This window comes from Rutidosis leptorrhynchoides, chromosome 7 (genome assembly GCF_046630445.1).
Source record: "Rutidosis leptorrhynchoides isolate AG116_Rl617_1_P2 chromosome 7, CSIRO_AGI_Rlap_v1, whole genome shotgun sequence".
Taxonomy (NCBI): Eukaryota; Viridiplantae; Streptophyta; class Magnoliopsida; order Asterales; family Asteraceae; genus Rutidosis; species Rutidosis leptorrhynchoides.
The window spans coordinates 98873122-98945210 of record NC_092339.1 but is presented as its reverse complement, the minus strand read 5'-3'; positions in this window follow the sequence as shown (position 1 = coordinate 98945210).

Sequence of the window (72089 nt, the reverse complement as noted above, 5' to 3'; positions counted from 1 at the left end):
AGAAATTAAGCTGGTTAGTGAAACATTTAAGATTGATTTGATACCAGTAGAGTTAGGAAGTTTTGATGTGATAATTGGCATGGACTGGTTGAAAAAGGAGAGAGCAGAGATCATATGTTACAAAAATGCAATTCGCATTGTACGGGAAAAAGGAAAACCTTTAATGGTGTACGGAGAAAAGAGCAACGCGAAGCTAAATCTTATTAGTAATTTGAAGGCGCAAAAGCTAATAAGAAAAGGTTGCTATGTTGTTTTAGCACATGTCGAGAAAGTATAAACCGAAGAAAAGAACATCAATGATGTTCCCGTCACAAAAGAATTTCCCGATATATTTTCGAAAGAATTACCGGGACTACCTCCACACCGATCCGTTGAATTTCAAATACATCTTGTACCAGGAGCTGCACAAATAGCTCGTGCTCCATACAGACTCGCACCCAGTGAAATGAAGGAACTCCAAAGCCAATTACAAGAACTTTTAGAGCGTGGTTTCATTCGACCAAGCATATCACCATGGGGAGCTCCTGTTTTGTTTGTCAAAAAGAAGGATGGTACATTCAGGTTGTGTATCGACTACCGAGAGTTGAACAAACTTACTATCAAGAACTGTTATCCACTGCCGAGAATCGATGACTTATTTGATCAACTACAAGGCTCGTCGGTTTATTCGAAGATCGATTTACGTTCTGGATATCATCAAATGCAGGTGAAGGAGGATGATATTCCGAAAACAGCTTTTAGGACGCGTTACGGTCATTACGAGTTTATGGTTATGCCATTTGGTTTGACTAACGCACCAGCTATGTTAATGGACCTTATGAACCGAGTATGTGGACCATATCTTGACAAGTTTGTCATTGTTTTCATCGATGACATACTTATCTACTCAAAGAATGATCAAGAGCACGAAGAATATTTGAGAAAAGTGCTAGAGTTGTTGAGGAAAGAAAAATTGTACGCTAAGTTTTCAAAGTGTACATTTTGGTTGAAAGAAGTTCAATTCCTCGGTCACATAGTGAACAAAGAAGGTATTCAGGTGGATCCGGCAAAGATTGAAACCGTTGAAAAATGGAAAACCCCAAAAACTCCGAAACACATACACCAATTTTTAGGACTAGCTGGTTACTACAGAAGATTCATCCAAGATTTTTCCAAAATAGAAAAACCCTTAATTGCATTAACGTATAAAGGGAAGAAATTTGAATGGAAGGATGAACGAGAAAAAGCATTTCAATTGTTGAAGAAAAAGTTAACTACGGCACCTATATTGTCATTGCCTGAAGGGAATGATGATTTTGTGATATATTGTGACGCCTCAAAGCAAGGTCTAAGTTGTGTATTAATGCAACGAACGAAGGTAATTTCCTATGCGTCTAGAAAATTGAAGATTCACGAGCAAAATTATATGACACACGATTTGGAACTAGGCGCTTTTGTTTTTGCATTAAAGACTTGGAGGCACTACATATATGGGTCAAAAGTATTATATATACCGACCACAAAAGTCTCCAACACATATTTAATCAGAAACAACTGAGCATGAGGCAGCGTAGGTGGAATGATTTATTGAATGATTATGATTTTGAGATTCGTTACCACCCAGGGAAGGCGAATGTGGTAGCCGATGCCTTGAGTAGAAAGGACAGAGAACCTATACGGGTAAAAGCTATGAATATAATTATTCGTACTAACCTTACTACTCAAATAAAGGAGGCGCAACAGGGAGTTGTAAAAGAAGGGAATTTGAAGAATGAAATACCCAAAGGATCGGAGAAACACCTTAATATTCGAGAAGACGGAACCCGGTATAGAGCTGAAAGAATTTGGGTGCCAAAGTTTGGAGATGTGAGAGAAATGGTACTTGGGGAAGCACATAAAACCAGATACTCAATACATCCCGGAGTGGGAAAGATGTACAAGGACCTCAAGAAATATTTTTGGTGGCCAGGTATGAAAGCCGATATTGCGAGATATGTAGAAGAATGTTTGACGTGTTCTAAGGTCAAAGCTGAACATCAGAAACCATCAGGTCTACTTCAACAACCTGAAATCCTGGAATGGAAATGGGAAAACATTACCATAGATTTCATTACTAAATTGCCAAGGACTGCAAGTGGTTATGATACTATTTGGGTAATAGTCGATCGTCTCACCAAATCAGCACATTTTCTGCCAATGAGAGAAGATGACAAAATGGAGAAGTTGGCGTGATTATACTTGAAATAAGTTGTCTCCAGACATGGAATACCAATCTCTATTATCTCTGATAGGGATGGCATATTTGTTTCAAGGTTTTGGCAGACATTACAGCAAGCATTAGGAACTCGTCTAGACATGAGTAATGCCTATCATCCACAGACTGATGGGCAGAACGAAAGTACGATACAAACGCTTGAAGACATGCTACGAGCATGTGTTATTGATTTTGGGAACAGTTGGGATCGACATCTACCATTAGCAGAATTTTCCTACAACAACAGTTACCACTCGAGTAACGAAATGGCACCATTCGAAGTAATTTATGGTAGAAAGTGCAGATCTCCGATTTGTTGGAATGAATTAGAGGATAGACAGATTACGGGTCCAGAGATAATCCAAGAAACTACCGAGAAAATCATCCAAATTCAATAACGGTTGAAAACCGCTCAGAGTCGACAAAAGAGCTACGCGGACCTTAAAAGGAAAGATATAGAATTTAAAATTGGAGAGATGGTCATGCTTAAGGTTTCGCCTTGGAAAGGCGTTGTTCAATTTGATAAACGGGGGAAACTAAATCCAAGATACATTGGACCATTCAAGATTTTAGATCGTGTCGGACCAGTAGTCTACCGACTTGAATTACCTCAACAACTCACCAATGTATATAATACCTTTCACGTCTCGAATCTGAAGAAGTGCTTAGCTAAAGAAGATCTCACTATTCCTTTAGACGAAATTAAAATCAACGAAAAACTACAATTCGTTGAAGAACCCGTCGAGATAATGGATTGTGAGGTTAAAAGGCTCAAGAAAAATAAGATACCGATCATCAAGGTTCGATGGAATGCTTGTAGGGGACCCGAGTTCACCTGGGAGCGTGAAGATCAAATGAAGCTGAAATACCCGTACCTATTTCCAGAAGATTCGTCAACACCTTCAACAGCTTAAAATTTCAGGACGAAATTTATTTAACGGGTAGGTACTGTAGTGACCCAAACTTTTCCATGATTATATATTAAATGAAAACTATATTTGCATGATTAAATTTTTCCAACATGTTAAGCAATCAAACTTCTTAAGACTTGATTTATTGAAACGAGTTTCATGTAGACAATTGACCACCCAAGTTGACCGGCGATTCACGAACCTTAAAACTTGTAAAAACAACATGATATATATATATATATATATATATATATATATATATATATATATATATATATATATATATATATATATATATATATATATATATATATATATAGTGACCCGAACTTTTCCATGTTTATATATATATATATATTAAATGAAATTTTTATTTTACATGATTAAGTGTTTCCAACATGTTAAGCAATCAAACTTGTTAAGACTTGATTAATTGAAATAAGTTTCATATAGACAATTGACCACCCAAGTTGACCGGTGATTCACGAACGTTAAAACTTGTAAAAACTATATGATGACATATATATGGTTATATATGAAATGTCCCGTTCTTATTGATTAAAAACGTTCCATATTAATTGATTTCGTTGCGAGGTTTTGACCTCTATATGAGACGTTTTTCAAAGACTGCATTCATTTTAAAACAAACCATAACCTTTATTTCATCAATAAAGGTTTAAAAAGCTTTACGTAGATTATCAAATAATGATAATCTAAAATATCCTGTTTACACACGACCATTACATAATGGTTTACAATACAAATATGTTACAACAAAATAAGTTCCTTGAATGCAGTTTTTACACAATATCATACAAGCATGGACTCCAAATCCCGTCCTTATTTAAGTATGCGACAGCGGAAGCTCTTAATAATCACCTGAGAATAAACATGCTTAAAACGTCAACAAAAATGTTGGTGAGTTATAGGTTTAACCTATATATATCAAATCATAATAATAATAGACCACAAGATTTCATATTTCAATACACATCCCATACATAGAGATAAAAATCATTCATATGGTGAACACCTGGTAACCGACATTAACAAGATGCATATATAAGAATATCCCCATCATTCCGGGACACCCTTCGGATATGATATAAATTTCGAAGTACTAAAGCATCCGGTACTTTGGATAGGGTTTGTTAGGCCCAATAGATCTATCTTTAGGATTCGCGTCAATTAGGGTGTCTGTTCCCTAATTTTTAGATTGCCAGACTTAATAAAAAGGGGCATATTCGATTTCGATAATTCAACCATAGAATGTAGTTTCACGTACTTGTGTCTATTTTGTAAATCATTTATAAAACCTGCATATATTCTCATCCCAAAAATATTAGATTTTAAAAGTGGGACTATAACTCACTTTCACAGATTTTTACTTCGTCGGGAAGTAAGACTTGGCCACTGGTTGATTCACGAACCTATAATAATATATACATATATATCAAAGTATGTTCAAAATATATTTACAACACTTTTAATATATTTTGATGTTTTAAGTTTATTAAGTCAGCTGTCCTCGTTAGTAACCTACAACTAGTTGTCCACAGTTAGATGTACAGAAATAAATCGATAAATATTATCTTGAATCAATCCACGACCCAGTGTATATGTATCTCAGTATTGATCACAACTCAAACTATATATATTTTGGAATCAACCTCAACCCTGTATAGCTAACTCCAACATTCACATATAGAGTGTCTATGGTTGTTCCGAAACATATATAGATGTGTCGACATGATAGGTCGAAACATTGTATACGTGTCTATGGTATCTCAAGATTACATAATATACAATACAAGTTGATTAAGTTATGGTTGGAATAGATTTGTTACCAATTTTCACGTAGCTAAAATGAGAAAAATTATCCAATCTTGTTTTACCCATAACTTCTTCATTTTAAATCCGTTTTGAGTGAATCAAATTGCTATGGTTTCATATTGAACTCTATTTTATGAATCTAAACAGAAAAAGTATAGTTTTATAGTCGGAAAAATAAGTTACAAGTCGTTTTTGTAAAGGTAGTCATTTCAGTCGAAAGAACGACGTCTAGATGACCATTTTAGAAAACATACTTCCACTTTGAGTTTAACCATAATTTTTGGATATAGTTTCATGTTCATAATAACAATCATTTTCTCAGAATAACAACTTTTAAATCAAAGTTTATCATAGTTTTTAATTAACTAACCCAAAACAGCCCGTGGTGTTACTACGACGGCGTAAATCCGGTTTTACGGTGTTTTTCGTGTTTCCAGGTTTTAAATCATTAAGTTAGCATATCATATAGATATAGAACATGTGTTTAGTTGATTTTAAAAGTCAAGTTAGAAGGATTAACTTTTGTTTGCGAACAAGTTTAGAATTAACTAAACTATGTTCTAGTGATTACAAGTTTAAACCTTCGAATAAGATAGCTTTATATGTATGAATCGAATGATGTTATGAACATCATTACTACCTTAAGTTCCTTGGATAAACCTACTGGAAAAGAGAAAAATGGATCTAGCTTCAATGGATCCTTGGATGGCTCGAAGTTCTTGAAGCAGAATCATGACACGAAAACAAGTTCAAGTAAGATCATCACTTGAAATAAGATTGTTATAGTTATAGAAATTGAACCAAAGTTTGAATATGATTATTACCTTGTATTAGAATTATAACCTACTGTAAGAAACAAAGATTTCTTGAGGTTGGATGATTACCTTACAAGATTGGAAGTGAGCTAGCAAACTTGAAAGTATTCTTGATTTTATGTAACTAGAACTTGTAGAATATATGAAGAACACTTAGAACTTGAAGATAGAACTTGAGAGAGATCAATTACATGAAGAAAATTGAAGAATGAAAGTGTTTGTAGGTGTTTTTGGTCGTTGGTGTATGGATTAGATATAAAGGATATGTAATTTTGTTTTCATGTAAATAAGTCATGAATGATTACTCATATTTTTGTAATTTTATGAGATATTTCATGCTAGTTGCCAAATGATGGTTCCCACATGTGTTAGGTGACTCACATGGGCTGCTAAGAGCTGATCATTGGAGTGTATATACCAATAGTACATACATCTAAAAGCTGTGTATTGTACGAGTACGAATACGGGTGCATACGAGTAGAATTGTTGATGAAACTGAACGGGGATGTAATTGTAAGCATTTTTGTTAAGTAGAAGTATTTTGATAAGTGTATTGAATTCTTCCAAAAGTGTATAAATACATATTAAAACACTACATGTATATACATTTTAACTGATTCGTTAAGTCATCGTTAGTCGTTACATGTAAGTGTTGTTTTGAAACCTTTAGGTTAACGATCTTGTTAAATGTTGTTAACCCAATGTTTATAATATCAAATGAGATTTTAAATTATTATATTATCATGATATTATCATGTATGAATATCTCTTAATATGATATATATATATATACATTAAACGTCTTTACAACGATAATCGTTACATATATGTCTCGTTTAAAAATCATTAAGTTAGTAGTCTTGTTTTTACATATGTAGTTCATTGTTAATATACTTAATGATATGTTTACTTATCATAGTATCATGTTAACTATATATATATCCATATATATGTCATCATATAGTTTTTACAAGTTTTAACGTTCGTGAATCACCGGTCAACTTGGGTGGTCAATTGTCTATATGAAACATATTTCAATTAATCAAGTCTTAACAAGTTTGATTGTTTAACATGTTGGAAACATTTAATCATGTAAATATCAATCTCAATTAATATATATAAACATGGAAAAGTTCGGGTCACTACAGTACCTACCCGTTAAATAAATTTCGTCCCGAAATTTTAAGCTGTTGAAGGTGTTGACGAATCTTCTCGAAATAGATGTGGGTATTTCTTCTTCATCTGATCTTCATGCTCCCAGGTGAACTCGGGTCCTCTACGAGCATTCCATCGAACATTAACAATTGGTATCTTGTTTTGCTTAAGTCTTTTAACCTCACGATCCATTATTTCGACGGGTTCTTCGATGAATTGAAGTTTTTCGTTGATTTGGATTTCATCTAACGGAATAGTGAGATCTTCTTTAGCAAAACATTTCTTCAAATTCGAGACGTGGAAAGTGTTATGTACAGCCGCGAGTTGTTGAGGTAACTCAAGTCGGTAAGCTACTGGTCCGACACGATCAATAATCTTGAATGGTCCAATATACCTTGGATTTAATTTCCCTCGTTTACCAAATCGAACAACGCCTTTCAAAGGTGCAACTTTAAGCATGACCATCTCTCCAATTTCAAATTCTATATCTTTTCTTTTAATGTCAGCGTAGCTCTTTTGTCGACTTTGGGCGGTTTTCAACCGTTGTTGAATTTGGATGATCTTCTCGGTAGTTTCTTGTATAATCTCCGGACCCGTAATCTGTCTATCCCCCACTTCACTCCAACAAATCGGACACCTGCACTTTCTACCATAAAGTGCTTCAAACGGCGCCATCTCAATGCTTGAATGGTAGCTGTTGTTGTAGGAAAATTCTGCTAACGGTAGATGTCGATCCCAACTGTTTCCGAAATCAATAACACATGCTCGTAGCATGTCTTCAAGCATTTGTATCGTCCTTTCGCTTTGCCCATCAGTTTGTGGATGATAGGCAGTACTTATGTCTAGACGAGTTCCTAATGCTTGCTGTAATGTCTGCCAGAATCTTGAAATAAATCTGCCATCCCTATCATAGATAATAGAGATTGGTATTCCATGTCTGGAGACGACTTCCTTCAAATACAATCGTGCTAACTTCTCCATCTTGTCATCTTCTCTTATTGGCAGGAAGTGTGCTGATTTGGTGAGACGATCAACTATTACCCAAATAGTATCAAAACCACTTGCAGTCCTTGGCAATTTAGTGATGAAATCCATGGTAATGTTTTCCCATTTTCATTCCGGGATTTCGGGTTGTTGAAGTAGACCTGATGGTTTCTGATGCTCAGCTTTGACCTTAGAACACGTCAAACATTCTCCTACGTATTTAGCAACATCGGCTTTCATACCCGGCCACCAAAAATGTTTCTTGAGATCCTTGTACATCTTCCCCGTTCCAGGATGTATTGAGTATCTGGTTTTATGAGCTTCTCTAAGTACCATTTCTCTCATATCTCCAAATTTTGGTACCCAAATCCTTTCAGCCCTATACCGGGTTCCGTCTTCCCGAATATTAAGATGCTTCTCCGATCCTTTGGGTATTTCATCCTTTAAATTTCCCTCTTTTAAAACTCCTTGTTGCGCCTCCTTTATTTGAGTAGTAAGGTTATTATGAATCATTATATTCATAGATTTTACTCGAATGGGTTCTCTGTCCTTCCTGTTCAAGGCATCGGCTACCACATTTGCCTTCCCCGGGTGGTAACGAATCTCAAAGTCGTAATCATTCAATAATTCAATCCACCTACGCTGCCTCATATTCAGTTGTTTCTGATTAAATATGTGTTGAAGACTTTTGTGGTCGGTATATATAATACTTTTGACCCCATATAAGTAGTGCCTCCAAGTCTTTAATGCAAAAACAACCGCGCCTAATTCCAAATCATGCGTCGTATAATTTTGTTCGTGAATCTTCAATTGTCTAGACGCATAAGCAATCACCTTCGTTCGGTGCATTAATACACAATCGAGACCTTGCTTTGATGCGTCACAATAAATCACAAATCATCATTCCCTTCAGGCAATGACAATATAGGTGCCGTAGTTAGCTTTTTCTTCAATAACTGAAACGCTTTCTCTTGTTCATCATTCCATTCAAATTTCTTCCCTTTATGCGTTAATGCAGTCAAGGGTTTTGCTATTCTGGAAAAGTCTTGGATGAACCTTCTGTAGTAACCAGCTAGTCCTAAAAACTGGCGTATGTGTTTCGGAGTTTTCGGGGTTTCCCACTTTTCAACAGTTTCTATCTTTGCCGGATCCACCTTAATACCTTCTTTGTTCACTATGTGACCGAGGAATTGAACTTCTTCCAACCAAAATGCACACTTTGAAAACTTAGCGTACAATTCTTCCTTCCTCAATACTTCTAACACCTTTCTCAAATGTTCACCGTGTTCTTGGTCATTCTTTGAGTAAATAAGTATGTCATCAATGAAAACAATGACAAACTTGTCAAGGTATGGTCCACACACTCTGTTCATAAGGTCCATGAACACATCTGGTGCATTAGTTAAACCAAACGGCATGACCATAAACTCGTAATGACCGTAACGTGTTCTGAAAGCAGTCTTTGGAATATCATCTTCTTTCACCCGCATTTGATGATACCCGGAACGTAAGTCAATCTTTGAATAAACAGACGATCCTTGTAGTTGATCAAATAAGTCGTCGATTCTCGGTAGTGGGTAGCGGTTCTTGATGGTAAGTTTGTTCAACTCTCGGTAGTCGATACACAACCTGAATGTACCATCTTTCTTCTTGACAAACAAAACAGGAGCTCCCCACGGTGATGTGCTTGGTCGAATGAAACCACGCTCTAAAAGTTCTTGTAATTGGCTTTGCAGTTCTTTCATCTCGCTGGGTGCGAGTCTGTAAGGAGCACGAGCTATTGGTGCAGCTCCTGGTACAAGATCTATTTGAAATTTAACGGATCGATGTGGGGGTAATCCCGGTAATTCTTTCGGAAATACATCGGGAAATTCTTTTGCAATGGGAACATCATTGATGCTCTTTTCTTCAGTTTGTACTTTCTCGACGTGTGCTAGAACAGCATAGCAACCTTTTCTTTTTAGTTTTTGTGCCTTCAAATTACTAAGAATATGTAGCTTCGTGTTGCCCTTTTCTCCGTACACCATTAAGGGTTTTCCTTTTTCTCGTATAATGCGAATTGCATTTTTGTAACAAACGATCTCTGCTTTCACTTCTTTCAACCAGTCCATACCGATTATCACATCAAAACTCCCTAACTCTACTGGTATCAAATCAATCTTAAATGTTTCGCTAACCAGTTTAATTTCTCGATTCCGACATATATTATCTGCTGAAATTAATTTACCATTTGCTAATTCGAGTAAAAATTTACTATCCAAAGGCGTCAATGGACAACTTAATTTAGCACAAAAATCTCTACTCATATAGCTTCTATCCGCACCCGAATAAAATAAAACGTAAGCAGATTTATTGTCAATAAGAAACGTACCCGTAACAAGCTCCGGGTCTTCCTGTGCCTCTGCCGCATTAATATTGAAAACTCTTCCACGGCCTTGTCCATTCGTGTTCTCCTAGTTCGGGCAATTTCTAATAATGTGGCCCGGTTTTCCACATTTATAACAAACTACATTGGCATAACTTGCTCCGACACTACTTGCTCCGCCATTACTCGTTCCGACACCATTTGTTCCTTTCGTTCTATTAACCCCTGGTCCGTAGACTTCACACTTCGCCGCGCTATGACCATTTCTTTTACACTTGTTGCAAAATTTGGTGCAGAACCCCGAGTGATACTTTTCACACCTTTGGCATAGCTGCTTCTGATTGTTGTTGTTGTTGCGGTTATTATTGTTGTTGGGATGATTGTTGTAGTTGCTGTTGCTATTGTTGTTGTTGTTGTTGTTGTTGGGCCGTTTGTTGTAGTTGCGATTGATGTTGCGATTGTTGGGATAATTGTAGCGATTATTGTTGTAATTGCTGTTGTTGTTGTATTGGTGATTCTTATCACCGTTTTCCTCCCACTTTCTTTTGACTTGCTTCACATTGGCCTCTTCAGCAGTCTGTTCTTTAATTCTTTCTTCAATCTGGTTCACTAGTTTGTGAGCCATTCTACATGCCTGTTGTATGGAGGCGGGCTCGTGTGAACTTATATCTTCTTGGATACTTTCCGGTAATCCTTTCACAAGCGCGTCGATCTTCTCTTCCTCATCTTCGAATGCTCCCGGACACAATAGGCACAATTCTGTGAATCGTCTTTCATACGTGGTAATATCAAATCCTTGGGTTCGTAACCCTCTAAGTTCTGTCTTGAGCTTATTGACCTCGGTTCTGGGACGGTACTTCTCGTTCATCAAGTGCTTGAATGCTGACCACGGTAGTGCGTACGCATCATCTTGTCCCACTTGCTCTAGATAGGTATTCCACCATGTTAACGCAGAACCTGTGAAGGTATGCGTAGCGTACTTCACTTTGTCCTCTTCAGTACACTTACTTATGGCAAACACCGATTCGACCTTCTCGGTCCACCGTTTCAATCCGATCGGTCCTTCGGTTCCATCAAATTCCAAAGGTTTGCAGGCAGTGAATTCTTTGTAGGTGCATCCTACACGATTTCCTGTACTGCCAGATCCAAGGTTATTGTTGGTATGTAGCGCAGCCTGTACTGCGGCTATGTTTGAAGCTAGAAAAGTACGGAATTCCTCTTCATTCATATTCACGGTGTGTCGAGTAGTCGGTGCCATTTCCTTCAAAATAGTCAAATGGAACAAGTTAATCATACAGAATATTAAGAGTAGTTAATAGTATTTCGTAGCATAATATGAACTCATTTATAAAAGCTTTTTCTTCATATTAGCGTTTTATAAGTTTAAATTCGGGTAGTACCTACCCGTTAAGTTCATACTTAGTAGCTAATATACAATTCAACTACTACAATTCTATATGAAAAATTGATTGTAATAATATTTCGCGTTCAAACTTTTATACAATATTTTACAAACTTACAATACCGCTTATTTTACATAAAGCATGAAATATAGCACACAATAACTTTGATACAAGATAGTTGTGAAGATAATTCTAGCTAGTACACAAGTCGTTCAGCAAAGGCAATAAAGACACGTAATTCATACGTCCAGAAACAAGTCATGCATTCTGGTTTTACTAGGACTACTTCCCATCCTTGGTCTTGTGGAACATAACCGTTATGGCCATTGATAAGACAGCGTGTTGTAACGTCATCAAAGGGACGAGAGTTACGTAATGACCAACAGTCTCGTAATAACCTAAAAACCTCATTTCTTACCCCAATTACCGACTCCGTCACTTGTGGGAACGTTTTTTTAATAGTTGTAGCCCGATGTTCTTGTTCTCACTTTGGTGAGAAGCGAACATTACTAACCCGTAAGCATAACATGCTTCTTTATGTTGCATGTTAGCCGCTTTTTCTAAATCACGAAGTCCTATATTCGGATATACTGAGTCAAAATAATTTCTTAACCCGTTGCGTAAAATAGCATTTGGGTTCCCCGCAATATATGCGTCAAAGTAAACACATCGTAACTTATGGATTTCCCAATGTGATATTCCCCATCTTCCGAACGAAAGCCTTTTATAAACCAAGGCATTCTTGGAACGTTCTTCGAATGTCTTACAAACTGATCTCGCCTTAAATAGTTGTGCCGAGGAATTCTGACCTACTCTAGACAAGATTTCATCAATCATGTCTCCGGGTAGGTCTCTTAAAATATTGGGTTGTCTATCCATTTTGTGTTTTTATACTGTAAAATAGACAAGAGTTAGATTCATAAAAAAAAAAATACTTATTAATACAAGCAATTTTTACATATATCATAAAGCATAAGCACACTATATTACATATATTACACCACACGAATATAACTATCTTATTCCGACTCGCTCGTTTCTTCTTGTTCGGTTTTGGTTCGTTTTGCCAAGTTTCTAGGGATATATGATGTTCCCCTAATACGAGCTGTCGTTATCCACATTGGTTTAGAAAAACCTGGTGGTTTAGAGGTTCCCGGGTCATTGTTACAACTTAAGGACTTCGGGGGTTGACGATACATATAAAGTTCATCGGGGTTGGAATTAGATTTCTCTATTTTTATGCCCTTTCCCTTATTATTTTGTTTTGCCTTTTTAAATTCAGTTGGGGTAATTTCTATAACATCATCGGAATTCTCGTCGGAATCCGATTCATCGGAGAATTGGTAATCCTCCCAATATTTTGCTTCCTTGGCGGAAATACCATTGACCATAATTAACCTTGGTCGGTTGGTTGAGGATTCTCTTTTACTTAATCGTTTTATTATTTCCCCCACCGGTTCTATTTCTTCTTCCGGTTCCGATTCTTCTTCCGGTTCCGATTCTTCTTCCGGTACCGACTCTTCTTCCGGTTCCTCTTCGGGAACTTGTGAATCAGTCCACGAATCATTTCAATTTACATTTGACTCTTCATTATTATTAGGTGAGTCAATGGGACTTGTTCTAGAGGTAGACATCTATCACATAATATCAAACACGATAAGAGATTAATATATCACATAATATTCATATGTTAAAAATATATAGTTTCCAACAAAAATGTTAAGCAATCATTTTTAAAGAAAACACGGTCGAAGTCCAGACTCACTAATGCATCCTAACAAACTCGATAAGACACACTAATGCAAATTTTCTGGTTCTCTAAGACCAACGCTCGGATACCAACTGAAATGTCCCGTTCTTATTGATTAAAAACGTTCCATATTAATTGATTTCGTTGCGAGGTTTTGACCTCTATATGAGACGTTTTTCAAAGACTGCATTCATTTTAAAACAAACCATAACCTTTATTTCATCAATAAAGGTTTAAAAAGCTTTACGTAGATTATCAAATAATGATAATCTAAAATATCCTGTTTACACACGACCATTACATAATGGTTTACAATACAAATATGTTACAACAAAATAAGTTTCTTGAATGCAGTTTTTACACAATATCATACAAGCATGGACTCCAAATCTCGTCCTTATTTAAGTATGCGACAGCGGAAGCTCTTAATAATCACCTGAGAATAAACATGCTTAAAACGTCAACAAAAATGTTGGTGAGTTATAGGTTTAACCTATATATATCAAATCATAATAATAATAGACCACAAGATTTCATATTTCAATACACATCCCATACATAGAGATAAAAATCATTCATATGGTGAACACCTGGTAACCGACATTAACAAGATGCATATATAAGAATATCCCCATCATTCCGGGACACCCTTCGGATATGATATAAATTTCGAAGTACTAAAGCATCCGGTACTTTGGATGGGGTTTGTTAGGCCTAATAGATCTATTTTTAGGATTCGCGTCAATTAGGGTGTTTATTCCCTAATTTTTAGATTACCAGACTTAATAAAAAGGGGCATATTCAATTTCGATAATTCAACCATAGAATGTAGTTTCACGTACTTGTGTCTATTTTGTAAATCATTTATAAAACCTGCATGTATTCTCATCCCAAAAATATTAGATTTTAAAAGTGGGACTATAACTCACTTTCACAGATTTTTACTTCGTCGGGAAGTAAGACTTGGCCACTGGTTGATTCACGAACCTATAATAATATATACATATATATCAAAGTATGTTCAAAATATATTTACAACACTTTTAATATATTTTGATGTTTTAAGTTTATTAAGTCAGCTGTCCTCGTTAGTAACCTACAACTAGTTGTCCACAGTTAGATGTACAGAAATAAATCGATAAATATTATCTTGAATCAATCCACGACCCAGTGTATACGTATCTCAGTATTGATCACAACTCAAACTATATATATTTTAGAATCAACCTCAACCCTGTATAGCTTACTCCAACATTCACATATAGAGTGTCTATGGTTGTTCCGAAACATATATAGATGTGTCGACATGATAGGTCGAAACATTGTATACGTGTCTATGGTATCTCAAGATTACATAATATACAATACAAGTTGATTAAGTTATGGTTGGAATAGATTTGTTACCAATTTTCACGTAGCTAAAATGAGAAAAATTATCCAATCTTGTTTTACCCATAACTTCTTCATTTTAAATCCGTTTTGAGTGAATCAAATTGCTATGGTTTCATATTGAACTCTATTTTATGAATCAAAACAGAAAAAGTATAGGTTTATAGTCGGAAAAATAAGTTACAAGTCGTTTTTGTAAAGGTAGTCATTTCAGTCGAAAGAACGACGTCTAGATGACCATTTTAGAAAACATACTTCCACTTTGAGTTTAACCATAATTTTTGGATATAGTTTCATGTTCATAATAACAATAATTTTCTCAGAATAACAACTTTTAAATCAAAGTTTATCATAGTTTTTAATTAACTAACCCAAAACAGCCCGCGGTGTTACTACGACGGCGTAAATCCGGTTTTACGGTGTTTTTCGTGTTTCCAGGTTTTAAATCATTAAGTTAGCATATCATATAGATATATAACATGTGTTTAGTTGATTTTAAAAGTCAAGTTAGAAGGATTAACTTTTGTTTGCGAACAAGTTTAGAATTAACTAAACTATGTTCTCGTGATTACAAGTTTAAACCTTCGAATAAGATAGCTTTATATGTATGAATCGAATGATGTTATGAACATCATTACTACCTTAAGTTCCTTGGATAAACCTACTGGAAAATAGAAAAATGGATCTAGCTTCAATGGATCCTTGGATGGCTCGAAGTTCTTGAAGTAGAATCATGACACGAAAACAAGTTCAAGTAAGATCATCACTTGAAATAAGATTGTTATAGTTATAGAAATTGAACCAAAGTTTGAATATGATTATTACCTTGTATTAGAATGATAACCTACTATAAGAAACAAAGCTTTCTTGAGGTTGGATGATCACCTTACAAGATTGGAAGTGAGCTAGCAAACTTGAAAGTATTCTTGATTTTATGTAACTAGAACTTGTAGAATATATGAAGAACACTTAGAACTTGAAGATAGAACTTGAGAGAGATCAATTAGATGAAGAAAATTGAAGAATGAAAGTGTTTGTAGGTGTTTTTGGTCGTTGGTGTATGGATTAGATATAAAGGATATGTAATTTTGTTTTCATGTAAATAAGTCATGAATGATTACTCATATTTTTGTAATTTTATGAGATATTTCATGCTAGTTGCCAAATGATGGTTCCCACATGTGTTAGGTGACTCACATGGGCTGCTAAGAGCTAATCATTGGAGTGTATATACCAATAGTACATACATCTAAAAGCTGTGTTTTGTACGAGTACGAATACGGGTGCATACGAGTAGAATTGTTGATGAAACTGAACGAGGATGTAATTGTAAGCATTTTTGTTAAGTAGAAGTATTTTGATAAGTGTATTGAAGTCTTCCAAAAGTGTATAAATACATATTAAAACACTACATGTATATACATTTTAACTGATTCGTTAAGTCATCGTTAGTCGTTACATGTAAGTGTTGTTTTGAAACCTTTAGGTTAACGATCTTGTTAAATGTTGTTAACCCAATGTTTATAATATCAAATGAGATTTTAAATTATTATATTATCATGATATTATCATGTATGAATATCTCTTAATATGATATATATACATTAAACATCTTTACAACGATAATCGTTACATATATGTCTCGTTTAAAAATCATTAAGTTAGTAGTCTTGTTTTTACATATGTAGTTCATTGTTAATATACTTAATGATATGTTTACTTATCATAGTATCATGTTAACTATATATATATCCATATATATGTCATCATATAGTTTTTACAAGTTTTAACGTTCGTGAATCACCGGTCAACTTGGGTGGTCAATTGTCTATATGAAACATATTTCAATTAATCAAGTCTTAACAAGTTTGATTGTTTAACATGTTGGAAACATTTAATCATGTAAATATCAATCTCAATTAATATATATAAACATGGAAAAGTTCGGGTCACTACAATATATATAGTTAATATGATATTATGATAAGTAAACATATCATTAAGTATACTAACAATGAACTACATATGTAAAAACAAGACTACTAACTTAATGATTTTGAAACGAGACATATATATAACGATTATCGTTGTAACGACATTTAACGTATATATATCATATTAAGAGATATTAGTACATCATAATATCATGATAATATAATAATTTAAAATCTCTTTTGATATTATAAATATTGGGTTAACAACATTTAACAAGATCGTTAACCTAAAGGTTTCAAAACAACACTTACATGTAACGACTAACGATGACTTAACGACTCAGTTAAAATGTATATACATGTAGAGTTTTAATATGTATTCATACACTTTTGAAAGACTTCAAGACACTTATCAAAATACTTCTACTTAACAAAAATTCTTACAATTACATCCTCGTTCAGTTTCATCAACAATTCTACTCGTATGCACCCGTATTTGTACTCGTACAATACACAGCTTTTAGATGTATGTACTATTAGTATATGCACTCCAATGATCAGCTCTTAGCAGCCCATTTGAGTCACCTAACATATGTGGGAACCATCATTTGGCAACTAGCATGAAATATCTCATAAAATTACAAAAAATATGAGTAATCATTCATGACTTATTTACATGAAAACAAAATTACATATCCTTTATATCTAATCCATACACAAACGACCAAAAACATCTACAAACACTTTCATTCTTCAATTTTCTTCATATAATTGATCTCTCTCAAGTTCTATCTTCAAGTTCTAAGTGTTCTTCATAAATTCCAAAAGTTCTAGTTTCATAAAATCAAGAATACTTCCAAGATTGCAAGTTTACTTCCAAGTTTTCTAAATTCATTCCAAGTAATCATCCAAGATCAAGAAACCTTTGTTACTTATAGTAGGTTATATTTCTAATACAAGGTAATAATCATATTCAAACTTTAATTCAATTTCTATAACTATAACAATCTTATTTCGAGTGAAAATCTTACTTGAAATTGTTTACGTGTCATGATTCTGCTTCAAGAACTTTCAAGCCATCCAAGAATCCTTTGAAGCTAGATCCATTTATTTCATTTCCAGTAGGTTTATCCAAGGAACTTGAGGTATTAATGATGTTCATAACATCATTCGATTCATACATAAAAAAGCTGTCTTATTCAACGTTATAAACTTGTAATCACTAGAACATAGTATAGTTAATTCTAAACTTGTTCGCAAATAAAGTTAATCCTTCTAAATATACTTTTAAAATCAACTAAACACATGTTCTATATCTATATGATATGCTAACTTAATAATTTAAAACCCGGAAACACGATAAACACCATAAAACTGGATATACACCGTCGTAGTAAAACCGGGGACTGTTTTGGTTGGGATAATTAAAAGCTAAGAAGAACTTTGATTTAAAAGCTATACTTCTGGAAAAATGATTTTTCTTATGAACATGAAACTATATCCAAAAATCATGGTTAAACTCAAAGTGAAAGTATGTTTTTCAAAATGGTCATCAAGATGTCGTTCTTTCGACGGAAATGACTACCTCTTTCAAAAATGACTTGTAACTTGTATTTCTGACTATGAACTTATAATTTTTCTGTTTAGATTTATAAATTTAAGTTCAATACGAAACCGTGGCCACTGAAATCACTCAAAACGGATTAGAAACGAAGAAATGGCGAGTAAAACAAGATTGATAAAAACTACTCATTTTACCTACGTGAAAGTTAGTAATAAATCTATTCCAACCATAACCTAATCAACTTATATTGTATATTATATAATCTTGAGATACCATAGACAGGTATACAATGTTTCGACCTATCATGTCGACCCATCTATATATATATTGCGGAACAACCATAGACACTCTATATGTGAATGTTGGAGTTAGCTATACAGGGTTGAGGTTGATTCCAAAATATATATATATAGTTTGAGTTGTGATCAATACTGAGATACGTATACACTGGGTCGTGGATTGATTCAAGATAATATTTATCGATTTATTTCTGTACATCTAACTGTGGACAACTAGTTGTAGGTTACTAACGAGGACAGCTGACTTAATAAACTTAAAATATCAAAATGTATTAAAAGTGTTGTAAATATATTTTGAACATACTTTAATATATATGTATATATTGTTATAGGTTTGTGAATCAACCAGTGGCCAAGTCTTACTTCCCGACGAAGTAAAAATCTGTGAAAGTGAGTTATAGTCCCACTTTTAAAATCTAATATTTTTGGGATGAGAATACATGGAGGTTTTATAAATGATTTACAAAATAGACACAAGTACGTGAAACTACATTCTATGGTTGAATTATCGAAATCGAATATGCCCCTTTTTATTAAGTCTGGTAATCTAAGAATTAGGGAACAGACACCCTAATTGACGCGAATCCTAAAGATAGATCTATTGGGCCTAACAAACCCCATCCAAAGTACCGGATGCTTTAGTACTTCGAAATTTATATCATATCCGAAAGGTGTCCCGGAATGATGGGGATATTCTTATATATGCATCTTGTTAATGTCGGTTACCAGGTGTTCACCATATGAATGATTTTTATCTCTATGTATGGGATGTGTATTGAAATATGAAATCTTGTGGTCTATTGTTACGATTTGATATATATAGGTTAAACCTATAACTCACCAACATTTTTGTTGACGTTTAAAGCATGTTTATTCTCATGTGAATACTAAGAGCTTCCGCTGTTGCATACTAAAATAAGGACAAGATTTGGAGTCCATGTTTGTATGATATTGTGTAAAAACTGCATTCAAGAAACTGATTTCGATGTAACATATTTGTATTGTAAACCATTATGTAATGGTCGTGTGTAAACAGGATATTTTAGATTATCATTATTTGATAATCTACGTAAAGCTTTTTAAACCTTTATTTATGAAATAAAGGTTATGGTTTGTTTTAAAAATGAATGCAGTCTTTGAAAAATGTCTCATATAGAGGTCAAAACCTCGCAACGAAATCAATTAATATGGAACGTTTTTAATCAATAAGAACGTGACATTTCAGTTGGTATCTGAGCGTTGGTCTTAGAGAACCAGAATTTTGCATTAGTGTGTCTTATCGAGTTTGTTAGGATGCATTAGTGAGTCTGGACTTCGACCGTGTTTACTTGAAAAAAAAAAAAAAAAAAAGATTGCTTAACAAATTTGGTTGGAAACTATGTATTTTTAACATGTGAATATTATGTGATATATTAATCTCTTAACGTTTTTGATATTATGTGATAGATGTCTACCTCTAGAACAAGTTCCATTGACTCACCTAATAATAATGAAGAGTCAAATGTAAATTGGAATGATTCGTGGACTGATTCACAAGTTCCCGAAGAGGAACCGGAAGAAGAGTCGGAACCGGAAGAAGAATCGAAACCGGAAGAAGAATCGGAACCGGAAGACGAACCAGTGGGGGAAATAATAAAATGGTTAAGTAGAAGAAAATCCTCAACCAACCGACCAAAGTTAATTATGGTCAACGGTGTTTCCACCAAGGAAGCAAAATATTGGGAGGATTACCAATTCTCCGATGAATCGGATCCCGACGAGGATTCCGATAATGTTATAGAAATTACCCCAACTGAATTTAAAAAGGCAAAAGAGAACAATAAGGGAAAGGGCATAAAAATAGAGAAATCTGATTCCAACCCCGATGAACTTTATATGTATCGTCAACACCTGTATTTCTTAAGTTGTAACAATAACCCGGGAACCTCTAAACCACAAGGTTTTTCTAGACCAATGTGAAAAACGACGGCTCGTATTAGGGGAACATCATATATCCCTAAAAACTTAGCAAAAAGAACCAAGTTCGAAAAAGAAGAAACGAGTGAGTCGGAATAAGATAGTTGTATTTGTGCGGTGTAATATATGTAATATAGTGTGCTTATGCTTTACGATATATGTAAAAATTGCTTGTATTAATAAGTATCTTTTATGAATCTAACTCTTGTCTATTTTACAGTATTAAAACACAAAATGGATAGACAACCCAATATTTTAGAAGACTTACCCGGAGACATGATTGATGAAATCTTATCTAGAGTCGGTCAGAATTCCTCGGCACAACTATTTATGGCAAAATCAGTTTGTAAGACATTCGAAGAACGTTCCAAGAATTCCTTGGTTTATAAAAGGCTTTCGTTTGAAAGATGGGGGATATCACATTGGGAAACCCATAAGTTACGATGTGTTTACTTTGACGCATATATTGCGGGGAACCCAAATGCTATTTTACGCAACGGGTTAAGAAATTATTTTGACTCAATGTATCCGAATATAGGACTACATGATTTAGAAAAAGCGGCTAACATGCAATATAAAGAAGCATGTTATGCTTACGGGTTAGTAATGTTCGCTTCTCACCAAAGTGAGAAAAAGAACATCGGGCTACAACTATTAAACAAAACATTCCCACAAGTGACGGAGTCGGTAATTAGGGTAAGAAATGAGGTTTTTAGGTTATTACGAGACTGTTGATCATTACGTAACCTTCGCCCTTTTGACGACGTTACAACACATTGTCATACTATCGGTCACAACGGTTACGTTTCACAAGACCAAGGATGGGAAGTGGTATTAGTAAAACCAGAATGCATGACTTGTTTCTGGACGTATGAATTACGTGTCTTTGTTGCCTTTGCTGAACGCCTTATTTATTAACTAGAATTATCTTCGCAACTACTTTGTATCAAAGTTTTATGTGCTATATTTCATGCTATATGTAAAATAGCGGTATTGTAAGTTTGCAAGTTATTGTATAAAGGTTTGAATATGATATATATATTTTTTTGTGATTAGTTTTTCATATAGAATTGTAGCAGTTAAAATGGTATGTTAGCTACTAAGTATGAACTTAACGGGTAGGTACTACCCGAATTACAGAGTATAAAACGCTAATATGAAGAAAGAGCTTTTATAAATAAGTTCATATTACGCTACGAAATACTATTGACTACTCTTGATATTCTATATGATTAACTCGTTTCATTTGACTATTTTGAAGGAAATGGCACCGACTACTCGACACACCTTGAATATGAGTGAAGAGGAATTTCGTGCCTTTCTTGCTTCAAACATAGCCACAGTACAGGCCACGCTACATACCAACAATAACTTTGGATCTAGCAGTACAGGAAATCGTGTGGGATGCACCTACAAAGAATTCACTGCCTACAAACCTTTGGAATTTGATGGAACCGAAGGACCGATCGGATTGAAATGGTGAACCGAGAAGGTCGAATCGGTGTTTTCCATAAGTAAGTGTACTGAAGAGGAAAAAGTGAAGTACGCTACGCATACCTTCACAGGTACTGCGTTAACATGGTGGAATACCTATCTAGAGCAAGTGGGACAAGATGATGCTTACGCACTACCGTGGTCATCATTCAAGCACTTGATGAACAAGAAGTACCATCCCAGAACCGAGGTCAATAAGCTCAAGACAGAACTTAGAGGATTACGAACCCAAGGATTTGATATTACCACGTACGAAAGACGATTCACAAAATTGTGCCTATTGTGTCCGGGAGCGTTCGAAGATGAGGAAGAGAAGATCGACGCGTTTGTGAAAGGATTACCGGAAAGAATCCAAGAAGATATAAGTTCACACGAGCCCGCCTCCATACAACAGGCATGTAGAATGGCTCACAAACTAGTGAACCAGATTGAGGAAAGAATTAAAGAATAGATGGCTGAAGAGGCCAATGTGAAGCAAGTCAAAAGAAAGTGGGAGGAAAACGGTGATAAAAATCATCAATACAACAACAAAAGCAATTACAACAATAATCGCAACAACTATCCCAACAATCGCAACATCAATCGCAACTACAACAAACGGCCCAACAATAACAACAACAACAACAACAACAACAACAACAACAACAACAACAACAACAACAACAACAACAACAACAACAACAACAACAACAACAACAACAACAACAACAACAACAACAACAACAACAACAACAACAACAACAACAACAACAACAACAACAACAACAACAACAACAACAACAACAACAACAACAACAACAACAACAACAACAACAACAACAACAACAACAACAACAACAACAACAACAACAACAACAACAACAACAACAACTACAATAATCATCCCAACAAAAATAATAACCGCAACAACAACAACAATTAGAAGCAGCTATGCCAAAGGTGTGAAAAATATCACTCGGGGTTCTGCACCAAATTTTGCAACAAGTGTAAAAGAAATGGTCATAGCGCGGTGAAGTGTGAGTTCTATGGACCAGGAGTTAACAGAACGAAAGGAACAAATGGTGTTGGAACGAGTAATGGCGGAGCAAGTAGTGTCGGAGCAAGTTATGCCAATGTAGTTTGCTATAAATGTGGAAAATCGGGACACATTATTAGAAATTAACCGAACCAGGAGAACACGAATGGACAAGTCCGCGGAAGAGTTTTCAATATTAATGCGGCAGAGGCACAGGAAGACTCGGAGCTTGTTACGGGTACGTTTCTTATTGACAATAAATCTGCTTACGTTTTATTTGATTCGGGTGCGGATAGAAGCTATATGAGTAGAGATTTTTGTGCTAAATTAAGTTTCCCATTGACACCTTTGGATAGTAAATTTTTACTCGAATTAGCAAATGGTAAATTAATTTCAGCAGATAATATATGTCGGAATCGAGAAATTAAACTGGTTAGCGAAACATTTAAGATTGACTTGATACCAGTAGAGTTAGGGAGTTTTGATGTGATAATCGGTATGGACTGGTTGAGAGAAGTGAAAGCAGAGATCGTTTGTTACAAAAATACAATTCGCATTATACGAGAAAAAGGAAAACCCTTAATGGTGTACGGAGAAAAGAGCAACGCAAAGTTAAATCTTATTAGTAACCTGAAGGAACAAAAACTAATAAGAAAAGGTTGCTATGCTGTTCTAGCACACGTCGAGAAAGTACAAACTGAAGAAAAGAGCATCAATGATGTTCCAGTCGCAAAAGAATTTCCCGATGTATTTCCGAAAGAATTACCGGGATTACCCCCACATCGATCCGTTGAATTTCAAATAGATCTTGTACCAGGAGCTGCACCAATAGCTCGTGCTCCTTACAGACTCGTATCCATCAAGATGAAAGAACTGCAAAGTCAATTACAAGAACTTTTAGAACGTGGTTTCATTCGACCAAGCACATCACCGTGGGGAGCTCCTGTTTTGTTTGTCAAGAAGAAATATGGTACATTCAGGTTGTGTATCGACTACCGAGAGTTGAACAAACTTACCATCAAGAACCGCTACCCACTACCGAGAATCGATGACTTATTTGATCAACTACAAGGCTCGTCTGTTTATTCAAAGATTGACTTACGTTCCAGGTATCATCAAATGCGGGTGAAAGAAGATGATATTCCAAAGACTGCTTTTAGGATGCGTTATGGTCATTACGAGTTTATGGTTATGCCGTTTGGATTGACTAATGCACCAGCTGTGTTCATGGACCTTATGAATCGAGTGTGTGGGCCATATCTTGACAAGTTTGTCATTGTTTTCATTGATGACATACTTATTTATTCAAAGAATGACCAAGAACACGGTGAACATTTGAGAAAGGTGTTAGAAGTATTGAGGAAGGAAAAATTGTACGCTAAGTTTTCAAAGTGTGCATTTTGGTTGGAAGAAGTTCAATTCCTCGGTCACATAGTGAACAAAGAAGGTATTAAGGTGGATCCGGCAAAGATAGAAACCGTTGAAAAGTGGGAAACCCCGAAAACTCCGAAACACATACGCCAGTTTTTAGGACTAGCTGGTTACTACAGAAGGTTCATCCAAGACTTTTCCAGAATAGCAAAACCCTTGACTGCATTAACGCATAAAGGGAAGAAATTTGAATGGAAGGATGAACAAGAGAAAGCGTTTCAGTTTTTGAAGAAAAAGTTAACTACGGCACCTATATTGTCATTGCCTCAAGGGAATAATGATTTTGTGATTTATTGTAACGCATCAAAGCAAGGTCTCAGTTGTGTATTAATGCAACGAACAAAGGTGATTGCTTATGCGTCTAGACAATTGAAGATTCACGAACAAAATTATACGATTCATGATTTGGAATTAGGCGCGGTTATTTTTGCATTAAAGACTTGGAGGCACTACTTATATGGGGTCCAAAGTATTATATATACCGACCACAAAAGTCTTCAACACATATTTAATCAGAAAAAACTGAATATGAGGCAGCGTAGGTGGATTGAATTGTTGAATGATTACGACTTTGAGATTCGTTACCACCCGGGGAAGGCAAATGTGGTAGCCGACGCGTTGAGCAGGAAGGACAGAGAACCCATTCGAGTAAAATCTATGAATATAATAATTCACAATAACCTTACTACTCAAATAAAGGAAGCGCAACAAGGAGTTTTAAAAGAGGGAAATTTAAAGGATGAAATACCCAAAGGATCGGAGAAGCATCTTAATATCCAGGAAGACGGAACCCGGTATAGGGCTGAAAGGATTTGGGTACCAAAATTTGGAGATATGAGAGAAATGGTACTTAGAGAAGCTCATAAAACCAGATACTCAATACATCCTGGAACGGGGAAGATGTACAAGGATCTCAAGAAACATTTTTGGTGGCCGGGTATGAAAGTCGATATTTCTAAATACGTAGGAGAATGTTTGACGTGTTCTAAGGTCAAAGCTGAGCATCAGAAACCATCAGGTCTACTTCAACAACCCGAAATCCCGGAATGGAAATGAGAAAACATTACCATGGATTTCATCACTAAATTGCCAAGGACTGCAAGTGGTTTTGATACTATTTGGGTAATAGTTGATCGTCTTACCAAATCAGCACACTTCCTGCCAATAAGAGAAGATGACAAGATGGAGAAGTTAGCACGACTGTATTTGAAGGAAGTCGTCTCCAGACATGGAATACCAATCTCTATTATCTCTGATAGGGATGGCAGATTTATTTCAAGATTCTGGCAGACATTACAGCAAGCATTAGGAACTCGTCTAGACATGAGTACTGCCTATCATCCACAAACTGATGGGCAGAGCGAAAGGACGATACAAACGCTTGAAGACATGCTACGAGCATGTGTTATTGATTTCGGAAAGAGTTAGGATCGACATCTACCGTTAGCAGAATTTTCCTACAACAACAGCTACCATTCAAGCATTGAGATGGCGCCGTTTGAAGCACTTTATGGTAGAAAGTGCAGGTCTCCGATTTGTTGGAGTGAAGTGGGGGATAGACAGATTACGGGTCCGGAGATAATACAAGAAACTACCGAGAAGATCATCCAAATTCAACAACGGTTGAAAACCGCCCAAAGTCGACAAAAGAGCTACGCTGACATTAAAAGAAAAGATATAGAATTTGAATTTGGAGAGATGGTCATGGTTAAAGTTGCACCTTGGAAAGGTGTTGTTCGATTTGGTAAACGAGGGAAATTAAATCCAAGGTATATTGGACCATTCAAGATTATTGATCGTGTCGGACCAGTAGCTTACCGACTTGAGTTACCTCAACAACTCGCGGCTGTACATAACACTTTCCACGTCCCGAATTTGAAGAAATGTTTTGCTAAAGAAGATCTCACTATTCCGTTGGATGAAATCCAAATCAACGAAAAACTTCAATTTATCGAAGAACCCGTCGAAATAATGGATCGTGAGGTTAAAAGACTTAAGCAAAACAAGATACCAGTTGTTAAGGTTCGATGGAATGCTCGTAGAGGACCCGAGTTCACCTGGGAACGAGAAGATCAGATGATGAAGAAATACCCGCATTTATTTCCAGAAGATACGTCAACACCTCCAACTGCTTAAAATTTCGGGACGAAATTTATTTAACGGGTAGGTACTGTAGTGACCCGAACTTTTACATGTTTATATATATATTAAATGAAATTGTTATTTTACATGATTAAGTGTTTCCAACATGTTAAGCAATCAAACTTGTTAAGACTTTATTAATTGAAATAGGTTTCATATAGACAATTGACTACCCAAGTTGACCGGTGATTCACGAACGTTAAAACTTGTAAAAACTATATGATGACATATATATGGTTATATATATAGTTAACATGATATTATGATAAGTAAACATATCATTAAGTATATTAACAATAAACTACATATGTAAAAACAAGACTACTAACTTAATGATTTTGAAACGAGACATATATGTAACGATTATCGTTGTAACGACATTTAATGTATATATATCATATTAAGAGATATTCGTACATCATAATATCATGATAATATAATAATTTAAAATCTATTTTGATATTATAAACATTGGGTTAACAACATTTAACAAGATCGTTAACCTAAAGGTTTCAAAACAACACTTACATGTAACGACTAACGATGACTTAACTACTCAGTTAAAATGTATATACATGTAGTGTTTTAATATGTATTCATACACTTTTGAAAGACTTCAAGACACTTATCAAAATACTTCTACTTAACAAAAATGCTTACAATTACATCCTCGTTCAGTTTCATCAACAATTCTACTCGTTTGCACCCGTATTTGTACTCGTACAATACACAGCTTTTAGATGTATGTACTATTAGTATATACACTCCAATGATCAGCTCTTAGCAGCCCATTTGAGTCACCTAACATATGTGGGAACCATCATTTGGCAACTAGCATGAAATATCTCATAAAATTACAAAAATATGAGTAATCATTCATGACTTATTTACATGAAAACAAAATTACATATCCTTTATATCTAATCCATACACCAACGACCAAAAACACCTACAAACACTTTCATTCTTCAATTTTCTTCATCTAATTGATCTCTCTCAAGTTCTATCTTCAAGTTCTAAGTGTTCTTCATAAATTCCAAAAGTTCTAGTTTCATAAAATCAAGAATACTTCCAAGATTGCAAGTTTACTTCCAAGTTTTCTAAATCCATTCCAAGTAATCATCCAAGATCAAGAAACCTTTATTACTTACAGTAGGTTATCTTTCTAATACAAGGTAATAATCATATTCAAACTTTAATTCAATTTATATAACTATAACAATCTTATTTCGAGTGAAAATCTTACTTGAAATTGTTTTCGTGTCATGATTCTGCTTCAAGAACTTTCAAGCCATCCAAGGATCCTTTGAAGCTAGATCCATTTTTCTCATTTCCAGTAGATTTATCCAAGGAACTTGAGGTAGTAATGATGTTCATAACATCATTCGATTCATACATAAAAAGTTGTCTTATTCAACGTTATAAACTTGTAATCACTAGAACATAGTTTAGTTAATTCTAAACATGTTCGCAAATAAAGTTAATCCTTCTAACTAGACTTTTAAAATCAACTAAACACATGTTCTGTATCTATATGATATGCTAACTTAATGATTTAAAACTTGGAAACACGATAAACACCATAAAACTGGATATACGCCGTCGTAGTAAAACCGGGGGCTGTTTTGGTTGGGATAATTAAAAGCTAAGAAGAACTTTGATTTAAAAGCTATACTTCTGGAAAAATTATTTTTCTTATGAACATGAAACTATATCCAAAAAATCATGGTTAAACTCAAAGTGAAAGTATGTTTTTCAAAATGGTCATCAAGATGTCGTTCTTTCGACGAAAATGACTACCTCTTTCAAAAACGACTTGTAACTTGTATTTTCGACTATAAACTTATACTTTTTCTGTTTAGATTCATAAAGTTAAGTTCAATACAAAACCGTGGCCACTGGAATCACTCAAAACGGATTAGAAACGAAGAAATGGCGAGTAAAACAAAATTGATAAAAACTACTCATTTTACCTACGTGAAAGTTAGTAATAAATCTATTCCAACCATAACCTAATCAACTTATATTGTATATTATGTAATATTGAGATACCATAGACACGTATACAATGTTTCGACCTATCATGTCGACCCATCTATATATATATTGCGGAACAACCATAGACACTCTATATGTGAATGTTGGAGTTAGCTATACAGGGTTGAGGTTGATTCCAAAATATATATATAGTTTGAGTTGTGATCAATACTGAGATACATATACACTGGGTCGTGGATTGATTCAAGATAATATTTATCGATTTATTTCTATACATCTAACTGTGGACAACTAGTTGTAGGTTACTAACGAGGACAGCTGACTTAATAAACTTAAAACATCAAAATGTATTAAACGTTTTGTAAATATATTTTGAACATACTTTGATATATATGTATATATTGTTATAGGTTTGTGAATCAACCAATGGCCAAGTCTTACTTCCCGACGAAGTAAAAATCTGTGAAAGTGAGTTATAGTCCCACTTTTAAAATCTAATATTTTTGGGGTGAGAATACATGCAGGTTTTATAAATGATTTACAAAATAGACACAAGTACGTGAAACTACATTCTATGGTTGAATTATCGAAATCGAATATGCCCCTTTTTATTAAGTCTGGTAATCTAAGAATTAGGGAACAGACACCCTAATTGACGCGAATCCTAAAGATAGATATATTGGGCCTAACAAACCCCATCCAAAGTACCAGATGCTTTAGTACTTCGAAATTTATATCATATCCGAAGGGTGTCCCGGAATGATGGAGATATTCTTATATATGCATCTTGTTAATGTAGGTTACCAGGTGTTCACCATATGAATGATTTTTATCTCTATGTATGGGATGTGTATTGAAATATGAAATCTTGTGGTCTATTATTACGATTTGATATATATAGGTTAAACCTATAACTCACCAACATTTTTGTTGACGTTTAAAGCATGTTTATTCTCAGGTGAATACTAAGAGCTTCCGCTATTGCATACTAAAATAAGGACAAGATTTGGAGTCCATGTTTGTATGATATTGAGTAAAAACTGCATTCAAGAAACTGATTTCGATGTAACATATTTGTATTGTAAACCATTATGTAATGGTCGTGTGTAAACAGGATATTTTAGATTATCATTATTTGATAATCTACGTAAAGCTTTTTAAACCTTTATTTATGAAATAAAGGTTATGGTTTGTTTTAAAAATGAATGCAGTCTTTGAAAAACGTCTCATATAGAGGTCAAAATCTCGCAACGAAATCAATTAATATGGAACGTTTTTAATCAATAAGAATGGAACATTTCAATATATATATATATATATATATATATATATATATATATATATATATATATATATATATATATATATATATATATATATATATTTAACATGATATATGATGAGTAAGTATCTCACCAAGTATATTAACAATGAGTTATATACATAAAATGAAAGTAGTGAATTAAGAAACGCGAAACGATATATATAACGGCTATCGTTACAACAACGTCTTACTAAATACATATGTATCATGTTAAGATATTAATACACTATGTTTAACATCATGAAATTATAATTACATATATCATTAAGCGTATTAACAATGAACTACACGAGTAAGATGAGACTACTAACTTAAGGATTTCGAAACAATACATATATGTAACGATTATCGTTGAAATAGTATTTTACACATATTTCTATGATATTAAGATATATTAATACACCATGTTAACATGTTAACATAACAATTTAACATCTCATTTAAGTGTAATAACAATGGATCAATTACATTTAACAAGATCGTTAACTTAAAGGTTCCGAATCAACACTTACATATAACGACTAACGATGACTTAACGACTCAGTTAAATGTATATACATGTAGTGTATTAAGATGTATTAACACACTTTTGGAAGACTTCATGACATATATCAAAGTACTTCTACTTAACAAAAATGCTTACAATTACATCCTCGTTCATTTTCATCAACAATTCTACTCGTATGCACCCGCATTCATACTCGTACAATACACAGCTTCTAAGATGTATATACTATTGATATATACACTCAATCATCATCTCCTTAGCAGCCTACATGAGTCATTAAACATGTGGGAACCATCATTTGGCAACTAGCATGAAATATCTCACAAAATTACAAAAAAATATTATAAATCATTCATGAATTATTTACATGAAAACAAACTTACACATCCTTTATATCTAATCCATATACTAACGACCAAAAACACCTACAAACACTTTCATTCTTCAATTTTCTTCATCTAATTGATCTCTCTCAAGTTCTATCTTCAAGTTCTAAGTGTTCTTCATAAATTCTATAAGTTCTAGTTTCATAAAATCAAGAATACTATCAAGTTTGCAAGATTACTTCCAAGCTTTCTAATCGAATCCAAGTAATCATCTAAGCTCATGAAATCTTTCTTATTTACAGTAAGATATCTTTCTAATACAAGGTAATACTCATATTTAAACTTTGTTCAATATCTATAACTATAACTATTTTATTTCGAGTGAAAATCTTACTTGAACTTGTTTTCGTGTCATGATTCTACTTCAAGAACTTTCAAGCCATCCAAGAATCCTTTGAAGCTAGATTAATTTTTGTCACTTCCATTAGGTTTACCTACTACACTTGAGGTAGTAATGATGTTCATAACATCATTCGATTCATATATATAAAACTATCTTATTCGAAGATTTGAACATGTAATCACTCGAACATAGTTTAGTTAATTCTAAACTTGTTCGCAAACAAAGTTAATCCTTTTAACTTGACTTTTAAAATCAACTAAACACATGTTCTATATCTATATGATATGGTAACTTAATGATTTAAAACCTGGAAACACGAAGAACACCGTAAAACCAGACATACGCCGTCATAGTGAAATCGGGGGCTGTTTTGAGTTAAAAAAATAAAAAGTATCTTAATCTTTGAATTGGAAGTTTGTTTTCTGGAAAAATGATATTACATATGAACATGATTCTATATCCAAAAATAATGGTTAAACACAAAGTGGAAGTATGTTTTTCAAAATGGTCATCAAGATATCGTTTTTTCGACGGAAATGACTACCTCTTTAAAAAATGACTTGTAACCTATATTTCCGACTATAAACTTATACTTTTTCTGTTTAGTTTCATAAATTTCAGTTCATTATGAAACCATAGCAACTTGAATCACTCAAAACGGATTTGAAACGAAGAAAAGACGGGTAAAACAAAATTGGATAAACTTGCTAGTTTTAGCTACGAAAATTTTGTAACAAATCTAGACTAAACATATCCTAACTAATTTATATTGTATTATACATATTATGTAATCTTGGGATACCATAGACACGTATACAAGTACGTGAAACTACATTCTATGGTTGAATTATTAAACCGAATATGCCCCTTTTTAGTCTGGTAATCTAAAAATTAGGGACAGACACCCTAATTGACGTGAATCCTAAAGATAGATCTATTGGGCCCAACAAGTCTCATCCAAAGTACCGGATGCTTTAGTACTTCGAATTTATCATGTCCGAAGGGAGTTTCGGAATGATAGGGGATATTCTATATGCATCGTGTTAAGGTTGGTTACCAGGTGTTCACCATATGAATGATTTTTATCTCTATGCAGTTTGCGAAATGCCTGATACGAGATGTGTATTTATGAGAAATGAAATCTTGTGGTCTATTAATACAATTTGATAAATATATAGGTTAAACCTATAACTCACCAACATTTTTTGTTGACGTTTTAAGCATGTTTATTCTCAGGTGATTGTTAAGAGCTTTCGCTGTTGCATATTAAATTAAGGACAAGATTTGGAGTCCATGCTTGTATAATATTGTATAAAAACTGAATTCGAAGGCATATATTGATGTGTAATATTATTGTAAACCGTTATGTAATGATCGTGTGAAAACACTATATTTTAGATTATCATTAATTGATAATCGTCGTAATATTTTAAAAGTTAGGGTTTATTTTAAAATCGGATGCAGACTTTGAAAAACGTCTCATATAGAGGTCAAAACCTCGCAACGAAATCAATTAAGATGGAACGTTTATAATCAATATGAACGGGACATTTCATGTACCATGCTATGTCATGCATACAAAAAGAAATAATATGATAGAAATTCAAAACGGTCAAGAGAGCGTCTAAAATTAAACAAAAAAGGCAAAATTCAAGGCTTTTGAGGCCTTATTTCGAAAAATATTTAGGACAAACTGCTTACGGAAGTTTGCCAACGCATAGATCTCGAAAAATAACACTATTAAAAAAAGGGGTGACTAAATCGTAGCTACGAGTCAAAAGATACGATAAATCTAACATTTTGGCCAAAGACAAAAAACACCAAGCACCATGAACTGTTGGTGGTGTTTGGTGCGTGGTGTGAATTTGCGAGGAAAGATGTCTTTTTCGGAATCTAGAAGACCTCAAATGGCAAGCACGTTCAGAGAGTCTTGCTCGTTGGGCCGTTTTAGGGTGATCCTGAGTATTTCAGGACAATCTGAAACCAAAGGTTATGCACCGCTAAATGTTACTCCATCTGACGGCGCATATTAGTGATTTAAAAAGCATGTTTAATGAAGTGACATTAGGCTCAAAATTATGAGTTATACATAATTAAATTGTGAGTGAAATAATAGACCTTAAAACTATATATACCATGCTAATTAATGTATACACAAAAGTAATAATACGATATATATTGAAAATGTTCAAAAAAACATTAATAATGAGAAAAATGTCTTTTTTGGGCATCCTGACGACCTCGAATGCCAATAAACTTTCTGAGAGTCTTGATGTTAGGGTCGTTTTAGGGTGATCTTAAGAATCTCAACACAATCTGAAAACAAAGGTTATGCGCCGCCAAATGGTACTCCATTTGACGGCGCATATTATTGATATAAAAAGCGTGTTTAATGAAGTGACATTAAATTCAAAATTATATGCGATATACATAATTACATTGTGAGTGAAATAATAGGGTTTAAAACAATATGTAACATGCTAAGTCATGCAAACAAAAAGAAATAATATGATTGAAATTCAAAACGGTCAAAAGAGCGTCTAAAATTAAACAAAAAAGGCAAAATTGAAGGCTTTCGAGGCCTCGTTTCCAAAATATTTGGGACAAACCGCCTATGGCAGTTTGCCAACACATAGATATCGAAGAAAATACACGATTTAAAAAAAACGGTGACTAAATCGGAGCTACGAGTCAAAAGATACGATAGATCTAACATTTTGGCCAAAGACAAAAAACACCAAGCACCATGAACTGTCGGTGGTGTTTGGTGCATGGTGTGAATTTACGAGCAATGATGTATTTTTTCGGAATCTAGATGACCTCGAATGGCAAGCAAGTTCAGAGAGCCATGCTCGTTGGGCCATTTTAGGTTGATCCTGAGAATTTCTGCACAATCTGAAACAAAAGGTATTTGCCGCCAAATGTTACTCCATCTGGCGGCGCGTATTAATGATTTAAAAAACATGTTTAATGAAGTGACATTAGACTCAAAATTATATGAGTTATACATAATTACATTGTGAGATAAATAATAGGCCTTAAAACTATATATACCACGTTAAGTAATGTATACAAAAAAGTTAGAATACGATATATATTGAAAACGTTCAAAAAACCTTAATAATGAGAAAAATGTCTTTTTAGGCATCCTGACGACCACGAATGGCAATAACTTTTCGAGAGTCTTGATGTTAGGGTTGTTTTAGGGTGATCTTAAGAATTTCAACACAATCTGAAACCAAAGGTTATGCGCCGCCAAATGGTACTTCATTTGGCGGCGCATATTATTGATATAAAAAGCGTGTTTAATGAAGTGACATTAGATTCAAAATTATATGCGTTATACATAATTACATTGTGAGTTAAATAATAGGCTTTAAAACCATATGTACCATGCTAAGTCATGCATACAAAAAGAAATAATATGATAGAAATTCTAAACGGTCAAAAGCGTCTAAAATTAAACAAAAAAGGCAAAATTAAAGGCTTTCGAGGCCTCGTTTCAAAAAATATTTGGGACAAACTGGCTACGGAAGTTTGCCAACGCATACATCTCGAAAAATAACACTATTTAAAAAAAGGTGACTAAATCGTAGCTACGAGACAAAAGAAACGATAAATCTAACATTTTGGACAAAGACACAAAACACCAAGCACCATGAACCGTCGGTGGTCTTTGGTGCATGGTGTGAATTTGAGAGGAAAGATGTATTTTTCGGAATCTAGAGGACCTCAAATGGAAAGCACGTTCAAAGAGTCTTGCTTGTTGAGCCGTTTTAGGGTGATCCTGAGAATTTCAGGACAATCTGAAACCAAAGGTTATGCACCGCCAAATGTTACTCCATCTGGCGGCGCATATTAATGATTTAAAAATCATGTTTAATGAAGTGACATTAGACTCAAAATTATATGAGTTATACATAATTACATTGTGAGTGAAATAATAGACCTTAAAACTACATATACCATGCTAAGTAATATATACACAAAAGTAATAATACGATATATATTGAAAGCGTTCAAAAAAACATTAATAATGATAAAAATGTCTTTTTTCGGCATCCTGACGACCTCGAATGCCAATAAACTTTCCGAGAGTCTTGATGTTAGGGTCGTTTTAGGGTGATCTTAAGAATCTCAACACAATCTGAAACCAAAGGCTATGCGCGGCCAAATGGTACTCTATTTGACGGCGCATATTATTGATATAAAAAGCGTGTTTAATGAAGTGACATTAGATTTAAAATTATATGTGTTATACATAATTGCATTGTGAGTGAAATAATAGGCTTTAAAACAATATGTACCATGCTAAGTCATGCATAATAAAAAAAAATATGATAGAAATTCAAAACGGTCAAAAGTGCGTCTAAAATTAAATAAAAAAAGGTAAATTTGAAGGCTTTCGAGGCCTCGTTTCGAAAAATATTTGGGACAAACCATCTATGGTAGCTTTCCAACACATAGATCTCGAAAAAAATACACGATTTAAAAAAAACGTTGACTAAATCGGAGCTACGAGTCAAAAGATACGATAGATCTAACATTTTGGCCAAAAACAAAAAACACCAAGCACCACGAACTGTCGGTGGTGTTTGGTGTATGGTGTGAATTTACGAGCAACAATGTATTTTTTTGGAATCTAGATGACCCCGAATGGCAAGCACGTTCAGATTGTCATGCTCGTTGGGCCGTTTTAGGGTGATCCTGAGAATTTCTGCACAATCTGAAATAAAAGGTTATGCGCCGCCAAATGTTACTCCATCTGGCGGCGCCTATTAATGATTTAAAAAGAATGTTTAATAAAATGACATTAGACTCAAAATTATATGAGTTATACATACTTACATTGTGAGATAAATAAAAGGCCTTAAAACTATATATACCATGTTAAGTAATGTATACACAAAAGTAATAATACGATATATATTAAAAACGTTCAAAAAACATTAATAATGAGAAAAATGTCTTTTTCGGCATCCTGACGACCACGAATGGCAATAAACTTTCCAAGAGTCTTGATGTTATGGTCGTTTTAGGGTGATCTTAAGAATTTCAACACAATCTGAAACCAAAGGTTATGCGCCGCCAAATTGTACTCCATTTGTCGGCGCATATTATTGATATAAAAACGTGTTTAATGAAGTGACATTAGATTCAAAATTATATGCGTTAAACATAATTACATTGTGTGTGAAATAATAGGCTTTATAACAATATGTACCATGCTAAGTCATGCATACAAAAAGAAATAATATGATAGAAATTCAAAACGGTCAAAAGAACGTCTAAAATTAAACAAAAAAGGCAAAATTGACGGCTTTCAAGGGCTCGTTTCGAAAAATATTTAGGAAAAACTGCCTACATAAGTTGCCAACGCATAGATCTCGAAAAATAACACTATTTAAAAAAAATGTGACTAAATCGTAGCTACGAGTCAAAAGATACGATAAATCTAACATTTTGGCCAAAGACAAAAAACACCAAGCACCATGAACCGTCGGTGGTGTTTGGTGCGTGGTGTGAATTTGCGAGGAAAGATGTCTTTTCGGAATCTAGAGGACTTCAAATGGCAAGCACGTTCAGAGAGTCTTGCTCGTTGGGCCTTTTTAGGGTGATCCTGAAAATTTCTACACAATCTGAAACCAAAGGTTATGCACCGCCAAATGTTACTCCATCTGGCGGCGCATGTTAATGATTTAAAAAGCATGTTTAATGAAGTGACATTAGACTCAAAATTATATGAGTTATACATAATTAAATTGTGAGTGAAATAATATACCTTAAAACTACATATACCATGCTAAGTAATGTATACACAAAAGTAATAATACGATATATATTGAAAGCGTTCAAAAAAACATTAATAATGATAAAAATGTCTTTTTTCGGCATCCTGACGACCTCGAATGCCAATAAACTTTCCGAGAGTCTTGATGTTAGGGTCGTTTTAGGGTGATCTTAAGAATCTCAACACAATCTGAAACAAAAGGCTATGCGCCGCCAAATGGTACTCTATTTGACGGCGTATATTATTGATATAAAAAGCGTGTTTAATGAAGTGACATTAGATTTAAAATTATATGTGTTATACATAATTGCATTGTGAGTGAAATAATAGGCTTTAAAACAATATGTACCATGCTAAGTCATGCATAGAAAAAGAAATAATATGATAGAAATTCAAAACGGTCAAAAGAGCGTCTAAAATTAAACAAAAAGTTGAAATTGAAGGCTTTTGAAGGCTTGTTTCGAAAAACATTTGAGACAAACTGCTTACGGAAGTTTGCCAACACATAGATCTCAAAAAATAACACTATTTAAAAAAAAGGTGACTAAATCGTAGCTACGAGTCAAAAGATACAATAAATCTAACATTTTGGCCAAAGACAAAAAATACCAAGCACCATGAACCGTCGGTGGTCTTTGGTGCGTGGTGTAAATTTGCGAGGAAAGATGTCTTTTTCGGAATCTAAAGGACCTCAAATGGCAAGCACCTTCAGAGAGTTTTGCTCGTTGGGTCGTTTTAGGGTAATCCTGTGAATTTCATGACAATCTGAAACCAAAGGTTATGCACCGCCAAATGTTACTCTATCTGGCGGCGCATATTAATGATTTAAAAAGCATGTTTAATGAAGTGACATTAGACACAAAATTATATGAGTTATACATAATTACACTATGAGTGAAATAATAGACCTTAAAACTATATATATCATGCTAAGTAATGTAAACACAAAAGTAATAATACGATATATATTGAAAACGTTCAAAAAAACATTAATAATGAGAAACATGTCTTTTTCGGCATCCTGACGACCTTGAATGCAAATAAACTTTCCGAGAGTCTTGATGTTATGGTCGTTTTTGGGTGATCTTAAGAATTTCAACAGAATCTGAAACCAAAGGTTATGATCCGCCAAATGGTACTCCATTTGGCGGCGCATATTATTGATATAAAAAGCGTGTTTAATGAAGTGACATTAGATTCAAAATTATATGCGTTATACATAATTACATTGTGCGTGAAATAATAGGCTTTAAAACAATATGTGTAGTGACCCGAACTTTTCCATGTTTATATATATATATTAAATGAAATTGTTATTTACATGATTAAGTTCTATCTTCAAGTTCTAAGTGTTCTTCATAAATTCTACAATTTTCTTCATCTAATTGATCTCTCTCAAGTTCTATCTTCAAGTTTTAAGTGTTCTTCATAAATTCTACAAGTTCTAGTTTCATTAAATCAAGAATACTTCCAAGTTTGCTAGCTTACTTCCAATCTTGTAGAGTGATCATCCAACCTCAAGAAATCTTTCTTATTTACAGTAAGATATCTTTCTAGTATAAGGTAATACTCATATTCAAACTTTGATTCAATTTCTATAACTATAACAATCTTATTTCGAGTGGAAATCTTACTTGAACTTGTTTTCGTGTCATGATTCTACTTCAAGAACTTTCAAGCCATCCAAGATCCTTTGAAGCTAGATCCATTTGTCTCTTTTTCATTAGATTTATCCAGAAAACTTGAGGTATTAATGATGTTCATAACATCATTCGATTCATACATATAAAGCTATCTTATTCGAAGGTTTAAACTTGTAATCACTAGAACATAGTTTAGTTAATTCTAAACTTGTTCGCAATCAAAAGTTAATCCTTCTAACTTGACTTTTAAAATCAACTAAATACATGTTTTATATCTATATGATATGCTAACTTAATGATTTAAAACCTGAAAACACGAAGAACACTGTAAAACCGGACATACGCCGTCGTAATAACACCGCGGGCTGTTTTGGGTTAGTTAATTAAAAACTATGATAAACTTTGATTTAAAAGTTGTTATTCTGGGAAAATGATTTTTCTTATGAACATGAAACTATATCCAAAAATCATGGTTAAACTCAAAGTGGAAGTATGTTTTCTAAAATGGTCATCTAGACGTCGTTCTTTCGACTGAAATGACTACCCTTAAAAAATGACTTGTAACTTATATTTCCGACTATAAACCTATACTTTTTCTGTTTAGATTCATAAAATAGAGTTCAATATGAAACCATAGCAATTTGATTCACTCAAAACGGATTTAAAATGAAGAAGTTATGGGTAAAACAAGATTGGATAATTTTTCTTGTTGTAGCAACATGAAAATTGGTAACAAATCTATATTAATCATATCCTAGCTAACTTATATTGTATTATACATGTATTCTAATATATTATGTAATCTTGAGATAACATAGACACGTATGCAAATGTTTTAACATATCATATCGACCTATGTGTATATATTATTTGGAACAACCACAGACACTCTATATGCAGTAATGTGGGAGTTAGCTATACAGGGTTGAGGTTGATTCCAAAAATATATATACTTTGAGTTGTGATCTAGCCTGAGACGTGTATACACTCTGTCGTGAATTGATTCAAGATAATATATATTAATTTTTTTTGTACATCTAACGTTGGACAACTAGTTGTAGGTTACTAACGAGGACAGCTGACTTAATAAACTTAAAACATCAAAATGTATTAAAAGTGTTGTAAATATATTTTGAACATACTTTGATATATATGTACATATTTGTTATAGGTTCGTAAATCGACCAGTGGCCAAGTCTTACTTCCCGACGAAGTAAAAATTTGTGAAAGTGAGTTATAGTCCCACTTTTAAAATCTAATATTTTTGGGATGAGAATACATACGGGTTTTATAAATGATTTACAAAATAGACACAAGTACGTGAAACTACATTCTATGGTTGAATTATCGAAATCGAATATGCCCCTTTTTATTAAGTCTGGTAATCTAAGAATTAGGGAACAGACACCCTAATTGACGCGAATCCTAAAGATAGATCTATTGGGCCCAACAAGCCCCATCCAAAGTACCGGATGTTTTAGTACTTCGAAATTTATACCATGTCCGAAGGAGGATCCCGGAATGATAGGTATATTCTTATATGCATATTGTTAATGTCGGTTACCAGGTGTTCACCATATGAATGATTTTTATCTCTATGTATGGGATGTATATTGAAATATGAAATCTTGTGGTCTATTGTTACGATTTGATATATATAGGTTAAACCTATAACTCACCAACATTTTTTTGTTGACGTTTTAAGCATGTTTATTCTCAGGTGAATATTAAGAGCTTCCGCTGTTGCATACTAAAATAAGGACAAGATTTGGAGTCCATGTTTGTATGATATGATGTAAAAACTGCATTCAAGAAACATATGTCGATGTAATATATTTCTATTGTAAACTATTATTTAATGGTCTTGTGTAAACAGTATATTTTAGATTATCATTATTTGATAATCTACGTAATACTTTTGAAACCTTTATTGATAAAATAAAGGTTATGGTTGTTTTAAAAATGAATGCAGTCTTTGAAAAAAGTCTCATATAGAGGTCAAAACCTCGCAACGAAATCAATTAATATGGAACGTTTATAATCAATATGAACGGGACATTTCAGTTGGTATCAGAGCGTTGGTCTTAGAGAACCAGAAAATTTGCATTAGTGTGTCTTATCGAGTTTGTTAGGATGCATTAGTGAGTCTGGACTTCGACCGTGTTTTCTTTAAAAATGATTGCTTAACATTTTTGTTGGAAACTATATATTTTTAACATGTGAATATTATGTGATATATTAATCTCTTAACGTGTTTGATATTATGTGATAGATGTCTACCTCTAGAACAAGTCTCATTGACTCACCTAATAATAATGAAGAGTCAAATGTAAATTGGAATGATTCGTGGACTGATTCACAAGTTCTCGAAGAGGAACCGGAAGAAGAATCAGAACCAGAAGAAGAAATAGAAACAGTGAGGGAAATAATAAAACGGTTAAGTAGAAGAAAATCCTCAACCAACCGACCAAAGTTAATTATGGTCAATGGTGTTTCCGCCAAGGAAGCAAAGTATTGAGAGGATTACCAATTCTCTGATGAATCGGATCCCGACATGGATTCCGATGATGTTATAGAAATTACCCCAACACAATTTAATAAGGCAAAAGAGAACAATAAGGGAAAGGGCATAAAAATAGAGAAATTTGATTCCAAACATGATGAACTTTATATGTATCGTCAACACCCGTATTTCTTAAGTTGTGACAATAACCCGGGAACCTCTAAACCACCAGGTTTTTCTAAACCAATGTGAAAAACGACGGCTCGTATTAGGGGAACATCATACATCCCTAGAAACTTGGCAAAACGAACCAAAACCGAAGAAGAAGAAACGAGCGAGTCGGAATAAGATAGTTGTATTCGTGTGGTGTAATATATGTAATATAGTGTGCTTATGCTTTATGATATATGTAAAAATTGCTTGTATTAATAAGTATTTTTTTATGAATCTAACTCTTGTCTATTTTACAGTATAAAAACACAAAATGGATAGACAACCCAATATTTTAAGAGACCTACCCGGAGACATGATTGATGAAATCTTGTCTAGAGTCGGTCAGAATTCCTCGGCACAACTATTTAAGGCGAGATCAGTTTGTAAGACATTCGAAGAACGTTCCAAGAATGCCTTGATTTATAAAAGGCTTTCGTTCAAAAGATGGGGGATATCACATTGGGAAATCCATAAGTTACGATGTGTTTACTTTGACGCATATATTGCGGGGAACCCAAATGCTATTTTACGCAACGGGTTAAGAAATTATTTTGACTCAATATATCCGAATATAGGACTTCATGATTTAGAAAAAGCGGCTAACATGCAACATAAAGAAGCATGTTATGCTTACGGGTTAGTAATGTTCGCTTCTCACCAAAGTGAGAACAAGAACATCGGGCTACAACTATTAAACAAAACGTTCCCACAAGTGACGGAGTCGGTAATTGGGGTAATAAATGAGGTTTTTAGGTTATTACGAGACTGTTGATCATTACGTAACCTTCATCCTTTTGACGACGTTACAACACATTGTCTTACTATCAGTCACAACGGTTATGTTCCATAAAACCAAGGATGGGAAGTGGTATTAGTAAAACCAGAATGCATGACTTGTTTCTGGACGTATGAATTACGTGTCTTTATTGCCTTTGCTGAACGCCTTATTTATTAACTAGAATTATCTTCACAACTACTTTGTATCAAAGTTTTATGTTCTATATTTCATGCTATATGTAAAAAAAAGCGGTATTGTAAGTTTGCAAGTTATTGTATAAAGGTTTGAATATGATATTTTTTTTTTGTGATTAGTTTTTCATATAGAATTGTAGTAGTTGAAATGGTATGTTAGCTACTAAGTATGAACTTAACGGGTAGGTACTACCCGAATTAGAGAGTATAAAAAGCTAATATGAAGAAAGAGCTTTTATAAATAAGTTCATATTACGCTACGAAATACTATTGACTACTCTTGATATTCTATATGATTAACTCGTTTCATTTGACTATTTTGAAGGAAATGGCACCGACTACTCGACACACCTTGAATATGAGTGAAGAGGAATTTCGTGCCTTTCTTGCTTCAAACATAGCCACAGTTAGGCTGCGCTACATACCAACAATAACTCCGAATCTAGCAATGCAGCTAACGGCGCAAGAAATCGTGTAGGATGCACCTACAAAGAATTCACTGCCTGCAAACCTTTGGAATTTGATGGAACCGAAGGACCGATCGGATTGAAACGGTGGACCGAGAAGGTCGAATCGGTGTTTGCCATAAGTAAGTGTACTGAAGAGGACAAAGTGAAGTACGCTACGCATACCTTCACAGGTACTGCGTTAACATGGTGGAATACATATCTAAAGCAAGTGGGACAAGATGATGCTTACGCACTACCGTAGTCAGAATTCAAGCACTTGATGAACGAGAAGTACCGTCCCAGAATCGAGGTCAATAAGCTCAAGACAGAACTTAGAGGGTTACGAACCCAAGGATTTGATATTACCACGTACGAAAGATGATTCACAGAATTGTGCCTATTGTGTCCGAGAGCGTTCGAAGACGAGGAAGAGAAGATCGACGCGTTTGTGAAAGGATTACCGGAAAGAATCCAAGAAGATATAAGTTCACACGAGCCCGCCTCCATACAACAGGCATGTAGAATGGCTCACAAACTAGTGAACCAGATTGAGGAAAGAATTAAAGAACATGTGGCTGAAGAGGCCAATGTGAAGCAAGTCAAAAGAAAGTGGGAGGAAAACGGTGATAAGAATCACCAATACAACAACAACGGCAATTACAACAATAATTGCAACAACTATCCCAACAATCGAAACATCAATCGCAACTACAACAAACGGCCCAACAACAACAACAACAACAACAACAACAACAACAACAACAACAACAACAACAACAACTACTACTACTACTACTACAACAATCATCCCAACAACAATAACAACTGCAACAACAACAACAACAACAATCAGAAGCAGCTATGCCAAAGGTGTGAAAAGTATCACTCGGGGTTCTGCACCAAATTTTGCAACAAGTGTAAAAGAAATTGTCATAGCGCGGTGAAGTGTGAGGTCTAAGGACCAGGGGTTAACAGAACGAAAGGAACAAATGGTGTCGGAACTAGTAATGGTGGAGCAAGTAGTGTCGGAGCGAGTTATGCCAATGTAGTTTGTTATAAATGTGGAAAACCGGGCCACATTATTAGAAATTGCCCGAACCAGGTGAACACGAATGGACAAGGCCGTGGAAGAGTTTTCAATATTAATGCGGCAGAGGCACAGGAAGACCTGGAGCTTGTTATGGGTACGTTTCTTATTGACAATAAATCTGCTTACGTTTTATTTGATTCGGGTGTGGATAGAAGCTATATCAGTAGAGATTTTTGTACTAAATTAAGTTGTCCATTGACGACGTTAGATAGTAAATTTTTACTCGAATTAGCAAACGGTAAATTAATTTCAGCAGATTATATATGCCGGAATCGAGAAATTAAAATGGGTAGCGAAATATTTAAGATTGATTTGATACCCGTAGAGTTAGGGAGTTTTGATGTAATAGTTGGCATGGACTGACTGAAGAAGGTGAAAGCAGAGATCGTATGTTATAAAAATGCAATTCGCATTGTACGAGAAGAAGGAGAACCCTTAATGGTGTACGGAGAAAAGGGCAACACGAAGCTACATCTTATTAGTAATTTGAAGGCACAAAAACTAATAAGAAAAGGTTGCTATGCTGTTCTAGCACACTTCGAGAAAGTACAAACTGAAGAAAAGAGCATCAATGATGTTCCCGTCGAAAAAGAATTTCCCGATGTATTTCCGAAAGAATTACCGGGACTACCTCCACATCGATCTGTTGAATTTCAAATAGATCTTGTACCAGGAGCTGCACCAATAGCTCGTGCTCCTTATAGACTCGCACCCAGCAAGATGAAAGAACTGCAAAGCCAACTGCAAGAACTATTAGAACGTGGTTTCATTCTACCAAGCACATCACCATGGGGAGCTCCTGTTTTGTTTGTCAAGAAGAAGGATGGTACATTTAGGTTGTGTATTGACTACAGAGAGTTAAACAAACTTACCATCAAAAACCTTTATCCACTGTCGAGAATTGACGACTTATTTGATCAATTACAAGGCTCGTCTGTTTATTCAAAGATTGACTTACGTTCCGGGTATCATCAAATGCGGGTGAAAGAAGATGATATTCTAAAGACTGCTTTCAGAACACATTACGGTCATTACGAGTTTATGGTCATGCCGTTTGGTTTAACTAATGCACCAGCTGTGTTTATGGACCTTATGAACCAAGTGTGTGGACCATAACTTGACAAGTTTGTCATTGTTTTCATTGATGACATACTTATTTACTCAAAGAATGACCAAGAACACGGTGAACATTTGAGAAAGGTGTTAGAAGTATTGAGGAAGGAAGAATTGTACACTAAGTTTTCAAAGTGTGCATTTTGGTTGGAAGAAGTTCAATTCCTCGGTCACATAGTGAACAAAGAAGGTATTAAGGTGGATCCGGCAAAGATAGAAACTGTTGAAAAGTGGGAAACCCCGAAAACTCCGAAACACAGACGCCAGTTTTTAGGACTAGCTGGTTACTACAGAAGGTTCATCTAATACTTTTCCAGAATAGCAAAACCCTTGATTGCATTAACGCATAAAGAGAAGAAATTTGAATGGAAGGATGAACAAGAGAAAGCCTTTCAGTTATTGAAGAAAAAGCTAACTACGGCACCTATATTGTCATTGCCTGAAGGGAATGATAATTTTGTGATTTATTGTGACGCATCAAAGCAAGGTCTCGGTTGTGTATTAATGCAACGAACGAAGGTGATTGCTTATGCGCCTAGACAATTGAAGATTCACGAACAAAATTATACGACGCATGATTTGGAATTAGGCGTGGTTGTTTTTGCATTAAAGACTTAGAGGCACTACTTATATGGGGTCAAAAGTATTATATATAACGACCATAAAAGTCTTCAACACATATTTAATCAGAAACAACTGAATATGAGGCAACGTAGGTGGATTGAATTGTTGAATGATTACGACTTTGAGATTCGTTACCACCCGGGGAAGGCAAATGTGGTAGCCGACGCCTTGAGCAGAAAGGACAGAGAACCCATTCGAGTAAAATCTATGAATATAATGATTCACACTAACCTTACTACTCAAATAAAGGAGGCGCAACAAGGAGTTTTAAAAGAGGGAAATTTAAAGGATGAAATACCCAAAGGATCGGAGAAGCATCTTAATATTCGGGAAGACGGAACCCGGTATAGGGCTGAAAGAATTTGGGTACCAAAATTTGGAGATATGAGAGAAATGGTACTTAGAGAAGCTCATAAAACCAGATACTCAATACATCCTGGAATGGGGAAGATGTACAAGGATCTTAAGAAATATTTTTGGTGGCCAGGTATGAAAGCCAATATTGCTAAATATGTAGGAGAATGTTTGACGTGTTCTAAGGTCAAAGCTGAACATCAGAAACCATCAGGTCTACTACAACAACCTGAAATCCCGGAATGGAAATGGAAAAACATTACCATGGATTTCATTACTAAATTGCCAAGGACTGCAAGTGGTTATGATACTATTTGGGTAATAGTTGATCGTCTCACCAAGTCAGCACACTTCCTGCCAATAAGAGAAGATGACAAGATGGAGAAGTTAGCACGACTGTATTTGAAGGAAGTCGTCTCCAGACATGGAATACCAATCTCTATTATCTCTGATAGGGATGGTAGATTTATTTCAAGATTCTGGCAGACATTACAGCAAGCATTAGGAACTCGTCTAGACATGAGTACTGCCTATCATCCACAAACTGATGGGCAGAGTGAAAGGACGATACAAACGCTTGAAGACATGCTACGAGCATGTGTTATTGATTTCGGAAACAGTTGGGATCGACATCTACCGTTAGCAGAATTTTCCTACAACAACAGCTACCATTCAAGCATTGAGATGGTGCCGTTTGAAGCACTTTATGGTAGAAAGTGCAGGTCTCCGATTTGTTGGAGTGAAGTGGAGGATAGACAGATTACGGGTCCGGAGATTATACAAGAAACTACCTAGAAGATCATCCAAATTCAACAACGGTTGAAAACCGCCCAAAGTCGACAAAAGAGCTACGCTGACATTAAAAGAAAAGATATAGAATTTGAAATTGGAGAGATGGTCATGCTTAAAGTTGCACCTTGGAAAGGCGTTGTTCGATTTTGTAAACGAGGGAAATTAAATCCAAGTTATATCGGACCATTCAAGATTATTGATCGTGTCGGACCAGTAGCTTACCGACTTGAGTTACCTCAACAACTCGCGGCTGTACATAACACTTTTCAAGTCTCGAATTTGAAAAAATGTTTTACTAAAGAAGATCTCACTATTCCGTTAGATGAAATCCAAATCAACGAAAAACTTCAATTCATCGAAGAACCCGTCGAAATAATGGATCTTGAGGTTAAAAGACTTAAGCAAAACAAGATACCAATTGTTAAGGTTCGATGGAATGCTCGTAGAGGACCCAAGTTCACCTGGGAACGAGAAGATCAGATGAACACGAAATACCCGCATTTATTTCCAGAAGATACGTCAACACCTCCAATTGCTTAAAATTTTGGGACGAAATTTATTTAACGGGTAGGTACTGTAGTGACCCGAACTTTTCCATGTTTATATATATATATATTAAATGAAATTGTTATTTACATGATTAAGTGTTTCCAACATGTTAAGCAATCAAACTTGTTAAGACTTGATTAATTGAAATAGGTTTCATATAGACAATTGACCACCCAAGTTGACCAGTGATTCACGAACGTTAAAACTTGTAAAAACTATATGATGACATATATATGGTTATATATATAGTTAACATGATATTATGATAAGTAAACATATCATTAAGTAAATTAACAATGAACTACATATGTAAAAACAAGACTACTAACTTAATGATTTTGAAACGAAACATATATGTAACGATTATCGTTGTAACGACATTTAATGTATATATATCATATTAAGAGATATTCGTACATCATAATATCATGATAATATAATAATTTAAAATCTCATTTGATATTATAAACATTGGGTTAACAACATTTAACAAGATCGTTAACCTAAAGGTTTCAAAACAACACTTACATGTAACGACTAACGATGACTTAACGACTCGGTTAAAATGTATATACATGTAGTGTTTTAATATGTATTCATACACTTTTGAAAGACTTCAAGACACTTATCAAAATACTTCTACTTAACAAAAATGCTTACAATTACATCCTCGTTCAGTTTCATCAACAATTCTACTCGTATGCACCCGTATTCTTACTCGTACAATACACAGCTTTTAGATGTATGTACTATTGGCATATACACTCCAATGATCAGCTCTTAGCAGCCCATGTGAATCACCTAACACAAGTGGGAACCATCATTTGGCAACTAGCATGAAATATCTCATAAAATTACAAAAATATGAGTAATCATTCATGACTTATTTACATGAAAACAAAATTACATATCCTTTATATCTAATCCATACACCAACGACCAAAAACACCTAAAAACACTTTCATTCTTCAATTTTCTTCATCTAATTGATCTCTCTCAAGTTCTATCTTCAAGTTCTAAGTGTTCTTCATAAATTCTACAAGTTCTAGTTTCATTAAATCAAGAATACTTCCAAGTTTGCTAGCTTACTTCCAATCTTGTAGAGTGATCATCCAACCTCAAGAAATCTTTCTTATTTACAGTAAGATATCTTTCTAATATAAGGTAATACTCATATTCAAACTTTGATTCAATTTCTATAACTATAACAATCTTATTTCGAGTGGAAATCTTACTTGAACTTGTTTTCGTGTCATGATTCTACTTCAAGAACTTTCAAGCCATCCAAGATCCTTTGAAGCTAGATCCATTTGTCTCTTTTCCAGTAGCTTTATCCAGAAAACTTGAGGTAGTAATGATGTTCATAACATCATTCGATTCATACATATAAAGCTATCTTATTCGAAGGTTTAAACTTGTAATCACTAGAACATAGTTTAGTTAATTCTAAACTTGTTCGCAAACAAAAGTTAATCCTTCTAACTTGACTTTTAAAATCAACTAAACACATGTTCTATATCTATATGATATGCTAACTTAATGATTTAAAACCTGGAAACACGAAGAACACTGTAAAACCGGACATACGCCGTCGTAGTAACACCGCGGGCTGTTTTGGGTTAGTTAATTAAAAACTATGATAAACTTTGATTTAAAAGTTGTTCTTCTCTGAAAATGATTTTTATTATGAACATGAAACTATATCCAAAAATCATGGTTAAACTCAAAGTGGAAGTATGTTTTCTAAAATGGTCATCTAGACGTCGTTCTTTCGACTGAAATGACTACCCTTAAAAAACGACTTGTAACTTATATTTCCGACTATAAACCTATACGTTTTCTGTTTAGATTCATAAAATAGAGTTCAATATGAAACCATAGCAATTTGATTCACTCAAAACGGATTTAAAATGAAGAAGTTATGGGTAAAACAAGATTGGATAATTTTTCTTGTATGCATATTGTTAATGTCGGTTACCAGGTGTTCACCATATGAATGATTTTTATCTCTATGTATGGGATGTATATTGAAATATGAAATCTTGTGGTCTATTGTTACGATTTGATATATATAGGTTAAACCTATAACTCACTAACATTTTTTTGTTGACGTTTTAAGCATGTTTATTCTCAGGTGAATATTAAGAGCTTCCGCTGTTGCATACTAAAATAAGGACAAGATTTGGAGTCCATGTTTGTATGATATTATGTGAAAACTGCATTCAAGAAACATATGTCGATGTAATATATTTCTATTGTAAACCATTATGTAATGGTCGTGTATAAACAGTATATTTTAGATTATCATTATTTGATAATCTACGTAATGCTTTTGAAACCTTTATTGATAAAATAAAGGTTATGGTTGTTTTAAAAATGAATGCAGTTTTTGAAAAACGACTCATATAGAGGTCAAAACCTCGCAACGAAATCAATTAATATGGAACGTTTATAATCAATATGAACGGGACATTTCAATATGTACCACTCTAAGTCATGCAAACAAAAAGAAATAATATGATTGAAATTCAAAACGGTTAAAAGGGCGTCTAAAATAAACAAAAAAGGCAAAATTGAAGGCTTTCGAGGCCTCGTTTCGAAAAATATTTGGGACAAACCGCCTATGGCAGTTTGCCAACACATAGATCTCGAAAAAAATACACGATTTAAAAAAACGGTGACTAAATTAGAGCTACGAGTCAAAAGATACGATAGATATAACATTTTGGCCAAAGACAAAAAACACCAAGTACCACGAACTGTCGGTGGTGTTTGGTACATGGTGTGAATTTACGAGCAACGATGTATATTTCGGAATCTAGATGACCTCGAATGGCAAGCACATTCAGAGAGTCATGCTCATTGGGCCGTTTTAGGGTGATCCTGAGAATTTCTGAAGAATCCGAAACAAAAGGTTATGCACAAATGTTACTCCATCAGGCGGCGCCTATTAATGATTTAAAAAGCATGTTTATTAAGTGACATTAGACTCAAAATTATGTGAGTTATACATAATTACATTGTGAGATAAATAATAGGCCTTAAAACTATATATACCATGTTAAGTAATGTATACAAAAAAGTAATAATACGATATATATTGAAAACGTTCAAAAAACATTAATAATGAGAAAAATGTCTTTTTCGGCATCCTGACGACCACGAATGGCAATAACTTTTCGAGAGTCTTGATGTTAGGGTTGTTTTAGGGTGATCTTAAGAATTTCAACACAATCTGAAATCAAAGGTTATGCGCCACCAAATGGTACTCCATTTGGCGGCGCATATTATTGATATAAAAAGCGTGTTTAATGAAGTGACATTAGATTTAAAATTATATGCGTTATGCATAATTACATTATGAGTGAAATAATATGCTTTAAAACAATATGTACCATGCTAAGTCATGAATACAAAAAGAAATAATATGATAGAAATTCAAAACGGTCAAAAGAGCGTCTAAAATTAAACAAAAAAGGCAAAATTGAAGGCTTTCGAGGCCTCGTTTCGAAAAATAATTGGGACAAACTGCCTACGGAAGTTTGCCAACGCATAGATCTCGAAAAATAACAGTATTTTAAAAAAGGTGACTAAATCGTAGCTACGAGTCAAAAGATACGATAAATCAAACATTTTGGCCAAAGACAAAAAACACCAAGCACTATGAACCGTCGGTGGTCTTTGGTGCGTGGTGTGAATTTGCGAGGAAAGATATCTTTTTTGGAATCTAGAGGACTTCAAATGGCAAGCACATTCAGAGAGTCATGCTCGTTGGGCCGTTTTAGGGTAATCCTGAGAATTTCAGGACAATCTGAAACTAACGGTTATGCACCGCCAAATGTTACTCCATCTGGCGGCGCATATTAATGATTTAAAAAGCATGTTTAATGAAGTGACATTAGACTCAAAATTATATGAGTTATACATAATTACATTGTGAGTGAAATAATAGACCTTAAAACTATATATACCATGCTAAGTAATGTAAACACAAATGTAATAATACGATATATATTGAAAACGTTCAAAAAACATTAATAATGAGAAAAGTGTCTTTTTTCGGCAACCTGACGACCTCGAATGCCAATAAACTTTCCGAGAGTCTTGATGTTAGGGTCATTTTAGGGTGATCTTAAGAATTTCAACACAATCTGAAACCAAAGGTTATGCGCCGCCAAATTGTACTCCATTTAGCGGCGCATATTATTGATATAAAAAGCGTGTTTAATGAAGTGACATTAGATTCAAAATTATATGCGTTATACATAATTACATTGTGAGTGAAATAATAGGCTTTAAAACAATATGTACCATGCTAAGTCTTGAATACAAAAAGAAATAATATGATAGAAATTCAAAACGGTCAAAAGAGCGTCTAAAATTAAACAAAAAGTTAAAATTGAAGGCTTTTAAAGGCTCGTTTCGAAAAACATTTGAGACAAACTGCTTACGGAAGTTTGCCAACACATAGATCTCGAAAAATAGCACTATTTAAAAAAAAAGGTGACTAAATCGTAGCTACGAGTCAAAAGATACGATAAATCTAACATTTTGGCCAAAGACAAAAAATACCAAGCTCCATGAACCGTCGGTGGTCTTTGGTGCGTGGTGTAAATTTGCGAGGAAAGATGTATTTTTCGAAATCTAAAGGACCTCAAATGGCAAGCACGTTCAGAGAGTCTTGCTCGTTGGTCCGTTTTAGGGTAATCCTGAGAATTTCAGGACAATCTGAAACCAAAGGTTATGCACCGCCAAATGTTACTCTATCTGGCGGCGCATATTAATGATTTAAAAAGCATGTTTATTGAAGTGACATTAGACTCAAAATTATATGAGTTATACATAATTACACTGTGAGTGAAATAATAGACCTTAAAACTATATATATCATGCTAAGTAATGTAAACACAAAAGTAACAAAACGATATATATTGAAAACGTTCAAAAAAACATTAATAATGAGAAACATGTCTTTTTTCGGCATCCTGACGACCTTGAATGCAAATAAACTTTCCGAGAGTCTTGATGTTATGGTCGTTTTAGGGTGATCTTAAGAATTTCAACAGAATCTGAAACCAAAGGTTATGATCCGCCAAATGGTACTCCATTTGGCGGCGCATGTTATTGATATAAAAAGCGTGTTTAATGAAGTGACATTAGATTCAAAATTATATGCGTTATACATAATTACATTGTGCGTGAAATAATAGGCTTTAAAACAATATGTACGACGCTAAGTCATGCAAACAAAAAGAAATAATATGATTGAAATTCAAAACGGTTAAAAGAGCGTCTAAAATAAACAAAAAAGGTAAAATTGAAGGCTTTCGAGGCCTCGTTTCGAAAAATATTTGGGACAAACCGCCTATGGCAGTTTGCCAACACATAGATCTCGGAAAAAATACACGATTTAAAAAAAACGGTGACTAAATTGGAGTTACGAGTCAAAAGATACGATAGATATAACATTTTGGCCAAAGACAAAAAACACCAAGTACCACGAACTGTCGGTGGTGTTTGGTACATGGTGTGAATTTACGAGCAACGATGTATATTTCGGAATCTAGATGACCTCGAATGGCAAGCACGTTCAGAAAGTCATGCTCATTGGGCCGTTTTAGGGTGATCCTGAGAATTTCTGAAGAATCCGAAACAAAAGGTTATGCACAAATGTTACTCCATCTGGCGGCGCATATTAATGATTTAAAAAGCATGTTTATTAAGTGACATTAGACTCAAAATTATGTGAGTTATACATAATTACATTGTGCGATAAATAATAGGCCTTAAAACTATATATACCATGTTAAGTAATGTATACAAAAAAGTAATAATACGATATATATTGAAAACGTTCAAAAAACATTAATAATGAGAAAAATGTCTTTTTCGGCATCCTGACGACCACGAATGGCAATAACTTTTCGAGAGTCTTGATGTTAGGGTTGTTTTAGGGTGATCTTAAGAATTTCAACACAATCTGAAACCAAGGGTTATGCGCCGCCAAATGGTACTCCATTTGGCGGCGCATATTATTGATATAAAAAGCGTATTTAATGAAGTGACATTATATTTAAAATTATATGTGTTATGCATAATTACATTATGAGTGAAATAATAGGCTTTAAAACAATATGTACCATGCTAAGTCATGAATACAAAAAGAAATAATATGATAGAAATTCAAAACGGTCAAAAGAGAGTCTAAAATTAAACAAAAAAGGCAAAATTGAAGGTTTTCGAGGCCTCCTTTCGAAAAATAATTGGGACAAACTGCCTACGGAAGTTTGCCAACGCATAGATCTCGAAAAATAACAGTATTTAAAAAAAAAGGTGACTAAATCATAGCTACGAGTCAAAAGATACGATAAATCAAACATTTTGGCCAAAGACAAAAAACACCAAGCACTATGAACCGTCGGTGGTCTTTGGTGCGTGGTGTGAATTTACGAGGAAAGATATCTTTTTCGGAATCTAGAGGACTTCAAATGGCAAGCACGTTCAGAGAGTCATGCTCGTTGGGCCGTTTTAGGGTGATCCTGAAAATTTCAGGACAATCTGAAACTAAAGGTTATGCACCGCCAAATGTTACTCCATCTGGCGGCGCATATTAATGATTTAAAAAACATGTTTAATGAAGTGACATTAGACTCAAAATTATATGAGTTATACATAATTACATTGTGAGTGAAATAATAGACCTTAAAACTATATATACCATGCTAAGTAATGTAAACACAAAAGTAATAATACGATATATATTGAAAACGTTCAAAAAACATTAATAATGAGAAAAGTGTCTTTTTCGGCAACCTGACGACCTCGAATGCCAATAAACTTTCCGAGAGTCTTGATGTTAGGGTCATTTTAAGGTGATCTTAAGAATTTCAACACAATCTGAAACCAAAGGTTATGCGCCGCCAAAAGATACTCCATTTGGCGGCGCATATTATTGATATAAAAAGCGTGTTTAATGAAGTGACATTAGATTCAAAATTATATGCGTTATACATAATTACATTGTGAGTGAAATAATAGGCTTTAAAACAATATGTACCATGCTAAGTCATGCATACAAAAAGAAATAATATGATAGAAATTCAAAACGGTCAAAAGAGCGTCTAAAATTAAACAAAAAAGGCAAAATTGAAGGCTTTCGACGCCTCGTTTCGAAAAATATTTGGGACAAACTGCCTACGGAAGTTTACCAACACATGGATCTCGAAATAACACTATTTAAAAAAAAGGTTGACTAAATCGTAGCTACGAGTCAAAAGATGCCATAAATCTAACATTTTGGCCAAAGACAAAAAACACCAAGCACCATGAACTGTCGGTGGTGTTTGGTGCGTGGTGTGAATTTGGGAGGAAAGATATCTTTTTCGGAATCTAGAGGACTTCAAATGGCAAGCACGTACAGAGAGTCTTGCTCGTTGGGCCGTTTTAGGGTGATCCTGAGAATTTCAGGACAATCTGAAACCAAAGGTTATGCACCGTCAAATGTTACTCTATCTGGCGGCGAATATTAATGATTTAAAAAGCATGATTAATGAAGTGACATTAGACTCAAAATTATATGTGTTATACATAATTACATTGTGAGTGAAATAAAAGACCTTAAAACTATATTTACCATGCTAAGTAATGTGTACACAAAAGTAATAATACGATATATATTAAAACGTTCAAAAAACATTAACAATGAGAAAAATGTCTTTTTTCGGTATCTTGACGACCTCGAATGGCAATAAAATTTCCGAGAGTCTTGATCTTAGGGTCGTTTTAGGGTGATCTTGATAACACAATCTGAAAGCAAATGTTATGTGCCGCCAAATGGTAATCCATTTGTCGGCGCATATTATTGATATAAAAAGTGTGTTTCATGAAGTGACATTAGATTCAAAATTATATGCGTTATACATAATTACATTGTGAGTGAAATAGTAGGCTTTAAAATAATATGTACCATGCTAAGTCATGCATACAAACAGAAATAATATCACTACTACATTCCGGCACAAAAAGACGTGTGGAAAATGCTTTTTAGACGTGTTGAACAACACGCCTACATCTGAAGGCTTCAATTGAGTGGCGACATTTAGTGCGGTTCAAGGAACCTCTCTAAATACTCTTAAGTAGACGTGTTGTCAAATCGTTAGATTAGGCTGTTCCGTTATCTCTTTTAGACGTGTTCAGTTAGTTACAATTGGACGTGTTCCGTTAGGTCATTTAGACGTGTTCCGTTAGGTCAATTAGACGTGGTCTAAACCCATTTAAACGTGTAAGGTGCTGTTTGTTTTTTAAGATGTTTTTGTCTGAAGATCTGCGGACCATGTCTGTAAAGAAGATGTGGCCTAAAGGTCTGTATGCTGAATACCGATGACTGTTTGTTTTTTATGTCTGCAAAATAACTCAATTCTTTCTATAACATTATAATAAATATAAATATAAATTTAACTAGTACCACCAATATTTACATTTATAAAATTATGTGATCCATAAATAAATAGAATTTGAAGAAGAATAATTTATTATTATAAACAATATACTCCATCAAATTAACTACGCAGTTATAACAAGTAAACTAAAGAAACTATAAAAAAAAAGAAAAAGAAAAAAAAAGCAAGGTTACTTTGAGAAGGGTATTAGTTTGACACGTAGAATAGATAGCATCCACTTGTATGTATTTAGTTTTACATTGGTTCATTCCATCAAGTTCTCATTCTTATTCTTTACTAGTAAAATATAAATATATATATCCCCCTCTCTAATTTTTGTATCGATCTGGTGGATCATCTCAATCCCAATCCTTCATTCTATATCCTGATTTCTTCAAGTTCTTCATTCTTAAAATCAAAATTACGGCATCTATATATCTACGAATACAATTTCACATTTGTTTTGTCCCCTGTAATGTACTTTGTTTATGTGTTCGTAGGACAATAATTTTTTTCGCAATAATTATTAACATCAAAAAGGATAGTTGAACTGAGATGGTTACATCATTAAAATAAAATTAAAAGGAACTGAGCAAAAGATATTTATCGATTTGGGGCTGCCAGAGGTCGTGCCGTCGATGGTGGTTCCGCAAGAGGTGGTGCCGCCGCTGAAGATTGGTAAGTTGGTCGGAAGGTTTGCAAGAGAAAGGGAATTAAGTTGGAAGAAAATTGGATCAGGTGGAGTTGGTCAAATGTCTGAAGATGTTAGAAGCAGCATCTAAGAAGCTTCAAATTAGAAGATGTTTGAAGATGTTTTTTTGTCTTATGTCTTCAAGAAAACAAACCATCTTCAGTAGAAATGTCTGCCCGCCCGCAGACATAAGACATTATAAGGTCTTCAATATGAAAAACAAACACCACCTTAGTAAAATTAGACGTGTTCCCGGTATCAATTAGACGTGTTCCTTGTAAATGCTAACCATTGTTAAAATCTCAAATATTTCAAATAATACCCCCACCAAATGCACCAAATATACCAAATTATAAATGTAATTTACAATGGAGGAAACTCTAAACTAAAAAAAGTAGCTAGCTCGTTCTTTGAGCACCCATATAACATGTTATCCCTCTACCAAAGCACCTATGTATGAAACTTATGCCTTCTTATTGGCTTCGTACCCATTAGTCCCCTCGTGCTACCTTCCACCAACAACATTTTAATACAAACTAACAACATATACAAATAAAATATCGATAAGCTTAAAAAAAGTAACTAAGATTATAAATCTAAACTTGAACATAAGAAATCAAAACCTAACATGAAACATTAATGTGGTTTATAATGAGCAACAATGTAACTAGATTTTGGTTCAACAACAAAGCTACAAATTTTTTTGACCGAGACGAAATCGTACTTACTCATATTAGTAATCGTTGCCTCCAAATCATCCCACGTTTCAACTCTTATTGCATCAATTGTATCTTTATAGCTAACCAACCTTCTTCGTTTTCTGAAATTGGAAACAAACTACGAACTAACAAAATACAAAATCATTGAGTGATCAAATAATGTTTTAATCATATTATCATTGCCTATAATACCTTATTATCTAGCCATTATTGGTCGTTGAACTCACTGGGTTTAGTACCATTGGGCAGAATAGAAGCTACTTTAGAAATCACCTGATCAAACAATAACTATGCTTAAAGAATGGGTTACCAATAGACTTATTAACGAATAGAAAATTAAACAAACAACAAATGTGGTTAATAAGATATACCTTCAGCTATGGAAGGAACAATAGAAACAGTTAATGGATGGAACAGCCCAAACCAAATCCGTTGACCCAAACCCATTTTGAAACAGCGAACAAACCATCTCACCTGCCAAATCTGTCACATCTATCTACATAAAATTTACCTGAAAATCCATGTATACGGAAATAAAGGCTAACACGATAAGTTACTTATGAGTGCACCCATTAGACTAATCTGATATGAACAAAGGGTCGTATCATACTCATGACATCGTTAGGAAGGTTCTTATACTGCATTTCGAAAGCTTTTGAGAAACGGAACGGTTCTTATACTCCATTAGGAAGGTTTTTATACTCTGATATGAACAAAGCTTTCGTTAGGAAGGTTCTTTAGTTAGAAAGCTTTTGGCATCGTTAGCAGCTACTTTAGTTATTGATATGAACAAAGCTTTCGTTAGGAAGGTTCTTATACTCTGATAGAAACAAAGGGTCGTATCATACTCTGTACCAAAAAAACATTTTTTTAGAATAGAAACGGTTCTTATACTCCATTTCGAAAGCTTTTGTGACAACATTATATACACATTCAAACTCAATTTTAATAATGTATATATAACTAACCAACCACGAATTTGTTTCCGAGGGAATATCAAAGAAAAACAGTTGTGGAGCCCAAACCTTTAATTGAAGCATAATTTATTTAACTTATCAAACAAAACTAATAACAATGTCCGATAGAAAGCTGAAACAATATTTTTATTATCAACTTATATAGAACATGATAGTAAATGTTTGAAGTTTACTTACTCAAGCATCACATTATCAGGGTCATACACAGTCCCGATAAAGCTAATCCATTCTCAAGTGTATCCCATCTCACATAAGCTGAAATCATCAATTTTAATCGGTAAACTATGTTAGACATTTCGGATTACGTTAATACATATTGTATCTCCTCAGAACCTAAAATTGGTCTATAATAACATCAAAAAGAATACTATAGTCTTTATATTAGTATAATTGTAATTGTAAAAAGATGTGTTAATGTCAATAAAAGTAAGACAAACAAATATCGGCAACAATGATAATTGATATTTTATGAGCTCATAACATACTACTTATAGTTCATTACCCAGCAACATAAGAATGCAAAAACATCAATACCACTTGAAGAATCTCAATTTAATTATTTCGGTAGTGTATTAATTTCTTCGGTAACTTTAGTTTGAGGATCATTGTTAGATACGTGCACAAACTAATGTTTGTACAATGTTACAATCTCATTTAACAATCCCGATCCCGAAACCTTGATTGTGTCATCAAACAATCCCGAAACCCTGATCAGAACGATCTCAATTTCAAATTGTCTCATCGAATGATTCGGTAACCATCAATTTATAACACTAAGATTAGCAAAAAAAACAAACCTTGTACCGATTTGATGGTGTAAGAAATCGGCGATTTGGCGAATTGGCGTCATCGTCGCTTGGTTGTGAACTGGTGTCATTGTCGCTTCGTTGTACCGATTTTGATGTTCAACCATCTCTAAAATTTAGTTGTATTGGAAGCGTAATGTAGAAGGTTGATAGAGTAAGGTGTAATTAGCAAAGCGATGAGACGTGACAGAGAGAAGGATGGATGATTTTGAAAACCCTAATTTGGGTTTACAACTCATTCGACCCCGGTCTCTTTTATCCCTATTTTGTACGGAGATATATCGTTTTCGTTTATATATACATAAATCACAAGCATAAATCCGCCACGTGTCAGCTGTGTATTCATCCTCACAAAATACAATTTTTTCAGAATTTTGAATTAAATAAATCACTAATTTTGTAGATCTGACACGCGTCCGTGTACAAACACGGATTAAATCAAACCACTATTTTCCCTATCTTCAAACCGTTCCTCTCCTAAATATTGAAAACTACCCATCCTTCTCAATCCATCTCTGATTGAGAATTTTTAAACCCTAATTAAACCACGCGTCGCTTGATTTAATCTTCATCTTCAATCCATCTCCGATTTGTTGGTGTTTAACAATCAATCAATAGTCATGCGTCCCAATTGAAATCCTAAATAAACACAGTAGCGTAAAACCTACCTTCAACCAAAATCAAAGTGTTATACCTGATAGGGTATGTCAGATCTCATCATTTTAATCATCGATTCTCATCGTTGATGTTAATTTGATCAAATTTCAGTTCAATATTTTCTGAATTTCTCATCTTCATCGTTGATCTTCAGGTTTGTTTGTTGATGATTTCTTCCTTCCTTCACCATCGTAGACACCTGCTTCAAATGGGTGAACAAATGAGCTTCAAATGGGTGAATAAAGGTATGTCAATTGATGTCTTTTATCTCTTAGGTTTCGTGCTTTTCAAATTTCGCACATAACGTGTTCGAGGAAATGTCACATAGAATGAAATTATTAATTTATCTTAGATATGTATATGTGGTATGTAATCTTTTTATCAAGTTTAGATTTTTAGGGATACAAATCAATCGAATTTTGATACACATCAGTTGGATGTGAAATAAATTAAAATCAAGTCCTCATCGAATCGTCTATGCAGGTATGCGTTCTTAATCTACTTATATATTTTAATTTTAATTTCAAATTATGAGATGTGAATCAATTTGAGGTTGAGACTGAAGAGTGCGGCATGTACCATTTGGTAACTACCGTTTGATGCTTTTATTAATTATGTAATGGTGTTGTATGCGTTTGAGAATATATTTTTTATCTGAACTAACTTTCGGTTATTGTCTATAGGTGTAAAACATGGTAGTTATCCTGCTAACCAGTCTTGCTCCAAAGGTACATGGTAGTTAAATTAGTTTAGAATCTTAGATGGTTATTGAGGATAGTGTGTTTCACGAATGCCTATATGTGAAGCATTTGCACTGACGAGGTACGCTATACTCTTTTGTCCTCAATTAATTTCACGATTTCTTCGTCATACACCTTAATAGTATAAGATTTTTTGTGTTTAGTTTGATATTGGGTCCTGTTTTGTATAGGCCAAAATGGGTCGGGTTGACTGAAACATTTGTTGCTCAAAAATTTTGCACTTCTTATAGTATTCTGTGTGATTACAAAAATGATATTCTCTTATAAAAATTTGAATGGTTTAGAAGGTTATATACATTAGAAATACAATGTGAATAATCATCCACCCTTTTCAGCTAACCTTTTTATCTCCGTTTGACTTTATGAATATAATGACCAATATTAACCCATTCGTCAGTTTGTACTTCTGTTATCTATATACCCGCTCGAACGTTTTAGTGTGTTGTCGTCTAGACTAGCAGTATAGATATAGGTCGTGTATGTAAGATTTAATGTTTTTTTCGATTTTTGGTCTATCATTTGAACGGGTTCTAGAGTCACACGGGTGTTGACTTTTGTGGTTTTTGTTTGTTACTATGCTTCATATTAATTTACGTTGAATGCCATTCAAGTTTTGTGGTATCTCATATGTTTGCTAAATTTTGTAATGCAACTGATGTGACTCAATGTTAACATATGTTGCTAATTTCATTATTTTGCATCTTTTGAACTATCTGGTGATGGTAATTTTTAGTTCCATTATAGTATAGGTGTCATATTCTTTCAACATATATGTTGCTACTCTCATCAAGTCAAGATTCATGTTTTTGTTCATGTGTGTTTTTTTGAGGATTTGTAGAAGCTTTGCCTGTAAAAGGCTTTCGTGTTAGTGTTTTTCACTTTTAAATTTAATTATTTGACCTGCATCCATTGCCAACAAAAGATCAGACCCTATTTCGTATGCCATTTCATTTTATACGTACCAGTACAAACCACAATGACAACACCACCCCACACAGATCAATCTGAAGTATCAAATGCAGCAAAAGGTAGCGCATCCCAACGTGCAGCCAAATGACTGATGTTTCTCCAGATTTCGAAAAACAAAGCAGCTCATCCAACAAGAAGAAGGATTAGTTCTTTAGAGTTCCGTAACACGACAACAGTTTTTTGACCCTTTAGTGTATACGTTTCATATCAAGGCTGCCACTATTGTTGAATGTAGCAAGTCCGCAACAGTTAAAACACTTTCCTGTATATTTTTAGCTTGTATATGTATATGGTGATATGAGTCTTGACTATATAGGTTAATGTGGGCAGTTTATCTGACTTCTTGCTAATTGCATTGTGTATGTAGCATTTATACTAAAAGTGGTCATTTTGACCCATTAACTTTTGAAGGATGACAATGTGGGTTATGGTTTTTCACAGTATATCACACGAATTAAATACAAAAATTAGTTGAAAGGGAATGGGCTTTGTTCTTAGTCTTCGAATGAATCTCTGGACACATACGTATATAGTTTTTGAGGTAGTTGATCACACTAGCAAAATGGTGTGCTCTGGTTGACAACAATTATTATTTTGTTAATTTTATATTTAGTTATTAATATGGTTTATTCATTTGTGTGACTAATTTGCTTTAAGCTATATCTAATAGATCATATCATTTTTGCTTCTCATTGTTATATTAAAATGTTCCTTTTCTGTTGCAAAGATTATTAGAAAGTGAAGTTGGGCCTTTCACAAAATGAGAGAGTACCATTGGTTGCAACTTGGGCGGGTCGGCAAATAGTGTAAAGTGTCGAGCCTAGGTTAGTTTCGGCATTGTATAAAAGTTTATTACATAGGTACATATTGTTCACAATGTACTCGAGATTACTATAAACTTTGATGGTTGATTTAAACATAATTGTAATTGGCATTATAATTCAACACATAATCACAACTAATTTTTTGCTATACACGATGTATCGAATGAAAGTTGCATTCGTGCAAAGAGGTCAATAATAAGTTAGACTCAAAATTTCAAATAGTTTTTTAGGCGTGAATATTTGAGGTTGTAAGGGCAAGTCGGGTCAGTTGGGTAAACGGGACAAAACATGTTTGAGCCGACTCATCTACAACCGTTGCCTATTTTTGACTCTATTTATAATTCGTAAAAAGAACTACAACCATAAAGTTACTTTGTAGTTATTTTTTTGTGTATCTATCTTTTAGTGACCAAGCTTTGGTTGTTTGTGTTTTTGGTGTTATTTGATTATGAGTGCTTAGTAATAATAAATCCACTTACATGTACAATTTGTAAAATTTAATCTTCACTTATATTTGTATTATGTATGTAGGTAATAAAAAGTTAGTTGAATGTGAATATTCACTCAACTAATTATGGGTAAACAAAACCAACATATTAGATACTTTTTTTTTTTTTTTTACAAAGGATCTGACCGAAAACATTCAATTTTTTAGAAGTTGTGTTGTTACACAACAAATTGGGCATTCAGGCTTTTGGTCTTATTCTGATCAAATAATGGCTTAAAAGCTTTGATGGATTTTGTTATAAGAATGAATATGGGCTACAATGATCAACCTACTGTGACTTAACATTACCTATATTAGTTTGTTAACTGTAAATTTACTTCTTTCAATGAACTTTTTTATATTATGTGAGTTATGAATTCAAACGTTTCAAACAACAAAATCGACTCAAGGCAAGCACAAAATGTTTATTGCGCTACCAATACAAGGAACATGCTTTTTATCTATTGCATGTTTACATGAATCAGTAACGTAAACTTGTGCTATGAAGAACTGTGCGAAAACATATTTTGATATTTGAACCTTTTATTTATATTTATTCTTTGTCTTTTACAAATTAAACGCACACCAATTATTAGGAAAATGCCCGAAAAATATTATATAATGTTTTCGGATGAGTACCCGTCCAACGGACGGGCTCGTAAATCTAGTATATATATATATATATATATATATATATATATATATATATATATATATATATATATATATATATATATATATATATATATATATATATATATATATATATATATATATATATATGGTGAGGATCCATGGAGAACTCATGGTAGTAGAGAACTCATGGAACTCGTGCAGATTCACTAAATCTGCGTGCAGATTCACATATTTTTTTTTTTTTGCAGATTTTTTTTTCTGTTCAGAATTTTTTTTTTTTGCAGATTCAGTCTATCTTCGTGCAGATTGACGAATTTTTCCATTTTTTTTACAGATCGACTTTTTTTCAGTTTTTTTTATGCAGATTGAGTCAATCTGCCTTTTTTTTGCAGTTTTTTTTTTTTTTTTTTTGCAGATCGACTTTTTTCTGTGCAGATTTGACTTTTTTTTTTGTGCATATTGAGTCAATCTGCGTGCAGATTGACGTTTTTTTGCAGTTTTTTTTTTTTTTTGCATATTCACTTTTTTTTCTGTGCAGATTCGCTGTTTTTTTTTTGCAGTTTTTTTTTTCCAGATTGTATTTTTTTTTTCCATAGATTGAAGCTCAATCTCCACATAGATTGAAGTTCAATCTATGAGTTATATGAGTTCTCTACATACTATAGTTCTCTAGGGATCCTTTCACTATATATATATATATATATATATATATATATATATATATATATATATATATCGCGGGTTTTAATTAAAAAGTCGTTGATACATAACAATAAACAAAAAAACTGTTTATAGATTCAAATGTTGCATATGAAATAAAGTGAAAGGATGTGACGACCCAGAAAATTTTGACTTATTTTGAATCAAATTCTCGATAGAATTTAATATTTTCGACACGATAAGCAAAGTCTGTAATGTTGAGTCTCGAAAATTTTGAATTATTTTCATATATCCATTTGACTTTCGACTATTTCCGATGATTCACGAACAATAAATTATAATTAAATATATATGTAAATATTGTTCCATTTTTTTTTTAAAAAAATAAATTTTTGTTTAATGGGCCATCCTAAAATTTACAAGTCTATTTTATTTTTATAAAAAAAAAACTAACCTGCATCGTATATTTATTCAGGTATTGTTCTTTTGCTTTGTTAATTTAATGTTATGTTATTATTATTAAATCATGTTATATAAATATGCAATTAATGATGTTTTAGGACTTATGAGAATGTTTTTATGTTTAAATGTTGAGACGTTTCAAAGGTTAGGCAACGATTAATGATATTAATAATGAGGTGGACAATTAATATAGAAACTATGAGTGTGGTGGTTGAATGGTTATGACCTTGGCCTTCCATAGTGGTCATGGGTTCGATTTCAGGCACCCACAGTTATTCACTCATGGCCACGGATGTTCGCCTGCAATGACTCCGGGTTGCTCGCGTAGCGTGTAGTCGCCCTGGGATTAGTCAAGTTGACTGTTTAGATATCCAGGTTAAAAAATAATAATAATAATAATAATAATAAAAAAATAAAATTAATATAAATAGAGTATATAAATTAAGAGTAGATGGGCAAATATCAAAATTTCCTTTTGCCTTATCTTTCCTGTTACTTTCACATGACCAACTCACAAGAGTGTGCTAATCCTCTTGTCTTTTTTTTTTCTTTCCTTGAGTTGTCAATCAAGAAAAAATCCCAAAATTTGGACTCGTATTACGGCTGGCTTCCTGAGCAAAAATAAATAATAAAACATATTAGCCTCTTGTCTCTTATCCCCTCAAATAATATACGTAGTATGCAATATATATACTAAAAGTAATGTGTTCTACTTTTTCGCTTGTGTCGTCTACCAGAGGCCCAAACAAAGAAATTGATAAATAAAATAAACCTATCATCCTTAATAATAATAGTACGCTCATAGATTTACGAAAATGGATATCAAGTGCCAAGTTAGAAGTTGAAACTAAATTAAAAAGGAAAAAAAATTAAATATAAAAATCTAAAACCAATCAATGCGATAATTATTGTATTGAAATAGTTGGATCCACTAATTACTAAAATTAATTAATGCAACTTGTCGTTTATGCTCCAAAAATCGAGTTTTGTTCCCCACTAGTTTTCCTTCATGCCATTCAAGTTTGAAACAAGTGTAAATTATATATTATATGTTAATATTTAATTAATAATATTATTACTGTATTATATGTAGTATTACTGTATGATATTATAATTATATTACATCCACTTAATATTATTAGGTGTAATTATTTGACAATTTATGGCTTAACCAATGATTATATTAATTTATATTTTATCGAAATTATGATATCAAAATAGTGTCGGCAGAAATAACAAGAAGTGACAGTTGGCATATATGTTTCACACGTTCAAAACTTTAGAAGTATTTAATTAATAATTAATTAATAATTAATATATGGTACTTCATGAATTATTATATATTACCATTCAATTGTTTTTGTGAAAAACACACATAATTTCTTTCTTACTCTCAACAAACCCCACCATCATCATCTCATGTCTACCACCTGAAATATCCTCAAGCAAAACCACTTTTTTTGTTTCCATAACAATCCCACCTCAGTAACACACTGTATATTTTTTTTTCTTTGTTGATTTTCTTTACTACTAGAATCAAACCCAAGAACTCATCTACGACCGGCCGTTGTTGTTGCTTCTGGTTCGACCTATACTATTCGAGACACCCCACCTTTATAAAAACCACCCATACATGCGTGTAACAATGGAATTGGTACATACTCTGTCCCTTGTAGCATAGACCTAAACACCACTTGCGATCATCACAAGTTTGATACTACTATTTGCTACTTACTACTCGCATCGAAACCAACTTGTTTCTTGTTTCTGTTGTTGACATAAACAACACACAACCCTCACCACTTTTGTTATTTCATTTTTTTTTGGAACCCATCACCTGCTGAACATACGAGAATCCCAACAAAACCCCACCATAGAATACTACATCCTGCCACTGTTTCGTTTATGTTCTGATCAGAGGTGGAGCAACAATATTTGTTATGGGGGCACGCGCCACTACTCCGTTTCTCATGGCTACTATACTAACTTTATATATATTTTTCAATTCTGTCTACAAATTGGTTGAACTTTTATAAAAAGAAATAATGTTAAGTCATACTTTGTGACTCATATGTGAAATGATTAAGTAGAACACACGTGTCATTTCATTGCAATTTTGGTATTAGAGGACTGTAGCAAAATTTATTCTCACTGTTTAATTAAAATAAAATCAGGCATGTGACATACAAGTATATTTTATTTTCATACATTAATGGTATATCAAAATTTTGAATGTTTAAATTTATAAATATTAATTTATTCAAAAAAATTTTAACTCATTTATTAATTGGTGTTTATGTTCAAGTTTAGGCTTGAGCTCATTTAAGATCAGTTCGAGTCGAGTTTTTAACTAACCTACTTTGAGTATATTAAGAATAGTACGACTCTTTTACACTTCAATTATTGTGTGCCACTCGTGAATAAATTGTCTGGCTCCGCCCTTGGTTCTGATCCGGTACACCAAAACAACCATCGAACTACCTTTTTCATGCTATTTGAAAACACTTAGTCTCTAATAAACCATAATCTAATTTAACTACTATCTAAACTACTATTCGATTTCAATCTCCACCCCCATCGAAACCCATTTGTCGCTCACTACTGCTGATGTACGCTTTAGATTTCTGTTGTGATGATTCAATGATGATGATGATTTGATGATGATGATGAGCGTTAATAATGAACCAAAGACCCATGTTCAATCATACTTTTTATTTGATAATGGGCATGTGGGTTACCTGAAGGTTGGGACTGCTAATTGGGCTTCTTAAATTGCTAACTGGGTTACTATATTTTGTTGGGCTAACTGTTATCGGGCCATCATATATTTTAAGAGGTTCGTGAATCCGAGGTCAACTCTGCACTTGTTCAGTGCCGTCATACGCATAATTACTACGAAATACAGTATTGTGAGTTTCATTACTCCCTTTTTATATATATATTTTTGGGCTGAGAATACATGCGCTGTTTTATAAATGTTTTACAAAATAGGCACAAGTACTAAAACTAATTCTATGTGGGTTTAAACCAGAAATATACCCTTAGCTTGGTAACATTAAACTACTTGTCTATGTACGGTAGGCGCGAATCCTAAAGATAGATCTATTGGGCTTGACAAACCCCATCCTGACTATGGGATGCTTTAGTACTTCGAGGTTATTTTAAACACACCTGATCTGGTGTACTTCAGAGGGTAAAGCATGAACGTTAAGGCTTGTTACCGGGTGCCTACAGCTTATAGAATACTTTTATACACTTGCGAGTGTACATATATTTATAAACAGAAATCTTGTGGTCTATTCATATATTGAAATGATTGTTATGATAAACCTATGAACTCACCAACCTTTTGGTTGACACTTTTAAGCGTGTTTATTCTCAGGTATGAAAGAAATCTTCCGCTGTGCATTTGCTCATATTACATGGAGTCGTTTATGGCATATTTAAGTCAGTACCTTGCAATGGAACCAAATGTTGAAGACTTCGTCCAGGAGAATTAGGACGGGTCATCACAGGTGGTATCAGAGCGTTGGTCCTAGCGAACCAGGTCTTGCATTAGTGTGTCTAACTGATAGTTGTTTAGATGCATTAGTGGGTCTGGACTTCGACCATGTCTACATGTCAAAAGTTTTGCTTATCATTTCGTGTCGAAAATTACCTGCTTATCATCCTTAAGAAATTATGTGCTTATCATTCTAAGTCTAGACACGTGCTACTGCCTTTATTGCATAGATAGTGTATAGACAAATTCATATCTTAGCGTATCTATTACGGAAGACTTTGTCTGATATCTTCCGTAAATTTCTCCGTAACTTAAGGGATCCTGGTACTATATATATCTATGCATATTATGCATTGAGAATACCATCCAACTATCAATTGCTGTCACTAAACTCTTCATACCAAAAATCTTTCCTGAGATCGCGTAAGATGACCTCTACGAATCGACCAAGTTCCTCTGACTCCGAAGACAGCGTGACAGGAGCACACCAACCAATCAACTACCGTGATTACTGGAGAAAATGGGGGTGGGTTCGCGACATACTCACCCTATGGAGAAGGGAAGAAGGTACTCCATATCATGAACCGAATCTACCACCTAACCTTGGAGTACTTGACCCGCTCACCGGCGAACCCGTTCGCAACACCGTTTATACCCTTTTTGCAAGGATTTTTCGTCTTGAGACTACCATTAACGGAACTAGAGAAGATATCTGACCTCTACCTCACACAGATAACCAATCAGGGTTAGTAGAAGAAGTTAGAGAACTCCGAGCTCGAGTACTAACTTTAGAAAGCACGGTACACAATTTGAAAGCACCAGCAGTATCACCAACACCAGTAACATCACCAGCCTCAGCACCAACGGCACCAGTACCACCAACAACCCAAGTTTCAACAATCCACACCTCAACATCGCAAACTATACCTCGAGCATAATCATCGTTCTACATGACGTTCCACATCAATTACCTTCGTTCGACATGGTGATTATGTAATCTTTAATTTTTTTTAGGGATTATATATTCTAGTTCTAACGGTAAATCAGATGAGTTAATATCATATTAACTCATTAAAATCCATGATTACATCTGAGAAAAATATATATGAAAGTATATTTTCATAAAGATTGTAATTAAAAATTCTTTTGTACAAACTGTTAATGGTGAAAATATTTTAACGGGTAGGTAATACCCTAAAAATATTTAGATTTCACATTAATAAGTTACACTGTACATTCTTCCAATTTGATTCAATGGTCATTTACTATCCTATTTACAACCACCGATATACATATCCGTTCACCGCAAAATAACCATTTTTCATTCAATTTCATATTTGGATTTTGATCTATCAGAATTTAACAAATGGCATAATGAAGAAAACATTGGACACAATAAAATTTGTTAGAAACAAACAAATTAACTATGAAAAATTTTGTTAAGAATCCACGCTAACTGTTCCTAGCTAACTGATTATATTTTATTTATTGCAATTTAATTATCGTAATTTATATTCTCGTAATTTTATTTATCGTCATTTAATTTCTGTTATTTATTTTACGCACTTTAAATATCGGGACACGTATACAAGGTTTTGACATATCATATCGACGCATCTATATATATTATTTGGAATAACCATAGACACTCTATATGCAGTAATGTTGGAGTTAGCTATACAGGGTTGAGGTGATTCTACAATAATATATATAGTTTGAGTTGTGATCGAGTCTGAGACATGTACACGGGTCACGATACATATTAATTAATTGAAATATTATATATTAAGTTATATATGAATTATTGGACTGTTAACTGTGGACTATCGACTGTGGACTAATAACATTGGACAATTAAAATGAATTAAAATATTGATTATAACATATGAAACTAAACATTTCTTCAAGTTTGCCACTTGATTTCATCTTAAACATCTTTTGTATTTTGACGATCACAAGCAGCGTTTAATCATCTAAAAACCTTCAATATTCTTGAAGACTCTCGGTTTGATAACCAATAATCCAGATCCGTTAACTTTGAAAATGCTGACGAAGCAGCATGTGGTAGATGGCCTAAATGGCCAAAAGTTTGATAATAAAGAATGGAATGTTGGGAATGCTCGATAGAAAATTTGGTACTGAAAAACGGTTTGAGCTAACCATGAAGAAGACCAAGGACAAATATAAGGACCAAACCCTATATTCAAAGAATCCAGGTAATTCTGGATCCGATGAAACCTTCAACGAATATCTTGCTCCTTACTCATGTTAAAATCTTGCGAAAAATCTTTCTTCATCAACCTTCGAATTTAGAAATTTCAAAATATCATGATAAATATTCTCGATATTTCTGAGGATATTTTCATAAGTATTCTTGTTCGAAATTATATACCTCTTCGTGCTTTCTGTATTACCTTATATTGGGAACTTCTGTAAAATTTAAATATAATTACAAAAGAATTCTGGAGAAGTGTTAAGAATTTGAGCATGAGTTAGTATAATATAATGACACTTGGCCAACGTGATTATATTACAGTAAGTCATGCTGTAACGACCCGTATTTTTCCGATCGTTTTACACTTATAAGATTAATATTTACATAAATTAAAACTTACCAACATGATAAGCAATCTAAATTGTTGAGATTTATGATTTTGAAAAGAGTTTTACATAACGTTTAACCGTCTAGTTTGACCGATGATATCACGAACTATACAATATATGTTAATTATACGTTTGTGTATATATATGTATATACACATATTTAACATGATTTAAGGATGTTTAAATATCTCATTTTGTATTAATAACAATAAGTTATAAGTATATTTTGAAACTACTAACTTAAGCTTTCAAAACGATAACTATACGTAACGTTATTTGACATAAATACTTACGACCTATAATGTTTATACATATATCGTATATATAATGTATTTAATCACTTTTAAAGACTTAAATACATAAAACAATATAAGTATATTCACAAAAGATAGCTATATTTGAATCCTCATTCCATTTTTCACAATATTTCTATACGTATATCTAGAGTATATGTACTCGTATCATACCTAGCTTCTATATGTATTTACTATTGGTATATACACATCAAATCACCACCAACCAGCCCTTGTTCATGCCTTATGTATAAGGTAACTACTTTTGTTATTTAGTATGACAATTTCACATGATTAAAAGATCTTTTCACAAAATGACAAATTTATACACCTTTTACACCACCATAAATACATGCATCCATTTTCAATTTTTGGAACATCATTTCTCTAGCTAAACACACACACTTACTAGCCTCATGTCTCTCTAAGAACTCCAGCAAAAATCCTCTCAAGAATCACCTTAAACACCACCATAAAAAGATCAACAAAAACACTACAAAAATACAACTTTCAATTCAAGTTTATGTCTTAAGTTGCTTCCAATCTTTCATCCAATTTCATCACTCTTTTGGTTCTAGGTTTTTACTCCTCTTTTACAGCAATCTTTTCCAAGTAACTTGAGGTAGTAACTTTGTTCATAACCTTATTCGATTCATATATATATAGCTATCTTATTGTATGGTATACAATTTTAACAACAAAAACATAGTTTGAATGATTTCAAACTTGTTTGCAAACTAAATAGATCCTTCTAACTTAACTTTTAAAATACTTCAAGACCTATAATATAACTTAAATATATGCTAATTTAACAAGGTATAACTTGGTTTTTCAAAGAATACCTTAAAAAACTGTTTTTATGACGTCGGAGTGCAACCGGGGGCTGTTTTGGGTTGGATAATTAAAAACCATCTTGAACTTTGAATTGGAGGTTTATATTCTGGAAAAATGATATTTCTTATGAATATGTTAACACATAAAAATTTCATGATTTAATTCATAGTATAAGTATTTTTAGAAAAATGGTCATTAAATGATGTTTTTGTAACAAAAATGATTAACTTCATAAGTTTCACCAAAATTTGACCTATGACCTATGATTTTGAATACAAACTAAGGTATTTACAGTTCATATTCTTAAAGAGGGACTCGATCCAAGGAAGTGGCAAGTTGAACCAACGAAAACGGAGTTGTAACGAAGAAACTATGACCAAAACAAAATCGGATATCCAAGACTAGTTTAGCCACGAAAATAATTGGAGAAAAATTAAATAAATC